This window comes from Babylonia areolata, chromosome 31 (assembly GCF_041734735.1).
Source record: "Babylonia areolata isolate BAREFJ2019XMU chromosome 31, ASM4173473v1, whole genome shotgun sequence".
Taxonomy (NCBI): domain Eukaryota; kingdom Metazoa; phylum Mollusca; class Gastropoda; order Neogastropoda; family Buccinidae; genus Babylonia; species Babylonia areolata.
In genome coordinates this window covers 16,245,985-16,318,073 of record NC_134906.1, presented here as the reverse complement: position 1 = coordinate 16,318,073, position 72,089 = coordinate 16,245,985, and the positions used below count along the sequence as shown (strand labels likewise).

Genomic DNA, 72,089 nt, shown 5'->3' with positions numbered 1-72,089 from the left:
AAAGAGAAAACAGTGCACTGACAAGACACAAGTAAACAAAACTGCACCAGTGTTTACACTCCCGCAAGAAATACCCGCTCTTCCTCTGACTGTTGCCTTTTGAAACTACCTCGTGTCAATTCAAGAACCTATGGTGAACGTTCTTTCTTCTTTGCTGCTCCTCACATCTGGAACAACCTTCCTCATCATATCCGTGCATCTGATTCTATTAATTTATGCTTTTCGCTCATCACTAAAAACTAAAAGCATAAGCACTCTCAGCTTCCTTGTTCTCCACCACCACCCATGTCAGGTCACTTTGGATGTATACGGAGTGGGAAAGGGAGAGAGAGTGTGTGAGAGGGGGGTTTTGAGAAAAAGTGGTCATGAATGATTTATGTAACTTGTAAATTTTTTCTTTCGTGTAAAGCGCCCTGTTCATTATTATAATCATTATTATTAATTTATATTCGTATCGGTTTACAGTACTGTGAAAAACAGTCACCTATACCAGTGGACATGGAAAATAGTGCATCGTGTACTGTAACTGTTAAGTTTTCAGATTTAAAAAACAAAAAACGAAAACAAGAGAGGCAAGGCCTTTGAGACTCACTTGTGATACGCTTAAAAACAAAAATCTAATTGTTAAAATGTGTTCTGTATTTGTTATTATAAAGCTTCGCATTTAAAAAGAAAAAAAAAAAAGAAAGAAAGAAAGAAAGAAAGAAAAAGTCCTAACCACATTTGAACCCCGCGTGTTCAGGTGAGCAGAAACTGCCTTATCCATTGCACTATCGTGGCTCCTTAACTGACGTTCTAAAATTTAACATTTGAAAATACTTTTTTAAAGGGCGATAAATCAATTGCGGTATTCGCAGTGAGAACGCTGTTTAAATCATGTTATTCTGGTGTATCTTCGGCATTCAAAAAATGTTTAAGGGCAACAAAAAATTCTTTTTAATGGCTATCGCCCCAATCACACTGCAACATTTAGCCGTTTTCACTAGATCTAGATAGATGTACAAGTTTAGTTACACCCGCCGGGAATGTAGTACGACACGGTCGATTCAATTTCTCTTTTATGTTCATTTGGGTTTTATAGTTTTAAAGTTGATATGAAAATTTAGTATTTTGTTAAACTAATAACATGTAGAGAAGGGTACAAGTACTTCTAAACGTCGTAAGAAGTGAAAAGGACTTCATTTTGAGAAAAGTCAAGACTGGAAATTTTTTCGTTTCATCGTGATCAGTTCAAGGGTATTAACTCGCATGGTTTACAATTTTTAACTGTGAATTCCGACTGATTCTGTGGATATTTTTATGGCAGTTTGGGGCATAATCCAGTAAGTGATGAGGCGTTTACAAATCTTTCTCTGAATAAATATTTAACGGTCTTCTTCTCCAACTTTCCATCACATGTTATCGTGTATAGTCCATTGAATACAGGATTGAACGGGCAGGTCAGCAACTTGAAACAAAATGGCGTCGTTCGTGTTCGCGAAGAATATGAGCACGCGCTTTGAATGTGTATAAATATGTGTACGCAATTGATTTTTGCCCATGACCTTCAGGGCTAGCCAACAGATCTGTAAAGTCCACTCGTCATATTGATTTTAATATTTTCCGAAAAAGACCACTTGGGCGAATGAACATAGTGAAAGCCCTGTACACTGAGAGTAAAACACACAAGCTTTTTATGTATTGAGTATAATTTCAAAAGTGAGTCAAAAACACAAGTGAGTCAAAAACAACAACAACAACAACAAAAACAAAAACAAATCCTGTGCTTCTGTTTACTTACCAAAAAGGGCCTACCGATGACAATACTGACTGGATAAAAACAGTTCAAGACGAGCATGAACAAGAGAGGCAAGGCCTTCAAGACTCACTTGTGATACACTTTTTAAAAAATCCAACTTTTTTATGTATTGAGTATAATTTCAAAATGTAATGTTTAAGATGAGAAAGATCAGTTTAAAGCAAATTAAGTCCCCTAGTATTAATTACAGAGTAATTTCCCTTTTTTACTATCTGCACCAAAACGTTTGCAAAATAAATAAAACTTCCATGCTCAGCAAAAGAAGTTCCTGTTTGAACAAAAAAGATAGTACAAAAAATATAAATATAACAGTAAATGCAGTTTGCATATAATTAGGCTTCATTGTTTATTTTTTTGTTCCCATCCCAGAGGTGCAATATTGTTTTAAACAAGATGACTGGAAAGAACTGAATTTTTCCTCTTTTTTTGTGCCTAATTTGGTGTCAACTGACAAAGTATTTGCAGAGAAAATGTCAATGTTAAAGTTTACCACGGACACACAGACACAGACACACACAGACAACCGAACACCGGGTTAAAACATAGACTCACTTTGTTTACACAAGTGAGTCAAAAATGGTTGATGGGTGGAGATTTCAACGCCCATTCACCTCTTTGGGAAAGAAGAATGCACCCATGTGACCAGTAATAGGCTTGTTGAAAATATCGTAGCATCACATTTTATACTTAATGTACAAGAATACCTGATATGTCTAGCTATCGGCCAACTGCTATAGATCTAACAATCGTTTAACCTATAATGGCATTATCTTGTCTAAGGAAAACTTATGATGACACTCTCGGGAGTTATCATGTTCCTATAATAATCACCATCAATGAAGATGCCCCTTTAGAAGAGACAAAACAAGATATCATCCCGAGGTACAACTACAAAAAAGCAGACTGGTTCACATTTACACTCTAGAAAAGGCTTGGGAATGAATTTTTCTGTTGAAGATGACAATGATACTATGTACATTTCTTTCCATATTTCTGTCCAAAACGTAGCCAGTGCATGTGTCCCTAAACTTAACAAGTACAATGGGGAATAAGCATTTAGGTAATGTATGGTGGATTGCAGATTGTGACACAGCTGTAAATGAGAAAAAGAGAATGTTCAAGGCGTAGGGTAAAGGCTTAGAAATTGTACAGTCTGCCAAATTGTACCTTGTGTCAGGTCAGGTCAGGTCAGGTCATTAGATCTGCTACTGGTAACCTGAAATCCAGTACAACCTGTTCAGGGTTGGATTGCCGGCGACTAAACCGGCACTCACAACGCTCCCTTCCCAGACTGGTGAGTCAGGTGCCTAGACACCTTTATGGAATTAAAAACGAGATCCATAAAAGGGCGTCAGCTCAGGAGAGCCACCGACGGCCATCTAGCTCCACCGTGCGGTGTGCATGCCACACGCAGTTGGTCCCCGGGGTGTGTCTACCCATGCATGCGAAGTCTGGATCCGGCAGAATCTGCGGAAGAAACCTATCGGTTCAACGGAGAGGAAGGCGGTTACAGCAACGCACTGTGGAGTGCAGTGAGCAAGATGAGACACTGAAAGGATATCTTGGTCATCCACTGCATCCGTGCTCATCCTCCAGTCGTCTCGACTTAGTCTTGCCACTGGAAATTGGTGGACCTGGACGAGAGAGTGAGGTCGATGTTGCGCAACTCCTCTTCACTCCAAACAAACTCATCGCGCAAGTCATCAGTCATCCTTACTGACCTTTCATCCTTCATCATTTCATCACCCCCAAGTCCTGTGGCGACAGGCGAGCGACGAAACGACAGGTGTGGGTACACTGGCAGTTGCAGCCGCAGACCTGCACGCAGGCGGATCAGGCCATAGGGTCGCTCTTCATCAACAGGAGCAGCGATGGAGCTCGGCAGCCGTCTGAGCGTCTGAGCAGCCCTCTTTAGGAATGCACTGCTCACCTCCCTGGCATGAGGAAGGGGCTAGAAAAGGTGCCCTAAAAATTGCCTGCTCCATATCGCCCTGGCCAGCATACCGCGGCTGGCGGGGACCCTACATCAGCGGTCGAAACAAAAAGAAAAAAACAAGGATCGTTCCTCTCACCATTGGTGCTTGGAACATAAGGACTCTTCTGGACAGAGATAACGCGGACAGACCCCAAAGGAGAACGGCACTAGTTGCATCCGAACTCGCCAGATACAACATTGACATTGCAGCCTTGAGTGAGACTCGGCTTGCAGGCGAAGGCGAGCTCTGTGAACGGGGATCTGGTTACACCTTCTTCTGGAGTGGACGAGGAAGCGAAGAGCGACGTGAGGCTGGCGTTAGTTTTGCAGTAAAAACAGCACTTGTCAGCAAGCTAGCTGGAATCCCAAAGGGAGTCAACGATAGGCTTATGACCATGAAACTCCCACTGGCATCTGGCCAGAAGCACCTCACCATTGTCAGTGCCTACGCCCCAACCATGACCAACCCGGATGAAGTGAAGGAGAAGTCCTACGAGGACCTCTGTCATTGCTGCTGTCCCTAAAGCAGACAAGCTCATCATTCTTGGGGACTTCAATGCTAGAGTTGGCTCTGACTACATCTCCTGGGATGGAGTGATTGGAAAGCACGGTGTGGGCCACTGCAACCCAAATGGATTGCTTTTGCTTCAGACTTGTGCAGAGCACGAACTGCTGATAACCAACACAGTTTTCTGCCTCCCTACCCGTAACAGGACGTCATGGATGCACCCTCGCTCAAAGCATTGGCATCTCATCGATTACGTCATCGTCAGGAAAAGGGATAGGCAAGATGTACGTGTAACAAAGACCATGTGCGGCGCCGAGTGTTGGACAGACCATCGCCTTGTAGTCTCGAAGCTGAATATTCGAATCCAGCCCAAGAGACGCCCCCAAGGCCAGAAGGCTCCAAAACGGCTCAACATCGCTAAGCTGAAAAACATCACCATCAAACAGTCCTTTGTGGAGCTGCTGGAAGATCGTCTGGAATCCGCCTCTCTGGACAACCAGAATGTGGAGTCTGACTGGAGGACCCTGCGTGAGCTGATCTATAGTACAGCTTCAGAGACCCTGGGACCCATGACCAGAAAGCACAAAGACTGGTTTGATGAAAACTGTGATGAAATCAAGCAGCTTCTGGATGAGAAACGCCGTCTGCATCAAGCCTACCTGAGCAACCCAAAGTCCAGATCAAAAAAGGATGCGTACGATGCCATCCGCAGGACTGTTCAGCAAAAGTTAAGCCAGATGCAGGATAAGTGGCTGAGTGACAAAGCTGATGAGATCCAGGGATGTGCTGACAGGCACGATATGAAGAGGTTCTATGATGCCTTAAAAGAAGTCTACGGCCCCACATCCTCAGGATCATCCCCCCTCCTCAGTGCAGATGGGAATACCTTGATCACCGAGAAGGAGAAAATTCTCGAACGCTGGGCTGAGCACTTCAACAGTGTCTTAAATCGCCCTTCCTCCATAAATGATGAAGCCATAGACTGTCTCCCACAAGTCCCCATCAACGAAGCACTGGACGATCCGCCAACACTTCTTGAGACCCAGAAAGCAATCCGTCTGCTATCCAGTGGCAAAGCACCTGGCTCAGACTCCATACCAGCAGAGGTCTACAAGGATGGAGGCACTGTGCTGACTGAGAAGCTCCATCAGCTGTACTCACTCATGTGGAAAGAAGAGACGATCCCCCAGGATTTCAAAGATGCATCTATCATTCACTTGTACAAACGAAAGGGGAACCGGCAAGCCTGTGATAACCATCGGGGCATTTCCTTGCTCTCCATCGCAGGCAAGATACTTGCCAGGATCCTACTAAACCGCCTCACAGCACACCTTGACCAAGGTCATTTGCCTGAGAGCCAATGTGGATTCCGGAAAGAGCGCGGAACCACCGACATGGTGTTTGCTGCAAGGCAGCTGCAAGAGAAATGTCAGGAGCAAAATGCTGATCTGTTCTCCACCTATGTCGACCTCACTAAGGCCTTCGACACCGTGAGTAGAGAGGGACTGTGGAAGATCATGGCCAAGTACGGATGCCCTCGGAAATTTATTTCCTTGGTCAGCCAATTCCATGAAGGCATGCAGGCTCGAGTCCAGGACAATGGCGAAACATCTGCTCCTTTTGCTGTCATAAATGGTGTCAAGCAAGGCTGCGTCCTGGCTCCAACGCTGTTCAGCCTCATGTTCTCTGCAATGCTTACTGATGCCTTCAGAGATGGCGATGTTGGAATCGGCCTAAAGTACCAAACAGATGGCAAGTTGTTTAACCCCAGAAGGCTTCAAGCAAAAACGAAGGTCATGACAGACATCATCAGAGACTTTTTGTTTGCTGATGATTGTGCCCTCAACGCTGGATCTGAAGCTGACATGCAACTCGGCGTCGACAAGTTTGCCACTGCCAGCAGGAACTTCGGCCTTACCATCAGCACAAGGAAAACTGAAGTTCTCCATCAGCCAGCCCCAGGGAAACCCTACGTTGAGCCCAACATCACAGTCAACGGTCAGAGACTCAGTGCGGTGGAGCGGTTCACATACCTTGGCAGCACACTGTCACGAAATGCGACCATCGACGATGAAGTGAACGTCAGGATTGCAAGAGCAAGCGCAACTTTTGCAGACTCAGTGCAAATGTCTGGAACAGAAGAGGCATTAGTCTTGAGACCAAGCTGAAGGTCTACAGAGCAGTAGTTCTCCCCACACTACTGTATGCCTGCGAAACTTGGACAGTGTACCAACGACATGCCAAGAAGCTGAACCACTTCCACACAACATGCCTCAGAAAGCTACTGAACATCAAGTGGCAAGACAGGACCCCAGACACAGAGGTGCTCGCAAAAGCCACCCTTCCCAGCATCTTCACCATCCTGATGCAATCCCAGCTTCGCTGGCCTGGACACGTGGTGCGCATGCCAGACCATCGGCTGCCCAAAAGGCTCTTCTATGGTGAGCTGCAACAAGGGAAGAGATCACACGGAGGTCAGAAGAAGCGCTTCAGAGATACTCTGAAAGTCTCTCTTAAAGCGTTTGATATCAACCCTGACTCCTGGGAGGAATCTGCAGTGGACCGTGACAAATGGCGTGCTGCTGTGCACAAAGGCGCCAAGTTGTGCGAGGCCAGCAGGACTGCTGCAGCTGTTCAGAAGAGGCAGGCCAGAAAGTCACGGGCAAACAAGCTCCCTGACAATGATATGCCTGTCTTTGTCTGCCCCAACTGTCAGCGAACATTTCGTGCGCAGATTGGACTATTCAGCCATCTGCGCATTCACAGATAGATTCATGAGCATCCTCCCCCCCACCCCACCACCACCCTCCCCCCATCCCCCAGCTGGATGACAACGATGGTCATCATCGATCTCGATGGACACACCACCAGACTGAGCAAGACACTAGACGCCACGTTCTTGGCATCAGAGATCTTTTCCCATCCCTCTTGCGGCCAGTCAGTGGCAGCCTCTGTGCGTGTGTGTATGTGTGTGTTTGTGTGGGTCTGTGCTTTTGAGTGCGTTTGTGAATGCGCGAGAGTGTAAGTGTACACAAGTGTCAGGAGAGATCTGTGTACGTGTGTGTGTGTGTGTGTGTGTGTGTGTGAGGGGAGGTGGGAGTGCGGGGGGAGGTGGGGTAGAGGATGAGGTATGTGAGTGTAAGCATGCCTACACTGTGGGAGCAACAGGATATTGGAACGTATATATACGTATATATACATGTGTGTGGGGTTGGGGGTGGGAGATATGGGCGTATGTGTGTGTGTGCTTGTACAAGTTAGTGTTCATCTCTGTGAGTGTGTGTTTGTGTGTGTGTGTGTGTGTGTGTGTGCCGTGGAAGCTGCGATACGTAGACTAGAAATGAGTGTGTGGAGGAAGGGGGTAGAGGAGGTGCAAGGTAATGTGTGTGTGTGTGTGTGTGTGTGTTGGAGCTCATGTACGTTTATATGTATTTGACTGTGCTTTCATATCTGTGAAACTGCATGTTTGGTGCATTTCTGTTATGCATGTGTGGGTGTATGTGTGAATGTGTGTCTTCATGTTTTACATTTATTCGCTTATTTATCACCATTGTTGTCTTATTTATTTATTTATTTTTATTATCATTTTATTAGTATTACTATTATTATTACTACTACCTTTTTCTATATTATAATTATTATTTATTTATTTATTTATGTAAGCTTATCTGTTATTTATTCCCCCGTTTTTTTGTTGTTGTTGGTTTTTTTGTTGTTTTTTTTGGGTTTTTTTCCTCAAGGCCTGACTAAGCGCGTTGGGTTACGCTGCTGCTCAGGCATCTGCTTGGCAGATGTGGTGTAGCGTATATGGTTTTGTCCGAACGCAGTGACGCCTCCTTGAGCTACTGAAACTGAAACTGAAACTTCTCCTCTTTCTTTTTCGACAAAGTCCAAAATATTCGTACCATCTTAGACCAAATGTCTTTCCAACCTGTTCATCCTGATCCTCAATTCAGTGGCACTCCTCTCCATTCCTTTAATCCATTGACTGAAACAGAAGTTCATGAAATCCTAAAAGAAATGACAGTAAAATCCTGTGAGCTCGATCCTATACCGGCCTCGGTCTTTCCCAATGTGTCTCACATCTTCTCCCCACAATCACTAATATTGTCAACTCATCCCTTCTCACTGGAACGTTTCCATCCACTTTCACAACTGCAATCGTCCGGCCTCTTCTGAAGAAACCCAACCTTGACGCAAACATTTTGAAAAACTATCGACCAGTTTCTAATCTTCCATTCATGTCCAAACTCCTTGAAAAAGCTGTCCTCAAGCAGCTTAACAACCACCTTTGTTTCAACAATCCTATCCACCCATTTCAGTCTGCCTATCGCGCTGACCCTAGCACCGAAACCACTCTCCTCCACATTCTGAACAATCTACTGATAGCGTCCGACTCAGGAAAAATTTCCCTTCTCACTCTTCACGACTTGTCAGCCGCCTTTGATACGATAGACCATTCAATCCTTCTTTCCCGTCTTCATTTTACATTTGGTATCAACGGCACTGTTCTAAACTGGTTCAAACCTTATCTCACTGATCAATTCCAGTCTGTCATTGTTGATCATTTCCAATCTAAACCCGTTAAAATCGAACACGGAGTCCCACAGGGATCTGTTTTAGGCCCAGTGCTCTTCACACTGTACACTGCTCCTCTCGCTGAAATTATCAACCGCCATATTATCAGTCATCATTCTTATGCTGATGACACTCAACTCCAGAAGAGTGATACCCCTGAAAAATTGTTGTCGCGCTTGCAAGAAACATCTAACTCCTTCCTGGACATTCAAAACTGGATGACTCAAAATAAGTTACAATTGAACGCGGACAAAACTCATAGGAACTAAACAAAAACTGTCTTCCATCACAATTGACACAATCAAAATTAGCAGTACATCCATCCCTCTTTCCACGTCAGTCAGGAACCTCGGTGTTGTCCTTGACAATACACTGTCCATGCAAAAATTTATCAGTCAGACATGTCAGTCCTGCTACTGTCAACTGCGACGCATCAGTGCCATCCGGAAATATCTGTCCACTGACGCAACATCTAGACTTGTCGTTTCTCTCATTCTCTCTCGCCTTGACTACTGTAACTCTCTATTGTCTGGTATGCCTGCTTCATCCATTCAGTCCCTTCAGCGCATACAAAACTCTGCTGCCCGACTCGTCCTCAGAAAGAAAAGATCTGAGCACATCACTCCTCTTTTGCAACATCTCCACTGGCTCCCTGTCTCACACCGAATAAAGTACAAGATCAGCACTCTATGTTATAGATGCATTCACAAAACTGCCCCTTCCTATCTCTGCGGCTGCCTTCACCTCTACACTCCATCTCGCTCACTACGATCGGCCTCGGATCCACTCTGTTTACGCATACCCAGATTCAAACACTCGACAGTGGGCCGCCGTTCTTTCTCTGTTTCTGGACCTTGCGATTGAAATGAACTTCCTTTTTCGCTTCGTCAAGTCTCCACACTCAGCTCTTTCTGGCCTTAAAACCCACCTCTTCCCAAAATAGCCTCCCTAGCCTGCCCTTCCTTGTCTTTAGTTTCTACAGTATTAGAGTTATGCATGCGTGTGAATGACTGGTGCGAAAGCGCTTTGATTTGTCTCTGCACAAGATTCAGCGCTATATAAATACCATTATTATTATTATTATTATTATGCAGTCCCAGCTTCGCTGGGCTGGACACGTGGCGCACATGCCAGACCATTGGCTGCCCAAAAGGCTCTTCTATGGCGAGCTGCAACAAGGGAAGAGGTCACACGGAGGTCAGAAGAAGCGCTTCAGAGATACTCTGAAAGTCTCTCTTAAACCGTTTGATATCAACCCTGACTCCTGGGAGGAATCTGCAGTGGACAGTGACAAATGGCGCGCTGCTGTGCACAAAGGTGCCAAGTTGTGTGAGGCCAACAGGACTGCTGCAGCTGTTCAGAAGAGGCAGGCCAGAAAGTCACGGGCAAACAAGCTCCCTGGCAATGATATGCCTGTCTTTGTCTGCCCCAACTGTCAGAGAACATTTCGTGAGCAGATTGGACTATTCAGCCATCTGCGCACTCACAGATAGATTCATGAGCACCCCCCGCCCCCACCACCACCACCACCCTGCCCCCATCCCCCAGCTGGATGACAACGATGGTCATCATCGATCTCGATGGACACACACCACCTTGTGTAGTGATTGAAAATGGTTGACGTAAAATCTTAGATGTGACGTTTCTAGAACTTTTGACATAACTTCCTTTCCTAAGATGGCAAGAGTGGCGGGACAAGGAGAAAAGAAGGTATATATGAACAATATGATGCCTGCTATTCATTGTTGTCTACTCTTCACAGTTCTCTCTGTTGACGTAAAATCTTAGATGTGACGTTTCTAGAACTTTTGACATAACTTCCTTTCCTAAGATGGCAAGAATGGCGGGAAAAGGAGAAAAGAAGGTATATATGAACAATATGATGCCTGCTATTCATTGTTGTCTACTCTTCACAGTTCTCTCTGTTTCGTAAAGGACATAAAATATTTCAAAACTGGTTTATTGCCAATAGCAGCAATGACATTATGATTTCATTCCAAGCGTTTCTAATGTACTCTGGTCTGACTGCAGGAAGGCATTTTTGGGATATTGTACCGTGGTGTTGATGCATTATTGGACCTTTGGTACGATTTGCCAGCACCTGGCATAATTTGGATAAAACACATCTGCTCTTCCTTCATGTTTTGGTTCGTTTTCTTTGTGTTTTCTGGTATTGTTAGTGCCGACCCTTCTTCTGTTTAAAAGGTTTTAGTTGACTTTAACTGGGAAAAATGATCAGTTTGGAGGTAAGTACAATGGTTTGAGGCACATAGTCTTTCAAGTTACATAGGGCGTCGCTATTGTCTATTCCAGAATTTATGGAAAATAGACAACAAACGATATGCGTCAAGCCCTGCAGTCAATCAGAGGCGGAGAGGGTTTGAATGGTACGAGCAAGAGGTTCAGCATTCCCAAGCCAACCCTGATAAAACATTTTCTTGGCAGAAACAAGTTTTCCAACCAAGACACCAAATCCTTTGGTAGACAATGCACCTTGATTTAACCCAGGCATTAGAGGACAGACTAGCCAAACAAGGAAACCTGTTTGATGTGACCAGAAAGGCTGTCGTGGAAATGGCCTATCAGCTAGCTGAGATGGAAGGCATTCCTCACATGTTCAATACAGACTATAAAACTGCAGGAAAAGTCTGGTTCAGTAATGTCATGAGAGGCATCCAGAGCTGAGCAGCCACACTGCAGAACAAACATCACTGTCAAGACTGACAGGCTTCAGTCAAGTGAATGTTAACGAGTTTTTCACTCACGTTGAGGCCATTAAAGATGACCATCCTTCGCTGGACGGAACAAGAATCTACAATGTAGATGAGGCAGGCTTGTCAACAGTGCACAAACCTCCAAAATCCTGGGAAAGAAAAGAATGCGCTGAGTTAGTGTTGTCACAAGCGGTGAACATGGAGTCAACACCACAGGTGTTTGCTGTTGCAATGCAGCTGGGAGTTTCGTTCCCCCAGTGATCATCTCCAAACGGAACGGAAACGAATGTTGGAGACCCTGAAAGAGGGGGCCCCGCCACGAAGCTTTGTTGTGTGCAGCCCATCAGGTTGGATGGACCAGGACACTTTTCTACCTGTGGATGCAACACTTCATCGCATGTGTAAAACTTTTCAGATGAGAACATGTACTACTAGTCATTGACGTCATTCATCACACACAAAGAACATTGAGGCAATTGAACTGGCTCGTGACAACAGTGTCATCATGTTCTCTCTGCCACCACACACTGCACACCGTTTGCAGCCATTAGACGTTGCGTGCTTCAAGCCCCTGCAGACATTCTATGGATAAGCAGCACAAAGATAGATGCGAAACCACCCTGGCCACCGCATTTCTCCACATGACATGCCAGGACTGTTTTCCGAGGCATATATGAAATCTGCCACAATGACAACAGCTGCTACAGGTTTTGAGGCAACAGGGATCTGGCCAGTTTGTAGGGATGTCTTTCAAGAGCAAGATGTTGCACCTTCTGAACTGCTGCTTGCTGGCTCTGCTAAGCTTTCAGAACATGCAGCAAATAACTCAATGGACAGTCAGGAAACTGCACCACCTGTACCACCCCGGCCTTCAACAGAAATGAACAACACATCAAGCCAGCCAACTGTGCCCCCTCTGCCTCAGTCCCAGTCACATCTCCAACCCCCTCTTCCTCCAAGAGCCCCCTGTCCACCTCCTCGCCCACCAGAGTGTCCAGCATGTTCACAACACGGAGCGCAAGGACCGCTGATCAGTAGGATGGTCATATCGTTATCATGCCAACCATGTCTGATGGAAGGAGCTTCTTTCAGAGCGTAGTCATTGGACTGGTAGAATCGCTCCAAACAATTGACAGGAATCGTCATGGAAAGTCCCAAACTCAAACGTTAGCAATCAAAGAACAGGTATTGGCCGACAGTCTGAGGGCACAGACGATATCCTTCATGTTGGACAACACGGAGCTGTACAATGGCCTTGAAAATGATGGCCTCAGCACCAACATGCCACCAATACTACGTTTCAGTACATTGCCAAATCGAATTCTGCACATGCCATCAAACACGTCCATGGCAGGAGAACTGGAAATCATGGCTACAGCCAACGTGATCAAACGTCCCATCAATGTGCATCGCACGTCTGGAGGATTCTACAAAAAGTATGGCGAGGACTTCAACTCAGAGCCCGTTGTGGTGGCCTTCACGAGGCATGCATTCGAAAAGACAAAGCTAGCGAGAACCATCCCCAACTCCTGAAGTACAGGGGCCTTCCACATACTTCCCTCATGTCAATCAGGGAGATCCAGATCTGAAATTCTGACGTCGTCTCAATGCAGGGATGCACCGGCAAAGGCGAACTGCAACGCATCCAAAGCTGTCAAGAAAACACCTTGAAAACTTCATTGTGAGTGTGCATTTGCGGGCATAAGTGTGCACATGCTCTTACAGGTATGTGTGTGTGTGTGTGTGTGTGTGTGTGTGTGTAAAATGTTAAGATGCAGTCCTGCTTTTGGTTGTATAATAACAATCAGCATGGTCAATATCAAGGTACACAAGGTACGATTTTACATACTGTGTTGCCAAATTGTACCACTTTCTGCATTTTCGTTTTTTGTTTGCAACTAAATAAATATTTCGTTTTCAGATATGTTGTCTTCAGTATTCTCTTCCAAGCCAGTGTGCTATCATTTGGTGTTGAAAGGAAAGAGATGTGAATGGCTATGCAATTAAACAAAATTTTGTCGTTAGGGGGTACAGTATCCAAGGCCTGTACCCTATATATGTTACATAATAAGAAAATCTTGAATAAAACGTTTGGACATATGAAGCAAGCTAATATGTATAGTAACAGAGTTATAGAGCAAGCTAAGAAAGATATTTGGATGAACTTTTGCGAAACAGAAGTTTCCAACCATAAGGATTAAAAAAAAGGAAAAAAAAGAAAAAAGAAAAAAAAGAGTATGGAAACAAATAAGTATTACGAAAAATGGAATAAAACTGCAAGAATACCTAGTACAACTCAAAAACAAGAAACTTACATCAGCAGCAGCATTTGTTGACCAGTTTGCAAAAGTGAGTAGAAGAGAGGGATCATGTGAAATCCAAAGTTTTAGAGAAAAAACATTCTGATATGTCCAACGATTCTTTGGGGGATAACAGTAATTGTATCACTGCTCCTTTAACCCTCAAGCCATATCTGCAATTCCAAATAAGAGAACGTTTGTTGGATTCGATGCTGTTTCTAACTAAATGATAAAGCATTTTCTGGAAAATTGGATTAATATTCTCCACAGTATATTTGAAAGATGATGGAATACACGCTGTCTACCTAAAATATGGAAAGAATAAACTGTAGTTCCAATTCACAAAGAAGCAAAACCTAAAAAAATGTATGAACAGTTATCTTTAACTTCTCATGTTTGTAAACTATTAGAAAAAAAATCGTTTTAAATAGGCTTACCTACTATTGTGAAAGAAATGACGTTATTCCTGTGAATCAAGCAGGGTTTCGTAAGGCTAGATCTACAATTGAACATTTGGTCAAATTAACCACTCAAGTTAAGCATCAATTTGCAGGACGAAAGTGCATATAAGCTACATTTTTTTGATGTAACAAAAGCCTATGCTCACGTACAGCTCAAGATTGCTTTATAAGCTTATAAAAGTATTGGCATGTCAGGTCATGTATTTGAATTTATCGAAGGTTTTCTGACCAACAGGCAAATTCGAGCAAAAAATGAATAGGCAATACTTATTCTTCTAAAAGGCAGCTACAAATGGGTACCCCCCTTGGGTCTAGCTGTTATTGCCCCTTTATCATTTAGTATTTTAATATTCGACCTACCAAGAAAACTAACAAAAAAACCAAAACAACAACAACAACAAAAACAACAAAAACAAACAAATAAACAAAAAACCTTGTACTCGTCCAGTATGCTGATGACCTATGTATTTAGATGAAAGTAGCATTCAAAAAGTGCACACGTGCTAGATCTCTGACTATAAAAAAAAAGGCTACACCAAAACGAACTGAACACAATTTCTGATTATATGATGGAAAACAGCTTGCAGTTGTCTGCTGGAAAATCCCATATTATACTTTTTGATAATGCGTCCGATCCCATATATGCCTAACTTAAAAATGGATATATAAAGGTAGTGAAATTCCTTGGAGTATATCTGACAACAAAACTAAAATGGAATTATCATATGCAAAGTATTTTAACAAAAGCTAGAAAAACGTTAAACTTCTTGAAGGTTATAAGTAAGCTGTCTTAGGGACAAGACAGATTGACACTTTTGCACCAATCTACATCACTTCTTCGATCAAAATTAACATATACGCAAGAAGTATTTTTCAGTGCCCCATAATATTTATGAAAGAAACTCCAAAGTATAGACTGCAAAGGATACAAACTTGCTCTTGGTTTACCAGTTCATGCTTCATGTATTAAAAACGTACGGTGCGGCTGTGGTACTACCTCTCGAAGAACACAGGAACCTTAAATGCACTAAATTTGTCCTGAGAAGTTCTACAGTAGAAAATGATTTGAAACCTGAACTGAATCTTATGTCCGATACAGACTTTCCAAAAAGAGCCAGGACCATAGCCTCTGATATGATCATAAGTACATAATACATCTACTACTATAACAAACTGTGATCTAAATCGGAAGCAAAATATAGCCAGTCTGATTTATCCCCAATTCCATCCTGGGAACTGAAGGGACCCAATTTGATATTGATTATACGAATGTAACAAAGACTGAAAACATAAATTTATTGTCATCTTATGACCGAATCCACTTATGTGATCAATATCCAAACCACCTGATGGTTTATACAGATGGTTCTGTATTAAGCCAAATACCTGGGTGTATATCTCGGTCAAACCTTGACTATGAACGACCAAATTTCATTCTTGTGTCGCTCATGTAATTTTCATCTCCGAAGGCTAGCCTCAGTCAGACCCTACATAACGGAGAAAAATATGCTTCAGTTGGTTTCCTCTTTTGTCCTGTCCAGACTGGATTACTGCAATTCCACACTTGCAGGTTTACCATCTTCCTCTATCAACAGATTACAGAAAATTCAGAACAATGCTGCACGACTGGTTCTCGTCAAAAAGAAATCTGATCATGTTACACCTCTGCTGAATCGGTTACACTGGCTTCCAATTGAGTCCCGTATTAACATTTTGACAAGTCTCTTCCATTGTATCTCTCCTCTGTATTGGAAATATGTGAACCGCACAGAACATTAAAGCTGCTTAAAGTTCCAAGGACTAATCTGAAATGCGCTGGAAATAGGTCTTTCAGAGCTCAGGTTTCCCAAGTGTGGAACTCTCTACCTTCATCTCTTAGAAATTCCTCTGATCTACATTCTTTTAAGTCAGATCTGAAAACTTACATTTTCCGTAAGCATTTTTGTTCTGGGCGGAATATGGTTGTTGGCAAGTATGCTAGTATTTTTGCAGTCCTGTTTTAATGCATTGTGTATTTTATGTAGTTTCGGTCTTAGATGTGATGTCATTTTTTCTATCTGGTTATTTTTAATGGGCATGTGTGTGTGTGCGTGCGTGCGTGTGTGCGTGCGTGCATGTGTTTGTGAGGTTACAGTGCTCTGGTACGCGCGTGTGTGTAGGCATGTTAGTATGTCCAAACATAATTTTATGTTAGAAAATAAGAAATATTTTAATGCTTATGCAATTTTGTTTTTAGTGTAGTTGATATTTAATGTCAGTGTGTGTGTGTCTGTAAGGGAGGGACATATATATATATATATATATATATATATATATATATATATGTGTGTGTGTGTGTGTGTGTGTGTGTGTGTGTGTGTGTGTGTGTTCTATGAAATGCATTTCGTTTTAATCTAAGCCATATTTACTTCATAGCTTTTCTAATCTTTAGTGTGCTTTTGCATTCATATGAACACACTGGATGTTTTCCACTGTCAGATAGTGGTCGATATGTTTTTGTAAGGCATGTTTATAGTCAACTATGATGTAAGGCGCTTTGAGCAGCATTGGTGCTGGATATCGCGGCATAGAAAAACTATGTATTATTATTATTATTATTATTATTATTATTATTATTATTAAACAATAATGCAGGTGCCGCATATATCATACCTGACCTAAACGCAGAAAAGTTTTACAACTCGGGGAAAAAATAAGTCAATCTTTACCGCGGAGCTGCTTGCAGTACTTTAAGGCATTGTATAATCCAAATTGCTGTTTTGTGTTGACTCCAAGTCTGTTATTAATGCCATCAAAACTTTATACTCGAAAGTTAGATCTGAAATTATTATTCAAAATAAACATCTAATTCATTTACTTTCAGTGAGGGGTACTAGTATAACTTTAACATGGATTCCTTCGCATTGTGGCATTTTTATAATGAGAAAAAAGGAGGAAAGGGCTCAGCTGAGTTAACATGTTTATCTCTTCCATTTTCATTGCAAGAATATTATAGTATAGTAGAACAGATCCAGCAATCATACTTTCAGTCAGAAGAAAGGGAAAATATTGAGTTAAAACTTACACGAAGAAATGAATAATATTTTTGAAATTGTTGGTAAACATGAACAGCACATTTACAATGAAAGGCAGATTGCTTCATTGATCTGTAGATGGAAACTGAACTGTTTCAAGACAAAATACATAAAAGGTGCTTCCTGAATGTGTGGTAATCCTATAACAAGTGATCATATATTCACTTGCGACATGTTAAAATGTCATACCTGTACTAGCATCTTTTCCGGTGCAAGAGATATTGGACTCTTCACTTTTATTGTTCGATATATATATAAATTATATTGGACCTGTCACTGTTCATGTTTTACTTTTTCAAATCTTTGTTCGATAGTCCAGCTGGGCTGTTGTTATAACCATCTTTTCTTTTTCTTTCTTTCTTTTTTACGCCTATATATTCAAAAGAGTTGAAAAGTTATTATTTTAGCCAGATTGTTGTGATTTTTGTTTGTTTGTTATCACTTTCCCTCCTCCCTCCCCCGCGGCCCCCAACCCCGATTTTTTCACCATATCTAATATCACTTAATATGGACTGAACACAAATTTCACTGTGTTGATCATCGGATCACTGGGAACAGTACACAGAAAGATAGAGCCAGGATGGTGCAAATGGTGTTGTCCAAGTCGCGGTGCAAAATCCTCGCAAAATACCTTGGTGTATGGGTCACATCAACAGATAATAGCAAGACAGACAATAGCAACAACAAACGATCTGAACAATTGTCCTGCTTACAGATTCTGTGTGATTGTGTGTAAATGGGGAGGTTGGGTGTGTGCAAAAATGTCGTTTGTTTTTGTAAGGAAGGTGCCAACGTACGTGTGTGTGTGTGTGTGTGTGTGTGAAGTCAAGTCAAGATTTTATTTCATGATGGTAAATTGAATAAGCAACAATTGCTTTTTTTTACATCAAACCATCAATGAAAATAATAATGAAAAAAAAATAATAAAAATAATAATAAAAAGTAAATAAATAAAAATTTAAAAGAAGGGAAAAAAAAGAAAAAAAGAAGAAAAAATAGGAGAGAGAGAGAGAGAGAGAGAGAGAGAGAAGAAGAAACAAGCAGATGAAGAGCAACAATAACAACAAAATGCATATATATATATATATATATATATATATATATATATATATATATATATATATAAGAATATTGTGATAAAGAAATACACAGTTGCATTTCCATTTCGCGCGCGCGCGCGCGCGCGCGCACACACACACACACCACTGAACACAAATTCTCGGACACAATTTGACCATGCCCATCCCACCCACATGCACATGTTCCCCCATATAGTGAAAGTTTCATGGTTGTCAATAAAGGTGACATCCATGTCTTTGCTCACTGAATGGAGATTTCGATTTGAGGGGATGATGGCGTTATTCAAGTTATGACACACTCTAGCAGGAATAATAGAACTGAGCACAACAGAAGAAGCAGGGAAGGCATTTTGGCAGGCAGTGATCAGTTCTGCCCAAGATTGTTTCGACACGGGGCCAGCGGGGCAGCTGTTTACACCGACATGTATCAGAACAGTGTGTACAGAATGCGATACCCTCATTGTGTACAAGGAGTTTGTCAACTCAGTGGCTAACCGTTAAGCCAGGAATACAGACTTTGTACATAAATTCCCCTCGTGGAGCCAGTTTCCTAGCATTTATATATTTCAGTATAGAATCCCCAAGGAGCAGAATAGAAGTTTTCACAGGGAAGTTAATGGCAGAAGTATTGTTTTCCGATGCAGGTAAAAATGAAGGAGGTGCATTTGTGTTTCCGTCATTTTTGGAGTCTTTATTTGGTGTTGTAATCTTTTGTAGTTTTGTTTGAATTTTTATATCATCTTTCTCATTTACTTCACTATCCACTAGAGTTTGAAAGGAGTTGTATGTTGGAACATCATATGATAAATTCTGTGCATTACATTTTGGCGATGTATGTAAATGCATATCGGGAAGATCTTTGTCACTGTCTTTTTGGGTAGAGTGGGGGTCAGCTGATGTCTGTTTTTCTTTTACCTGTTCATCACTAGGGTCGGTATGTTTCTCACAAGATGGTGATGTGTCAGTCAAAGCAACAGAACAATTTTTGGTTGGTGTTTCATCATTGGGTAAATGGAAAACATTATCGTCCAGTGAAACCTGTGTACAAGCATGGTTAGCTAAAGTCACAGTGGAACGTTTCATTTTCTTTAAGTCTGACTGCAGGTTCCCAATCAGTGTTTTCAGAGAGTGGTTTTCTTTTGAAAGGATGTCAGTTGTTTGTTGTAAAGTCACTATTTTTTCATTTAATGTTTCAATAGAATGACAAAGCATGTCTAACTTGTTTTTGATTAGTGCACGTAGTTCATTTTTATTCGCACATTTTTCGTCATTTATAAGTGAAATAATTACACACTCAGACTCACGTTGTGTTTCAGTGACATTATCAATGGTAGTCTCAAGATACTGTAGTTCATCTCTTATCAGTCGAGAACGGGCACGTGTGTTGGAAGGTTTCTTTTTGTGCCACTTTGGTGTGAAACAGAAAGTTCGTCGGCGGTACTTCTTGATTGTTACTGGGTGACACATGGCTGCGTGGTGTGACGTCGTTGGGGACTGTGTCCTGACTCACGGTGTCAGGGCTGTGTGAAGCGATGACAGGTGTGGTGACGTCTTCGGGGACTGTTTCCTGACTCACGGTGTCAGGGCTGTGTGAAGCGATGACAGGTGTGGTGACGTGATGACAGGTGTGGTGACGTCTTCGGGGACTGTTTCCTGACTCACGGTGTCAGGGCTGTGTGAAGCGATGACAGGTGTGGTGACGTCTTCGGGGACTGTTTCCTGACTCACGGTGTCAGGGCTGTGTGAAGCGATGACAGGTGTGGTGACGTCTTCGGGGACTGTGTCCTGACTCACGGTGTCAGGGCTGTATGAAGCGATGACAGGTGTGGTGACGTCTTCGGGGACTGTTTCCTGACTCACGGTGTCAGGGCTGTGTGAAGCGATGACAGGTGTGGTGACGTCTTCGGGGACTGTTTCCTGACTCACGGTGTCAGGGCTGTGTGAAGCGATGACAGGTGTGGTGACGTCTTCGGGGACTGTGTCCTGACTCACGGTGTCAGGGCTGTATGAAGCGATGACAGGTGTGGTGACGTCTTCGGGGACTGTTTCCTGACTCACGGTGTCAGGGCTGTGTGAAACGATGACAGGTGTGGTGACGTCTTCGGGGACTGTTTCCTGACTCACGGTGTCAGGGCTGTGTGAAGCGATGACAGGTGTGACATCGTTGGGGACTGTATCCTGACTCACAGAGTCAGGGCTGTATGAAGCGAAGACATATTTGACATCGTTGGGGACCATATCCCGACTTATGGTGTCAGGACTGTGTGAAATGATGACTGGTGTGGGAGGAAGAACGACAGCACCGCTCTCTGTAGCATCGTCACAGTGCAACAGGCTACCCTCAGGATGGGAAGAGGGAGGTGTGGGGCCTGCAGCGAAGGTGGGCAGTGACACGTCGTCCGGTGGCCTCAGACATACAACGTCTGGAAAAGACTGGATAAAGGTGATGGGGGCTTCCAGCAGGGACGTCGCCAGTTGCTGAACGTCTTTGTTGTTCACAAAAGTGGTGACACAAGTTTTAAGTTGCTCACACTCCTCTGTGTCCCACGTGGAGCAGTCAGTGCCCTGGCACAGGAAGGTGCCACGTGCGTATAGCTTGAAGTAAAGGCTTAAAGTTATACTTTTGACTGAACCACAAAAAAACTCTTATCACAGTTTTGCACAGATTACTCGGTGGGGGGAAATCAATTAGTAATGGGAAAGTGGTCAAAATGTTGTTGGAAGAGTCAAAATCCGATATCTGAATCTGGATATCATCATTGACAATTGCAGAGTACCGAAACACAAGACTGTTTCTCCACACACACAGTTCTTCCTGCCACAAAAGAAACGTTTCTGAGTTGAATCAAAGGTGGATAAAAGTTTTAAATCTTGTTGCTCATCCGTTATCTGCTTGTGATACATAGTTACTCTAAGGATACTGGACAATGAACAATGAACAATGAACAACGTGTATAGAACAGATGGCGCCATAGTGTTGTGTTCCCACATTGTACTTAATATGCCAGGGGGGGGGGGGGGGGGGGGGGGGGGGCTTATACGGAAATCTTTGTTAAACAAACATTTTCCATATGACCACGTTGATTTCTTGCAATGTTTGTGCACACATTGTGTTATGACAGGTCAATATGATGACTGTATTAACAAAAATAATTAAACAAAAACACAGTCCGGAAAAGTCACTGTTCGTTACCTGTGTGTGCTGGTCAGGGAGTGTTCACAGAAAACAGCTACAATCACAATCAGGTTCACAGAAAGCTTTTTTTTCCCAACTCTTGAAAAATGTCCACCACAAAACACTTACATATGTATTCCATATACATTTCCACGAATAATTTGAGCAGTTTGAGCTCAGTGATTTGAATCTGATACTGAAAATTCACAAAAATTAGGCTAAATCACAACAGTGCTGAGAACAAGGGTCCATCTTGTGTGTGTGTGTGTGTGTGGGTGTGTGTGTGTGTGTGTGTGTGTGTACGTGCGTGCGTACGTACGTGTGTGTGTATGTGTGTGTGCTTGCTTGTTTGTTTGTGTGTTTACATATTTAAAATGTATTAGTATATGTGTTTGTTTAAGTGCGTCCTTTATATAGAGTGTTATGTATTGCAATGCCTACATGATCGTGTGCACACGCGCGCGTGCGTGCGTACGGGTACGGCTGCTTATATGTATGTATGTGTGCGTATTGAGCATGGGTTGCATTTTTATTGCGTGCCTGTTTTGACCACATTATTGCAATCAAAGTTATTGAGATGTGTGTGTATGTGTGTGTCGGGGTGGGGGGTTGGGGGGTAGGGGGGGGGCACCAGTTATCGCTCATCATTCCACACCCTCACAGTGCCCTAACCTCCTCCACCACCATGTCCGGATCGACTGTCGCGAATGAATTATGTTACCTGATAGCCCTACTCCCCGCTCATCATGACGTCGACCTGACGTTACTGAGGCCTGAAAGTCTCCTCAGTTGTTCTCCCAGACTGGCTGTGGAGGGGGACACGGTCTAATGACGCTTGGGAAACAAGCGCTGATTGAGTGCGAGGGGAAGGGGATGACGATTTTTTTCACAGTCACCCCCCTCCCTCCTCTTCTCTCTTCTTCTTGTTGAACAAGTGCATAACAGATTGGAGGTTTTCCTGTCGAGCATTGCCCATTGCAACAGTGAGACTATTGTTTGCCCCATTAAGCAATGTCTGTGCAAAACTGTTAAGTGCGCTATCATGTGTGTGTCCTTCAGAATCAAACAAGCACAAATTAATCGATCAACCACCCATTAGAAACAAACAAGCACTCATCGATGAACAACCCATTAAAAAACAACAACACACATTCAGCTATTAATCAATCGATCAGTCACCCAATCATTCGATCAAACGTTGACAACAAGAATACACTTTTTCCATGACATTCACGTGAAAAGCGCAAACGAAGAAAGCCACTGCATGATTAATGACAAAAGCAAGACGTTAGTTAATGAGTTTCTCATTCAGCGACGGTGGAAGTGCGTGATGACTGGAAGAGTTTACCATTTAAAACCAGCCCACTTCAGAGGCATGGTAATAATGAAGCTTATAACGAAGTAAAGGAAACTGTTGCAACTGTAAGAAATAAACACAATTTTTCTGGGCTGTTCGTGGACTCTGTGGGAAACATCGGAACGGAAACCGCAGAAATCCGCAGACAGAAGGGAAGACAACTCAACCAAAAGAAACGCTGAACAAGAAGCGATGGTCATCGACAGACGATAAACGCCGTATCTCCAAAACACGTCATTGCATTGCTGTGTCTGGAGGTTGCAGACTGACAGGTCATGGGTTACCATCACCCTTAAAAAACAAAAACAAAAAACAACACTGACGTCACATGGTCGTTGCATAATTATGCTTTTCACCCCGTCCCGCGACTCAGTGTGAAACAGAAGGAATTCACACTGATATACGCAACTAACAAAATAATCATTTCTTGGAACAGAAAAAATACATTTGCAAAATAACAACAAGCAATTAAATGATAACTGAATGGAGTCGTATTTACCACACACACACACACACACACACCATACACACACAGAGGCAGTACTTCCGCAAGTGTCAGTGGTCATCATTCGCCAAACTATAAAACTATCTGAAAGAGGCAGTTCAAAAACTGAGAGAAAAGAAAGACTACACACGTGGTTGTACCTGAAATTGAACTTCATGGGAGCATACGGTCTGGCAGAAAAATCAGCGACACTTGTGCGACTAATGTGTACTTGAAAAGAAACGAAAAAAGAAAGAGAAGAGCGCAACTCTCCTCTCTCAGCACAGTTCACTGTGCATGATCTGCACACAAACTCCGCCAAACAAGTCAAGCCAAAGCACAGAAAGTGTTTAACAGCTGCTTGCTTTGTCGCATTAGCATCCTTTCATGGACACGGAGTGGGAACAGGAAATTTCGGACAGTACACCAACGTGAGCACGCAAGTGCCGCGAGAGCACGTGAAAAAAGTGGGCTTCATCAGCGACCTGTGGCTCGTATGATTGTGCAGCACGTGCGCGTGAGGTGTGGGAAGCTGGCTTGGTTTTAGCTGATGGTGTCTTCGTTTCTAAAAGGTGTGTTTCGTATTTCCTGGTTTTATTTCCTGTTCTTCAACTGCGTTCGAGGTAAATGAATGTGTTCTGGCATTTGAACGTGGAATGCTTTTGTCTCCACTGGTACGAGTAACATTTTAACTTCAGCTTCCTTCGAGTTTTTTGTAAAGATTCATTCAGCTGTTCACGGGTCGCTCCTTAATTTATGTGAATAAGTTGTGTTCCGACCACAAGTTACTGCCCTTCTGCAGTGCAAACTAGTTGCCAAGTTCAACGAGCAAGTGTGCTCATCGAGGTTCCGTCAGGACAGCGTGTGCCGCGTGCCATGTACACACTGTCAGTGGTTCTCGTCCACAGAAATACGCGTGATCAGAAAGGGTGGAGACCTGTCAACAACATTTTTTTTTTTGAGAGGCTAGTCGTTGAAGGTGAGTTAAACATTAGTACTTACTAGTATACCTACGGTGTCCTCGCGCATTTGCGAGTTTACACTGGCACCCATTGGAACAGTAAATATCAACACACACACACACACACACACACACACACACACACACACAGAGAGAGAGAGAGAGAGAGAGAGAGCGATGATTTAAGTTCAGCGACTTTCGGATTTGTTGGCTGATATTTGTTCAGTCGCTCCAAAATTTCCTGTTCCACCCCACCCTAAACGAAATCAATTTTCAAGGTTAAAAGTTAAACTATTACTCATTTTTTACGCTTCTTCTCCAACATTTTGGAAAATGAAAACATCACGCTTCTACCAGGAAGATGTTGCGGAGAGATTAAGATGGCGTTCTGTGGTTGGATTAGCGTCATGCTGTGGCGCGTAGTTGATCTGAAACTCCGCCAGTCCACCGCCAGCGTTGTTCTTCTGTGGCTCTAAAGTCTCATCCTTGGTGTTGTAAGCTTTCAGTTGCAAGGCTGACTGGTTGACTGATATTCTTATTACGTGACCAAGCGACTAAATGTGATGGTACCATGTCTACTGGTTGATTAGTATAGCAATTAGCACCGACCATCTTTATTATGGCGTTTCTGACCCGATCCCTTCTGCTTTTGCCAGCTGCTCAACGGGGACATCTCGTCACACGTTGTGGGTTTGCACTCCAGGGCATCTGAACTCGATAATACATGCCTGTACAGAGTGATTTATCTGAGCGGCGAAACAATACTGACTCAATGCAATGTTCTCTCAACATCAACTCTGTCACACGGCTACAAATTCGAACGTCGTGGAAACTAAATCAATGAGAATATTCAGATAAAAAGTATTTAGACCTTTTGTTTTTTAATGGATTGAAGTCCGATTGCCCACTTCGCTGTACAGTTGAACAATGCTGTTGGCTGAGGGAAGGTGGCAGAATGGTTAAGATGCTCATCTGCCAATACACAGTCTGGGTTAGAATCCCGCGTGCTGGAGAAAACGGAACTGGGCAGAGGGTGAAAAATCGTGTGTGTGTGTGTGCGTGTGTGCGCATGCGTGTGTGTGTGTGTGGTGGGGAAAGATACAGAGCACTGGGGAAAAAAGCATTAAAACGGGAGACATAGGCACAATATAGAAGGAAACGCTAACATCAAACAACTGTAACAACTATAACAAATGTCCAATTGGACTATGCAGCAAACCTTCTGCAATAGCAGATAGCATCTTGAAATTGTCAAGATGTGTGTGTGTGTCTGTGTGACTGCATAATAATGTGTGGAACAGAAGAGACAACAGCCTTGAAACTAAGCTGAAAGTGTCCAGGGCTATTGTACTTCCTACGCTGCTGTGCACCTGTGAGACCTGGACAGTTTACCAGCACCATGCCAAGAAACTGAACCACTTCCACAGAACCTGCCTCCGTGGGATCAAATGGCAAGACAGGGTTCCAGACACCGAGGTCATCTCCCGTTCAGGTCTGCCTAGCATTCACACCATCCGCAGGCAGTCACAGCTGCGCTGGGCAGGACATGTGTGCTTGCATGCCAGACCATCAGCTGCCAAAGAAACTCTTCTTTGGTGAGCTACAACAGGGCAAACGCTGCCATGGAGGCCAGAAAAAGCGCTTCAAGGACACGCTGGTCATCCCTGAAGGCCTTCAGCATCAACCCAGACACATGGAAGCATGTGGCTGTAGACAGGTCCGCAGGGCGCTCTGCCATTTTCAAAGGCGTCTTGACCTATAAAGCCACCAGGTTAGATGTTGCTGAGCAGCGGAGACAGGCGCGGAAAGCCCGAGCATTGGAACCCTCAACAGCCACCACCATCCCCTGTCGATACTACCACAGAACCTTCAGGGCGCAGATTAAGTAACCAGCCATCGGCGCGCACACCGACCCCAACAACCCCAGCCCCAGGATGACTACGATGGTCCTCGTTGTGCTGACGGACGAACAACAGTGTGTGTGTGTGTGTGTGTGTGTGTGTGTGTGTGTGTGTGTGTGTGTGTGATTATATTTTGTTAAATAATTATGTACATTTCTTCTGTCTTTGCTGCTGTGTGCACATGTCAAATGATCAGTATAAGGACAGGCCCGGCGCTTCCTTTTTTGAGGAAGTGTCTGGGTTTGTTCCAATGTACCTTTTATTTACCTGTGTGCTTGCTGAATCGGTAGCGTAAGCAGCACTGACTTGAAGTTGTGTACCTTGTGAATGGAGAGAGTTACCACTCTTTACTATTTATATGTACATACTTTTAAAAATATTTTTATACTCTTCACCTTATTCTAATGTTTGCATATTTCAAACAGTGAATTCCTGAACCTTGTGGTATAGACAGTAAATCAGTTCTGAGTCCTGATGATGTGGTAAGCAAGGTGATAGGTCAAGGTCATTGTTTGGCAAAATGGAAATTGCTTGATAGCGACTGTATCTTACATCTAGTTTGATCAAACTTAGTCTTATGGCTGGTTATGAGTACAGCATGAACTCTAAAGACATTCAAAATCAAAAGTTAACAGTCATTGTCACAGCCTGGCATAAAGAGACAATATCTTCTACATAATCTTCAGCCAACTTGGTACAAGATCAAAGGTCAAAGTTATAGCATGGCCAATTGGGAAAATATGAAAGCATGATATAACTCTGTTATTTTTAATCTTTATTGAACATGGTATACATTATGGAGATTTGTTTTGGCCAGAAGATTTAGAAACATCAAAGGCGAAGGTCACATCAGTGGTGTGTGTTTTTTTGTTGTTGTTTTTTTGTGTGTGTTTTTGTTTGTTTGTTTTTTGTTTGTTTGTTTGTTGTTGTTGTTTTTTAAATAACCAGAGTATCAGGTTTGCAGTCCTTTTTTCATGATTCCTTTGTTGGATTAATTGTGTGTCACAAGTGAGTCTTGAAGACCTTGCCTGTCTTGTAAACAATGCTCCGAATCCTAAACACTGAACGCACAGGATTACAGTAGTCAATTTTGCTCAGTGTGATAGGCGTTTTATTTTTTATTTAGCTTTTGGTTTTGATGTGCGTTAGCTTGCACAGTTCTATTGAATCGAGTGAGAGCATGTGTGTGTGTGTGTGTGTGTGTGTGTGTGTGTGTGTGTGTGTGTGCGCGCGCACACACACACACACACACACACACACACACACACACACACACACGCGCGTGCTTGCGTTAGAATGATTGAGCGTCCAACCGCGTCTGTCTCTGTCTCTCTCTCTCGTTCTATGTCTGTCTGTCTCTCTTTTACACATACTCACAACACACACACACACACACACACACACACACACACACACACACACACACACACACACACACGTTTTGTTAATTTTGGCCTTTTACTATCTGGTTAGATCAATTGTGAAGTAATAATCATATATGCAATAACTGGTTGCTACGTAAAACTAATGTATTTGTCGTGATTTATTTGATTTCATTATTTTATTTTCTTCTGAATTAATGTTAGCTAATGCGTTTATCTATTTGCCGTTTTGCATCTGTTTTCCTTTTTGTCAGTTATACTTAAGTCATCGATTCACTTGTGTAAACAAAGTGAGTCTATGTTATAACCCCGTGTTTGGTTGTCTGTGTTTGCGTGTGTCTGTATGTCTGTGTGTCCATGGTAAACTTTAACATTGCCATTTTCTCTGGAAATACTCTGTCTGCCAGTACCAAATTTGGCTTAAACATAGTATGAAAAAAAATCTTCACAGTCATACCAATAACAGGTTGCAAGTCTCCCGAATGAATCCGTATTTCCGAATCATTAGCGGTTTATTTCGTTGAGATTCGTTCCGAAATCCGAAAATTCTAAAAACCGCTTCCCGCTGAGTAACTGGAAGGTAGGTTGTGTTTGAAGACGATATGACCGCGTTTTTCTTGTTCACAATTCAAAGGAAAGGAATATAAATTCTGGACAGAACACATACAGTGATACTAACTACACCATCAACGTGTTTACTGGGAATAAATATTCTTAAGTGGACACTGAATTAACAGGAATGAACATAAAAGAAAAATTACGTCATCGTTTCTTTCAGCTCGTTTGTAGACTGCCATGGTTCGTGCAGATCTAGAGATCTACTATGTGTTGCAATGTGCTTGAAGCAGTGACAATGCCTCCTTTAGCGCCGAAATAAAAGAATAATTGAGATATAATAGAACACAAAAAAACACGATTCAAACGGCGTTATTACGTCCACTATAATAACATCTATTTATCACATGAAGAAGAAAACTAAGAAGAAATTTGGTCAAATGACGTCAGATGCGCCGCAGCAGTGGCAAACTGGAAAAACCCACTTCAATAATATAACATATACCCTTCCAGACAGAAAAAGGGTAGCGCTACACCATAGGGACGCTCTCTAGCCAGGGAGAGCAGCCTAAATTTCACACAGGGAAATCCGTTGTGACAAAATGAAATACAATACAATGAAGATGAAACATACATTTGAAACACTATCTCTTCGAAAGGTGGAGGATTCCAATCGTGTTTTATTCCGCTCTCTTAGTTTGAGTTGTGGAAATGGAGAAAAGGGGAGAGAATGGGGATGATGAACAGGATGGTATCAGTTGTCTCCCATGACAGAGAAGGGGCTGAAGGTGGTCGAAACGTGCAGCAGACGTTGTCGCCAGTTGACGTGCACTGAACGTTGCGGTCTTCTATCGACGTGCACTGAACGTTGTGGTCGTCTGTCCTTAACGTGCACTGGACGTTGTGGTCGTCTGTCCTTAACGTGCACTGGACGTTGTGGTCGTCTGTCCTTAACGTGCAATTGATGCTGTGGTCGTGTGTCCTTAACGCGCAAAAGACGTTGTGGTCGGTCTTTGACGTGCACTGGACGTCGTGGTCGTCTGTCCTTAACGTGGAGTGGACATTGTGCTCATTTGTCAACGTGCAGTGGACGTTGTGGTCGTCTGTCCTTAACGTGCAGTGGACGTTGTGGTCATCTGTTAACGTGCAGTGGACATTGTAGTCATCTGTCCTTAACATGCAGTGGACATTGTGGTTGTCTGTCCTTAACATGCAGTGGACGTTGTGGTAGCCTGTCCTTAACGTGCAGTGGACGTTGTGGTCGTCTGTCACGTGTAGTAGACGTTGTGGTCAACGTGCGGTGGACATTGTGGTCATCTGTCTATAACGTGGAGTGGACGTTGTGGTCGTCTGTCAACGTTGCAGTGGACATTGTGGTCGTCTGTCCTTAACGTGCAGTTGACGTTGTGATCGTCTGTCACGTGCAGTGGACGTTGTGGTCATCTGTCCTTAACGTGGAGTGGACGTTGTGGTCATTTGTCCTTAACGTGGAGTGGACGCTGTGGTCGTCTGCCCTTAACATGCAGTGGACGTTGTGGTCGTCTGTCCTTAACGTGCAGTGGACGTTGTGGTCGTTTGTCAACGTGCAGTGGACATTGTGGTCATCTGTCCTTAACGTGCAGTTGACGTTGTGGTCATCTGTCAACGTGCAGTGGACGGTGTGATCGTCTGTCCTTAACGTGGAGTGGACGTTGTGGTCATTTGTCAACGTGCAGTGGACATTGTGGTCATCTAACCTTAATGTGCAGTGGACGTTGTGGTCGTTTGTAAACGTGCAGTGGACAATGTAGTCGTTTGTCAACGTGCAGTGGACGTTGTGGTCATCTGTCCTTAACGTGCACTGGACGTTGTGGTCATCTGTCAACGTACAGTGGTCATCTGTCCTTAACATGGACTGGTCGTTGTGGTCGTCTGTCCTTAACGTGCACTGGATGTTGTGGTCGTCTGTCAACGTACAGTGGGTGGTCGTCTGTCCTTAACGTGCACTGGACGTTGTGGTCGTCTGTCCTAAATGTGCACTGGACGTTGTGGTCGTTTGTCAACGTACAGTGGACGTAGTCGTCTGTCCTAAACGTGCACTTGGCGTTGTGGTCGTCTGTCCTAAACGTGCACTGGACGTTGTGGTCATTTGTCAACGTACAGTGGACGTAGTCGTCTGTCATTAACCTGCACTGGACGTTATGGTGTCTGTAATCGCGCAATGCACGTTGTGGCCATCTGTTCTCAATGCGTAGTGGACGTTGTGGTGTCTGTAAACGCGTAGTTTTCTATGTAATAACACTACCTTACGTTCTAAGTAACGACCACGTCATGTTCTTCTAGTAATGACACTATACATTACGTTCTTAGTAACGACCATGCCATGTAGTTCTAAGTAATGACACTGCCTTGCGTTCCAAGTAACGATCACGTCATGTTGTTCTAAGTAATGATACAGCCTTGCGTTTCAAGTAACGACCACGTCATGTTGTTCTAAATAATGACATAGCCTTGCCTTCCAAGTAACGACCACGTCATGTTATTCTAAATAATGACACTGTCTTGCGTTCTAAGTAACGACCATGCCATGTGGTTCTAAGTAATGACACTGCCTTGTGTTTTAAGTAACGACCATACAATGTGGTTCTAAGTAATGACACTGCCTTGTGTTCTAAGTAACGACCATACCATGTGGTTCTAAGTAATGACACTGCCTTGTGTTCTAAGTAACGACCATGGCGTGTGGTTCTAAGTAATGACACTGCCTTGTGTTCTAAGTAACGACCATGCCATGTGGTTCTAAGTAATGACACTGCCTTGTGTTTTAAGTAACGACCATACCATGTGGTTCTAAGTAATGACACTGCCTTGTGTTCTAAGTAACGACCATCCATGTGGTTCAAAATAACAACCATGCCTTGCGTTCAAAGTAACGACCATGCCGTGTGGTTCTAACTAACCGTGCCATTGACATGTGGTTTTTAATCACAAGGCCACCGTTCCAAGTTACAAGCCCAAGCATACGATACACAGTGTTAATTCAATTGTAACCAGGACAAAAACTGACATCAGAACCTCCCCTACACGCCGTGCTTTGTTTTTTTAGACGGGGACGAAGGACTTGGATATGACCTTTTACGTAAGTCTGGTGAAACGGGGAATGGTGACATGCATGAATGATTTAACAGCTTCAAGCTTTACAGAGCACATTCTCTCCCCTCTGTCTTCCTTGAAATCTAACCCTAGTGAACGTAAACAAACAACAAGAGAGGCAAGGCCTTCAAGACTCACTTGTGATACACTTTAAAAAAAAAAATAATCGTTAAAATGTGTTCTGTATTATTTTGTTATAATAAAGCTTCGGGTTAAAAAGAAAAAAAAAGAAAAAAAAGTCCTGTAGGCAGATTCGACACTGCGTGTTCGGGTGAGAAGAAACTGCCTTACCCAATACACTATCGTGGCTCCTTAACTGATATTTAATATTTAAACATTCTTTTTAAAGGGCAATAAATCGATTGCGGTATTCGCAGTGAGAACGCTATTTAAATCATAATATTCTGGTGTATCTTGGGCATTCAAAAAATCTTTAAGGGCAATTAAAAATTCTTTTTAAGTCCGCGGTAAAGGAGACGTGGCTATCGCCGCAATCACACTGCAACATTTAGCCGTTTTCTCTGGATCTAGACAGATATACAAGTTTAGTTACACCCGCCGGTAAGGTACGACACGGTCAATTCAATTTCTCTTTTATGCTCATTCTAGTTTTATAGTTTTAAAATTGATATGAAAATTGAGTATTTTGTTAAACTAATAACATGTAGAGCCAAGTACAAGTACCTCTAAACGTCGTATGAAGTGGAAAGGACTTAATTTTGAGAAAAGTCAAGACTGGAAATTTTTACGTGTCATCAAGGGTATTAACTCTCATAATTTATTATTTTTAACTGTGAATTCCAACTGATTTTGTTGATATTTTATGGCAGTTTGGGGCATAATCCAGTAAGTGATGAGGCGTTCACAAATCTTTCTCTGAATAAATATTTAACGGTCTCCTTCTCCAACTTTCCATCACATGTTATCGTATATTGTCTATTGAATATAGGATTGAACGGGCAGGTAACAACTTGAAACAAAATGGCGTCCTTCGCGTTCGCGAGGAATATGAGCACGCACTTTGAATATGTATAAATATGTGTACGCAATTGATTTTTGCCCATGACCTTCAGGGCTCAGCCAATAGATCTGTAAAGTCCACTCGTCGTATTAATTTGAATATTTTCCGAAAAAGACCACTTGGGTGAATGAACATAGTGAAAGCCCTGTACACAGAGTAAAACACACAAGCTTTTTATGTATTGAGTATAATTTCAAAATGTAATGTTTGAGACGAGAAAAATCAGTTTAAAGCAAATTACCCCCCCCCCCCCCCCCCCGCCCCCCCTCTGCAGCATTTTTTTTACTATCTGCACCAGAGACATGCACCAGAAATATAACTTCCATGCTTAGCAAAAAAAATGTCCCATTTGAACAAAAAATGATAAAAATGAATGCTCTTGATGTTGTGTCAGAATATCATATCAAAGTGCCATGTTTAGAGAATTAAAATATATATATATATATATAACAGTAAATTCAATTTGCATATGATTAGGTTTTTTTGTTTGTTTGTTTTTTTGTGCCCATACCAGAGGTGCAATATTGTTTTAAACAAGATGACTGGAAAGAACTGAATTTTTCCTATTTTAATTCCAAACTTGGTGTCAACTGACAAAGTATTTGCAGAGAAAATGGCAATGTTAAAGTTTACCACAGACACACACACACACACACACACACACAGAGACAACCGAACACCGGGTTAAAACATAGACTCACTTTGTTTACACAATTGAGTCAAAAATGGTTTTAGTTCAGATTCGATCTTTCATCCCCAGAACCTAACGTTCTTTGTGGTTTTTTTGTCGCAACAGATTTCTCTGTGTAAAATTCGGGCTGCTCCCCCAGGGAGAGCGCGTCGTTACACTGAGAGCGCCACCCATTTTTGACTCACTTGTGCAAACAAAGTGAGTCTGTTTTAACCCGGTGTTCGGTTGTCTGTGTGTGTGTCTGTGTGGCCGTGGTAAACTTTAACATTGACATTTTCTCTCCAAATACTTTGTCAGTTGACACCAAATTAGGCATAAAAATAGGAAAAATTCAGTTCTTTCCAGTCATCTTGTTTAAAACAATATTGCACCTCTGGGATGGGCACAAAAAAATAAAAAATGAAGCCTAATTATATGCAAACTGCATTTACTGTTATATTTATATTTTTTTGCATTCTCTAAACTTGGCACTTTGATCTGATATTCTGACCCAACAACAAGAGCAGTCATTATTATCATTTTTTGTTCAAACAGAAACTTCTTTTGCTAAGCATGGAAGTTTTATTTATTTTGCAAACGTTTTGGTGCAGATAGTAAAAAAGGGAAAGTACTCTGTAATTAATGCTAGGGGACTTAATTCGAATCCGGTTAGGACTTTTCTTTTTTTCTTTTTTTTTCTTTTTAACGCGAAGCTTTATAATAACAAATACAGAACACATTTTAACGATTAGTTTTTTTTTTAAAGTGTATCACAAGTGAGTCTTGAAGGCCTTGCCTCTCTTGTTTGTTATTTTTTCCTGCATGGAGTTTTATTTGTTTTTCACATTGAAGTGGATTTTTCTACAGGATTTTACCAGGGCCAACATACCCTTTTGTTGCTTTGGGTTCTTTTACGTGCGCTAAGTGCATCCTGTACACGGGACCTCGGTTTATCGTCTCATCCGAATGACTAGCGTCCAGACCTCCACAAGGCCTAGTGGAGGGGGAGAGAATATTGGCGACTGATTCTCTCGCTTCTTAGGCGGACGCGTTACGTCTAGGTCATCACTCCACGTCCTAACGGGTCAAGCTAACACGGGGCACACACACACACAAGTTCTTCCTATGTCCACACAACTTGATCCGTTTCTGAATTAAAGACCACTGTTGACAATATTATCGAAGCTTTTTCCATTATGGAAGCGACCCTGTGCTGTCTCTGTGTGAAAGGTCAGAGTTATGGCACTGAATCTAAACAAGAGGTTTTGTTTTTATTCGTTATGATACAGATCAATGAATTCAAAGACAGACAGAGGGAGAAATTAGACGTGTATAAAAAATTTGTGTGTGTGTGTGTGTGTGTGCCCAGCTAGGCTGGACAATCACTGGGCAGACTGCATGTACAAATAGCTGTAAAAGGAAAAAGAAACAAGAAAAAGTGTTTGGACGTTTTTGACAATAAGACTTCGAGTACTAAGACCAGACTAAAGGCTGAGAAGCCTAAATATAGGTCTGCAACGATATCATATATCATATCATATCATAATGACGTCACCTGTCATCATGACGTCAAATTGCAGTCTTCCAAAAAAAAAAAGAACCTCAAACGTCTATGAAGAAAATGGGGAAATAAATCAAGACCTTCCAGAAGTGTTTTTTTTAATTTTATTTTATTTTTTATTTTTTACCTGACTCGATTATGAGCGGGATGAACGGAAAGAGGCTTGGCCGTTCTTACGGTTTTCATGTCATCTCCAACGCAAAACTCGTACAATTGACGACCTAGAACGGACACTAAAATCGACTGTATCGTCATTAAAGACTGAGAAATCTGTCGACGCTGTTGCGATCCACTGCAGGCTAAACGATATAAAAACATCTGACCCAAGAGACAGTAGCAAATTATTTGTCCAATTTATTAAAAGATTCTCCACTGAACACCCAAAAACAAAGCAGCAAGATTGCACCACTCAGAAACCCCGAAATGGAAGTGAAAAGAAATCTGTTTAATGTCCTCACCACCACAGAACTGTTTAATTACAAGAACGTGTCCTTTGTTGACCACAGTCATCTGAACACCAGGTCACTCAAAGACATCCGACTGTCAGAGGAGCAAGTGTGCTTGCAGGGAACGTGGGTAGAGAAGTTCGCCAGCTTTTCTGGGAAAAGCCAAAGAGAACCGGCAGACGTCATCCACCTGTCAATCATCGTCCATGGAGATTGCCTGCCTGCACTGTATATCCCCCTTTCACCGACGAGCGTGCGTGGCTGAACCCATATAATGTTTTGAATGACTGGAGTTAGATCTTTTCACACTGGAGTTAGATCTCTTCAGAAATATGACAATTGCTTGTAGATTTGTCCACGATTTCAGCAAAATCAAGATCTGACTATTTCTAATTGTGGATATTCCATTCTGATATTCATCTTGAATACTATTTTCTCAAGTGTAATTTCAGACGTGTAAATTTAAACCCCTTTTAGGCCTCAAAATTTAAGGTTTTGTAATCCCCACACACCCCCTTAAACCTTAATCTTAGTACCAAACTTTCAAATTTTTTTTCTTTCTTTTTTCTTTCTTGTTTCTCTCTTACTGATTGTTCATTTGGTAGAAAAGTAATAATTTGTAAACTACGGTCTTTGATATAATCATATTGTATAAATAAAAACTATATTCCTGCTTGATAGAATAGATTGTTAATTATGAAAAAGCAAAAGTGACTACAAATTAGGCTACTCCAGTGGAACTGCAGATCTATTCTATCTAATCTGGCCTATCTAAAACATTTTCTAGCATCAAATAAGTATGACGTTTTAATTTCACAGTCACTTAATATCAGTGCATGTAAGCTTCCCAAACTTCCCAATTATTATTTTCCACCAGTATGTGAAACTGGGAACGAGGGCAAAAAGATAAGTACTGCTATTTATATACTTAGAGAATTACAGTATAATAGTTGTGAGTCACGTACCTCAAAATCTATTGCAAGCTTTGAAATACACTCTTGTGCGGCTACAATAGAATTCAGCAACAAAAAAGTTCTTAACGTTCTTTCTGTTTTATCTTCCGAAAGGTCCAAACGACAGAAATACTGAGTGGCTTAGAACAGTACAAGAACAACAGCCCGACAAATGGGTAATAGCGGGGGATTTCAATGCCCACTCTCCATTCTGGGAAAAGAACTGTAGAACTGTGACAAGCAATCGCTTAATCGAAAATATTGTTGACAGCCCCTTTTTATCTTTTGAATGATGGTAGTGTTACTAGAATTCCTGACGTTTCTAAGCACAGACCAACAGCAATTGACCTAACACTTATAGGCCTGATAATGATAACGTTGACATTGTACCAAAATATAACTATAAGAATGCAAATTGGGATTTATTTCAAAACATTCTTTCCTCTCAAGATTTTGAAAAACTTGACCAGCAAAGTTGTTCTATCAGCAGCTGATATGTCGATTCCAAAAGTAAAGGGTGTGAAGTCGGGTGACCGTTCAGGCAATGTCTGGTGGAATGATGCATGTGAAAAGGCTGTTAATTACAAGAAATAAACATTTAAGAACTATCTCGCGGACAGTGAGCCCAAAAAGCACAAAGAAATGAAGAAAGCAAACACTCAGAGTAATATGACAGTAGCCCAAGCTAAAAAAAAAAAAAGATTACTGGTCATCGTTTTGTTCACAAGAAATTTCAGATCATAAAGACTTAAATATAGTTTGGACAAAAATGAAAGAAATGAAAAATGAAATCAAATTACCAAGTTGCCCAATATCAAACGACTCACAAAACAAATTTCTATCAGATAAGGAAAAGGCAGAAATCTTTGTTGAAATGTTTGTGCAAAAAAGTAAACACGAAGGTTTATCACAGGAGTGTAAGACACACAGAGACACAGAAGAAAACAGTCCTTTATACAGTGATCTGACTCCGCAAAAATGACTTGTGGTTTAATTCTCCTATTACATATGAAGGGCTACAAACCGCAATAGCTTCCCTTAGCAAAAAAAAAAAAAAAAAAAAAAAAAAAAAAAAGTTCCGTTGGCATCGATGCAATATCAAATGAGATGATAAAAAACATTCCAGAAAAATGTATCATTTTCCTTCACAAAATATATCAGAAATGTTGGATATCTGGAAGTGTACCACAGATATGGAAAAGATCGATAGTGGTACCAGTTCTAAAAGCAGGAAAACCTAAACGTAATCAAAATAGCTATAGGCCTATTGCTTTGACCTCGCATGTCAGTAAACTAAAGGAAAAAATAGTCCTGCTGAGAATAATAACTTACTGTGAAAAATACAATATTATTCCAGTGAATCAGGCAGGCTTTAGAAAAGGAAGATCAACAGTCGAACACCTAGTAAAAATTACAACTCAAATAAAACGTCAGTTTGCCCGCAGAAAAAGTGTCTTGGCAACGTTTTTTGATGTTAAAAAAGCCTACGATCAAGTTTGGCACAAACGTCTGCTATACAAGCTGAAATCAGTCGGAATATCTGGTAATCTCTATGAGTATATAAAAAGCTTTTTATCCAATAGAACTATCCAAGCGAGGGTGGGAACACATTATTCTTTACCACATAAACTTGACATGGGAATTCCTCAGGGCTCAGTTATAGCCCCTATACTTTTTAATATTCTTATTCAGGATCTCCCAAAGGTATTGTCAAATCGTGTAGTTATAGTACAGTATGCTGATGACACTTGTATGTGGATGGGTGCCACTCTAAAAAAGTCAACCCCACAAACAGCACAGAATTACATACGGCGTTTGTATCAGTCTGATCTTGACAACCTTGGTAGCTATATGTTTGAAAATGATCTAGCCTTGTCGACAGAAAAAACATGTATGATGTTGTTTAATTCAGGTGATAACCCATCTAGCATGCCAATTATAAACAGGTGGTGAAGTTTTTAGGTATTTATCTTCAAGACTGACATGGAACATTCACTTTGATTACATCTTAACAAAGGCAAGGAAAAGTATCAATCTAATGAAAATTCTAAGCCGCTTACCTTGGGGAATGGATACAAATACATTGATCCATCTTTCCATGGCTCTTGTAAGATGAAAGTTAACTTATGCACAAGAAATACTTTTCAGTGCACCTAAATATCTATTACAAAAGATTCAAAGTGTAGACTGTAAGGCTATCAAAATTGCCCTCGGAGTGCCCTTTCATGCATCCAACCAGGAAACATACAAAACAGCCGGAATTCTTCCTTTAAATGAGCATCGTGAGTTAGCAACAGCAAAATGCGCTGTAAGATACACTTCTGTGACAGAAAATTTCATTGCTGATGAACTGACAGTAAGTTGTGACATTGATTTTCCAAAAAGAGTTAAAGCTATTTCATCACAAGAAACAGTTAAAAGAATCTGGTGTTAACATGAACGAGTTAGCTATAAAACCATCTTATACTACTATTCCTTTTTGGGAAATGTTGAAAGCAGATTTTGATATCAACTATTCTGAAACAAAAAAGGAAGAAAACATAAATATCACGAGTACTACACATAGCAGAAAAATACCAGAATCATCTCCATATATTTACAGATGTAATTCTGCATCGATCCAGGCTGGTTCTGTACCATTTATTAGTTATATCACACGACGGGAAATACGCGTGAATTTCTACCCTACGCGGTGTTACACTAAATGGATTGGGGAGTCATCTTCACCAGCTATCACACGAAAGGATACGTGTGTAATATCCTATGACAGTGTGAGAGTTTGGTTGTTCTAAAGAAGGAAGCTTTGTTCTTCAATTAACTTCTTCCTGGTAGGCAACGACATTTATTCATAGACTAAAACAACATAGAGCACCAGGTCGAGAGACAGAGTGAGACGAGAACTATCCCGACATGACACAGTGAAGGTGTGCGAACATACTCTTCAAACCTTCAATCATACAGAGAAGGAGCAAGATATAAATTTGTTAAACACAGACACAGGCAGTAATTAAATGTTTAGCATCTCATTTATTCATAGTTACTACACAAATAAATTTATTGAAATCAAACATTTCTAAATCAAGCAACATCCTCTAAGCATTTCCATAGCAGACATCCTAGGCATCGCTAACTTCAGAATACTAGTCCCTAGAATATGGAGGCTATGATAAAGATCCATATCTGCTGTGCAAAGAAGAGTCGTGTCTAGTTCTTCCCGGGCTAGCAGTCCCAACACACGTTTGTGTGTCGGGCGCCGGCCCCGGGAGAGAGAGCCGGTCAGAGCGAGCTGAGGGTGTTGGTCGTAAGAGAGACTTGGTGTGAGAGTCACCTGGTGTAAGAGCCCCGGTAGTGAGAGAGACCGAGGGGCTTGTTGGTAGGTGCCTATATAGTGGGGTTGGGGAAAAATATTGACTAACTATATCTAGCGTAAACCGCGGCGTGTTGGCTATTCTCTTGGAGAAGCCGTTGCCACCAAAACATTGTGACTGTAACTTGTCAGCTAAGTAAACTTTCCATCTTCGTGGGATCTCCGAACAGTGTACCAGAACTTGCCTTTGTGATTCTTTGGTCAACCGACCATGTAATGAGGACCCTGCTGTAGTTTGCTTAACCTTTGGGTTTGACATGTTTGTGTTGTGACGTATACTGCCGGGCATTTACAGTATGACATTTATTGGTCAATTGTGGTGAACCAGGATGTGATTCTTTGGTCTACAGACCATGGACTGTGGACCTGCTGTAGTTTGCTTGACCTCTGAGTTTGACCTGTTTGTATTGGGAGTTATACTGCCCGGCATTTACAGTATGACATTTATTGGTCAATTGTGGTAAACCAGGATTTGATTCTTGCCAAACCCAGCCTTTTTAATTTTAGTAATTAAAACAGGTTTGACGTTACTAATGGTGTACACCTTAAAATACCTATTTTGCCTCTTGTGATAGTTATAACATGTTTCTGTCAGAAAAATGCTCTTAAAAGATAGGAACCAACTGTATTTTTCTGACTCTTCAATGTGGTCATGCCAATCCCGTTTGTACGAATTGATTAATACCTTTAAGTTTTGCGAGAAATATTCGTTCATTGCCAACACCCTTACACATCCATTAAATCCCAAAGCCACTATCTGTTGTTAAAACATTCTTTGAAAAAAAGCCCAAACACACTCAAGTAGAGAGAGAGAGAGAGAGAATCTCAGATGTGTCCGGCTTCTATTTTCATGCATCCCGTATAATATGTAATCTCCATAACGCGTACTTGAAATTGTAACCCACGAAGTATAATAATGACAGAAGTGGCGTACGCCCAAAAGCTAACCAATGACACACACACATGACAGAGACAGAAAGTTGTGCAATGCTACAGCGGTCCGTCAGTAGATGCACTCTGTTCACGTCACGATCTTGACGTTCTGCTACACTCCATGATTCATCCTTCGGGCCCGTCCACGACGATAATCGACACGAACAACACAACTGACGTACATAAGGTGCACGTGCACGCAGGAATGTATCGTGGATGAAATCGAATGGACACGAGCGCACGCGAAGGTATTCACAAAAAAGTGTGAAAGCAAACATATACACGCTGCATAAAATCAACACGATATTATTCGCCTTTCCACATGTTGCGTAAGCGATAAAAGGAGGAAGACGATGATGACTGGGGAATGAGAGGTTGAGTTCACGTTTTGTTTCATGTGTTCCACGTTTCTTGCGTGATTTTTAAAAAAAATCTATGCAGCGAGAAATTTCTTCTTTATCCTTCTTCAACTTCTTCTCCTGCATTCGTGGGCTACATCTCCCATGTTCACTTTATGTATGAATGGGCATTTTACGTGCATGACCGTTTTTCGCCGCATAGGCAGTCATACTCAGTTTTCGATGGTGTGCCTGCTGAGTTGTTTCCTTAACCCGTCGAACGCAGACATGATGGATCACGGTATCTCTAACGTGCGCATTTAATATTCTGGGTGCGTATACTCACAAAAAGGGTTCAGGCTTTAGCAGGTCTTCTCGTCTGTTTACCGTGGCAATCGGAAATGTTCAGTCTTTACCCCAGCAGGCACTGACTGGGGTTTGAACCTAGGACCCTCAGCCGGATTGTAAGTCCGATGCTTTAAGCACTCAGCTTCTGCGCCTGTCATTGCGTGTAGTATATCTGAACCCGAAAAAAAACACTTCTCAGCAGGGATCCTAATGCACTCTGGGATTGTGAAAAAGTGTGGTCGTTCCCTTCTCATGTTTTCTCTCAGTTGCAAGAAATCGGGGGCGGGGGAGGGCGCCCCAACGCTTTCTCACAATGGGAAGTCTTCCTTATTTTTATCAAAAATATCTCTTTTATCATCGGGGTTGGTTTCTTGTCTTTTTTATTTTTAGAGAAAAATGAGAAAGCGAAAAGGAAAAGAGAAAGAGGGGGCTACGACAACGACGATCTTGATAATGGCAATGGTGTTAGAGAAGATATCAACAGTAATGACACTGAAACTGACATCTATTTCACATAAGATGAATCACTGCAATGCATCGACCTCGAATTCAACATCAGAATCAATAGCAAACAATGAAATTAAGGCAATGTGTATAACTCAAACAGAAATATAATATACCAAGACTTGAACTAAATCTTTCCCGAGGGATGTTGGGAATCACATCAAAATGATTCATCTTTCTACACAAATGTGACAGAAAAATGTGTTTCACATCGCTTTACCTTTATGTAGGGAGCATGGAAACGGGACCAAATAATTTTGATGTTTGTTATGATGCAACCTGTTCACTTGGAATGTTCTTCATTTCGTGCTTGTTCATCTGTTCATCCTTTCGAATGCAAGGTTGCACTGAAAGTAGATTCTCAGTTTCATAGAAGACACCAAACATGAAAATATCATTTTAAAAAACAGAATGAAAGAAGAACAAATGAAACAGACAAAATGAAACACACACACACACACACACACACACACACACACACACACGCGCGCGCGCATAGCACACATGCACACATTTTTAAACCAGTATAGTGCCATCACCTTCATCGTCTTCACTAACGACATCATCATTATCATGATTGTCGTTGTTGTCGTCCCCCTCTTTCCCTTTTCTCTGTCTCAGTTTTCTCTCAAAATTGTGTTGGTAAAAGAACATAAACCAACCCCGATGATAAAAGAAAGTTTTTGATAAAAAAAATAATAAGGGGGACTTCCCACGCTTTCTCACACATTGAGAGAAAACGTAAGAAGGGAACGACCACACTTTCTCGCAATCCCACAATTTCTCTCACTTTGAGAAATCGTGAGCTAAACGACCCCGCCTAAAACTGTCTGTCTGTGTCCCCCCCTCTCTCTCTCTTGCTCACTCGACGCTGGCTCTGTCACGTGATATTTACGGCACAGTCTGTCAGCCACTCATTGCATACCTGCACGTGGCACGGACTGTCACAGTGAATGGCAGACACCGCATTACAAATTCCAGCGCAGGACGGGTTGAGATCAGTGTTTGAATTGATAAACTCCGCTCCCAGACGTGCTGCAGACGAACCAGTCTTGTGTGGAAAGTTCAGTGTTGGTTGGCTCAGCTGTGAGGAGAAACTACTAGAATACTCAGATCTGTTGTGAAAGTTTTGGTGTTGGTGATTAGAGAAATCTGCTTGGACTGAATGGTTACGAATTGAAAAAAAAAAAAGTTGTAAAAGAGAATTAAGGCAATGCATTTTACAGTTCTGTGTGCTGTTTGTTTTGTAATAGTTGATATAATTTTGAATCCGTTAAGCAACCAGGAGACACTAAATCACAGACTCCATTGATTTTGTTTATCTATTTCGCTCTAAACGTATCAATATAAAAAAGTATGTCTTTCCTGCACTTTCACGAAGAATTCAAGTACATAGGTAGTAACTGTTTGTTTTTTGTTTGTTTGTTTGTTCGTTCGTTTGTTTGTTTAAATTGACTTGTGAGGTAGGTCCGGCCAAATTTTCAAATTCACAGCGGAAGTCTCAAATTCGCAAGGATGAAATACTGCAATAAAGTACGAAGCCGCATCAAATTTAAAAGCAAAAGTCAAATAGTTTTTGATATATAGAGTTTTAAATGTTTAAAAAAAAAAAAAAAAAAAAAAAAAAAAAAAATCGGCGATGTTAGCGAATCTCACAAAGTGGCATTTTGGAACCCGTGTAGAATTGCAGCTAATACATTTAAATAATCAAAACTCTTCATATATGATCTATATAGTACACAAAATACAGTGGGCTGTTAATGGCATTGGCTGAATGCCAGTGTCATAAATTCAGGGGGAAATGCTTATTTTCTGCATGTCCAATCCTGCAGTTTTGGTGGGGGCGTTACTGGAATGACTAACTCAAAAAAGTATTGTATGTACATAAACATTTAAGATATTTTCAGGTCCAGGAAAGACTGTAGACTTTAAAAAAAATAAGCTTTATTCAAGACGATCGGGGATAACGTGCTCCATTAATGCTAAAAATGATTATCCTTTTATATATTTTTCAGGTTTTTTTCCCCCAACATTAAGTCAAAATCAGTATGTATGCATCACTTTATGTAATTGCTTTCTTGTTTATTCTACGTTTATTCTCTCTCTCTCTCTCTCTCTCTCTCTCTCTCTCTCTCTCTCTCTCTCTTTTAAGTATCTTTAGCCGTCGCTACGTTAATAAGATTTTTGTCGAAACAGTTATTTGAAACTGAAGTTAACTGAAACTGGTGGCGGTCAGTTGGGCTGGAAACCTGACTGATCTCGCTTCATGCAGTGCCAGAGTTGTGAGACTTTGGTCTCTATTGCCGGAATGTAGACAGGTTCTCCCTGTAGTGGATATCGACTCTTGAGTATTACATTACTTCAGCATTATATGCCACAAAAGTGTGTTCTTTTTCCCCGGTGCGAATCGCAGTGGTTTGCCGGTTGGGTTACTTTTGAATCCCTCTGTCTGAAAGAAACTCTCGGTAATAAAAAAAAAAAAAAAAAAAAAAAAATGTAGACGTCATTTTTGTTGTCTGATTCTGTTGTTGCTAATTGAAGATTCTACTTTGAACATATGAGAGAATAACATTCTACGACAGGGTTCGGGCCTGGTCATAAAAACAGTTCTGGCATTCAAAGCATTGTGGTTGCTGACTTTGTGAAGAACGCAAAGAATACGGAAAAGTATCATTTATTTCAGTGCCTTATACAGACAACAAACACAAGCTCCACTCATTTGTAAGAGACATGTGGCAAACACATTGAACTAATAGACTGAACACACATGTTTTACGGGAGACTGTTCTGAACATGTGATTGGTAGATCACTACTTTCAGTTGCATTCTTACAGTCCGACAGACGAAGAAGCTGTATGCTGCATGCCTTGAGACCAGTTTGTCTGTATTAAACATCAAATTGTATGGTGGGTGTGAAGGACATGATAACAAGTGTATCTATATAGCGCATAATCAAATAATTTTGCTGAAAGTACATTACAATTACAATAGTTCCTTTTTTTTAAACACACACACAAATCTCTCTCTCTCTCTCTCTCTCTCTCTCTCTCTCTCTATATATATATATATATATATATATATATATAATTCATTGAAATATGCAGGTTGATCCAACGAAGAAGCAAACATGGCAATTTGTAACAAGACACTGCATCAAAAGTAATAACAAAAATAATAATCCAGTCCACACAGCACCACTCATGCAAACATGCTCAGTTGCGGTGTACAATGTAAAACTCAACAAGTAAAACATCCATTCAAACACAAAATGAAAAACCAACATCCATTAACCTACACAGACATCCAGCCAAATTCCAAAGTACGTTCAGAGAAAAAAAAAATCCCAATACACTCTCACCGCACACATCACACACCACAATACCCAACCAATGCACATTCCACATATCACAACACCCAACCTCAGGCGCAAACATTTTACTAAAAAGTGGATGTGAATGACATGAGGCTCAAACATTTTACTAGAGGGTGGATGTAAATGACATAAGGCTCAAACATTGTACTGAAACGTGGGTGTGAATGACATAAGGCTCAAACATTGTACTGAAACGTGGGCGTGAATGACATAAGGCTCAAACATTGTACTGAAACTTGGGTGTGAATGACATAAGGCTCAAACATTGTACTGAAACTTGGGTGTGAATGACATAAGGCTCAAACATTGTACTGAAACTTGGGTGTAAATGACATAAGGCTCAAACATTGTACTGAAACTTGGGTGTGAATGACATAAGGCTCAAACATTGTACTGAAACTTGGGTGTGAATGACATAAGGCTCAAACATTGTACTGAAACGTGGAAGTGAATGACATAAGGCTCAAACATTGTACTGAAACGTGGGTGTGAATGACGTAAGACTAAAACATTGTACTGAAACGTAGAAGTGAATGACATAAGGCTCAAACATTGTACTGAAACGTGGGCGTGAATGACATAAGGCTCAAACATTGTACTGAAACGTGGAAGTGAATGACATAAGGCTCAAACATTGTACTGAAACGTGGGTGTGAATGACGTAAGGCTCAAACATTGTACTGAAACTTGGGTGTAAATGACATCAGGCTCAAACATTGTACTGAAACTTGGGTGTGAATGACATAAGGCTCAAACATTGTATTGAAACGTGTGTTTGAATGACATAAGGCTCAAACATTGTACTGAAACTTGGGTGTGAATGACATAAGGCTCAAACATTGTACTGAAACGTGGAAGTGAATGACATAAGGCTCAAACATTGTACTGAAACTTGGGTGTGAATGACATAAGACTCAAACATTGTACTGAAACGTGGAAGTGAATGACATAAGGCTCAAACATTGTACTGAAACTTGGGTGTGAATGACATAAGGCTCAAACATTGTACTGAAACGTGGAAGTGAATGACATAAGGCTCAAACATTGTACTGAAACATGGACGTGAATGAAAAAAGGCTAAAAATTTTAATGCTGACTAAAGATCCGTTTCCTTGATGTACCATATGAAACACGTTTTCTTTTTCTTTTTTCTCTTTTTTTTTCTTTCTTCAACTTTTTCCTTTTTTGAGTTGGGTTCTTATTTTCCCTTGCAGAGGTTATATTTCTCCACACAGAAATATACATTACAAGGGTTGAAACACGTTTTCTGTTCTCTAAGAGAGGCAAATATATAACATTTGATGTTGACCAGGCTCATGTGGTAAATTTGGTGTGGAATTAAGGTGCTTATTTCGTGTATGTCAAGCTTTTTTCGATCTTCTAGTTTGTTCTGAATGGGGTTTTGTTATTGTTTCGTGCAGTCGGATGCACTACAAACAACATGGACTGAACTAATTTCCACACAACGTGAATTGAAATAACGTCCAAAACAACATGAAATTAAGTCCAAAACAACAAGAAGTTAAGTAATCTCCAAAAGAACAAGAACTGAAATAGAGTGAATTCCAAACGAACATGAAATCAAGTTATTTCCAAAGCAACATGAAAAAAGTTGTCTCCAAACCAACAGGAATAGAAATAAACCAATCTTCTACAGTCTTCATAAGTTGCATGCCAGGGAATGAAAGCAAAGGGGTATCGTGAGAGAAATTCAGTCGAATCGAAATAAATTTGAAAGTTTAAGAAATGACAAAAAAGTAAAAATTGACACTCCCCAACCCTCCCCAAAAGAGGATGGACTTCCCATGTATATGGGCATGATATGGAGAGGAGACAAAGCACTGAGGACACTGTGAATTGAACATTGAAATGAAATGTGAATAACAAAAGGAAGTATGTTTTGTAGTTTTTAAACTCAACAGATACTTTAAAAAGATTTGCTCTTCTCAGTTTTCTCATTAGGGTACCACGTCCATGTTGTCATTTAAACAGAAAAAAATGATTCGTCAGATTTCATGAGATCAACAGTTCAGTTTCCCTGTACACAGGACGCCGCCATGTTTGTGTGAAGATAAAGGGTTTTTTCGTTCACCTACATGAGTCGTGGTTTGTTGACAGTAGCACCTACCTGAACACGTCCATGTTCCTTCAGAAATCGTCGCGAACCGTTTCTTTAAACCAGACAGGTTGGCTTGGTAATGAAACACTTTTTTTTAATCGTTGAGCAAGAAACCGCTGCATTCAGGCGTCATGTCTTCACTTCAGTCTTCGTTGAGGTACTGGTTCTGCAGTGGGGCCAAGTCACAGAGTCTTAAACGCAAGGTCAGGTGTAATTGTTCGATCGATTGGTTGGTTTAATGATTGGTTGATTGCTTAGTTAAACATTTTGGGAACACATTGCCATACTGCTATGTTCAGAAGCAAAGTAACTGAATGAAATCAACGTAAATTAAGTATTTTTGACTCACTGACTAACTGGTTCTAATAAATCAACGACTGATTGATCATTTTACTTGTTATTTATGAGTCATTTGTTAATGAATTTTGAATACATCATTCATAATCTATTCATGGGCAAGCTGGTATTTGTGGCTCGTTGGTTCGAGGTAAGGTGACTGATGTATCGATATGTTGATGACTTAGTAATAACTGCCCGTTAGCATTGTGTGTGGTATGTTCTCTCTCTCTCTCTCTCTCTCTCTCTCTCTCTCTCTCTCTCTCTCTCTCTCTCTCTCTCTCTCTCTCTCCATCTATCTATCTGCATGCAACCGTTTGTCTGTCTGTCTCGGCTTCTCTCCCCCTATTTCCCCTTCACGCGGTGTGTGTGTGTGTGTGTGTGTGTGTGTGTGTGTGTGTGTGTGTGTTTATCAGGCAGTCTGTGGTTCAGTGTTCTATATCTTGATATGTACGTAGTTAAATGCTGTGGGAGGATTATCAAGAGTTTTTTTTTCAAATTCAGCCCTTTCTTTCAACATTATGTAGTTTATGTATAGTTCGTTCTGATGAAGTTCAGTATGCCAATTCTGGACGTTATGATCATGTGACTGTCTGTGGTTTGAAAAGAAACAGTGTCAGTTGGGTGTTCTGCTGATCTATCCAAATATCACTAAAACCAAGATTGTCTAGCATGTGCTTTACTGATGGACGAAATGGAGCATTGTATGTATCTTCTTTATGGAATCTCAACAGGAAAACGATGGAGCAGGTATGGGTAATTGCGAACAGCGTGTAACTGCGAACGATTCGTATACTGCCCCACTTGAAGGGTTCTGAACGGTTGCATTTCACAATTTAACGTTTGCTTCGACCTTTTTCTAATACTTTAATGAATATTCATTTCTAAGACCCTGTCAAACATCAGCTGGTTCTGGCTATTTCCGCGCTCTTCTCTTCGCGCACCACTGCAGATCACGGTTACAAACGTACTCTCAAAATCCTAAAATCAAGGGAAGCAACTTGTAGGGCTTGAACTTTGACACAGTTTAAAAATGTTTTATTTGATCGTATGTGTTGAATGCGCATTACCAGTGCTGGGAGAATTTAAGAAAGCATATTGGTGACAGATCCGAACGTCAGTTTTGACAGGAATCTGCAAAATGGTATCGTTTGCAATTAGACCATGGGGTATTCTGACGTGAGTTTATTTGCGAACGATGCTGCACAGTTACTAAACACTCTCAAAACTGTGTGTTTGTGTGCGGAGTGGTGTGTGTGTGTGTGTGTGTGTGTGTGTGTGTGTGTGTTTGTGTGCATGTGTAATAATACCAACAATACAACCGTCTGGTGCGATGTTCCAACAATATACTATGTCTAATGAGTTAAAGACCTGCTTCTGTTTTAATTGTCTACATGTACACAAAGCCATCGTTCGCAATTATAATAGCCCGTTCCCATTTACCCTCAGGCACCCCTGCTGTTTCAAACGTCGACAAAATGTTGAAAAGAATGAGCAGATGAACTTTTCCTGGTGCAACCAGTCGGAGAAACTATCAAAAACAAAAGAACTACGTTTGAAGATCGTACGACATGTTACCTTTACATTACACACGTTGAGCTGGTCGCTTCGACTAGATCGTTCGCATTCAGGCATGCCTGCCATATATGACGACAATTTATCAGCATTCGTAATATCTATCAATTTAAACCAAGAGTTTAACATTCGACTTTTTGCAAGACGATCAATAGGATATTGCCCTAATTCACCAAAAGATATGCAAGCGGGAGTTCATCTACGAACACCCGGTAACACTTTATGATACCGTATTTGTAACTTTGCAGCCAGATCACACATTTGCGGACACCATACTTAACAACCGTACAAGAAAATGGGTGCTGTTATTCTATCAAACAGTTCAACTTGTATACCTGAAGGAAACATCAGTTTTCTATATTTTCGAAATAAGAACATCCCTCTTGAGGCTCGATCAAACAATCTTTTCTACGCCAGTTCGAATTCATTGTTGTATTAAGTGACAAACCAAATATTGGAAATCAAATGCTACTTCCGTTTTACAATATATATATATATATATATATATATATATATATATATGTGTGTGTGTGTGTGTGTGTGTGTGTGTGTGTGTGTGTGTGTGTGTGTGTGTGTGAATTCGGGAATTCGGGAATTTTTCTTACCTTTCTTCGTGGAAAGACTTCCACTTTAAGATTATTTAGTTTACAAAACGAATGCATAGCATCAAGCGCATTTTGGAATGATTCAGCTTTTTAAAATCATCATCAGTATATACAGAAGTAGGAACATGTTAAACAACTGATCCATTTCAAAAACATCCATATGCCTTTGCTCAGCGTTATATTTAAGCAATTCTAGACCACCATTGCTGTTTCTAATGAAATTTCTCTTACCATTCAAGAAAACAAAAAAAGAGGTCAGGTTTTCTCCCTAACACCAGTCTTGAATAGTTTGGCTGCCGTAATAGTTCACAAGATGACTGCAGAGAGTGACTTAATTATTTCACTTGTTGCCTGCTTGCGTGCATGATTTTGAATATAGGATGTAGAAGACTGTTTGCCACTGCTGGGAATTGTGTAAGGTGCAAACGTTGAGCCAGCATTTACGGTCAAAGATATGATGGATAGAAAGAAAATGACAGACATGGGTTGTGGTTTCAGGGAGGGCAGGTGGCTCAGACCTCACGCCTGCCCCCAGACCTGGACGACTTCGTGTTGCAGCTGACTAACCCTCAGACCCACCGGCCTTCCCTCACCTCACCCATGTGCACAGCCTCCACCATCACCACCTCCACCACCTCCACCAGCAGGACCAGGGGGGTGACCGCCAGTGGCAACCTCTCCTCCTACTCCCTGTCCTGCATTCCCCACAGCCGCCGACGGGAGAGTGGCCTGGGACATCTCCGGGAGAGTGGGAGAGGGCGTGGCGGGGGAAGTGGGGAGAAGGACCAGCGCGTGGAAGGAGGCAGACAGGAGCGGGGTTTCCTCCCAGACCTGGACACCGACCGCTCGGCCGCTCAGTGCCCCTCCTCCACCTCTTCCAAACCATCCGCATCCCTGAAGTCCTCGGCATCATCGCCGTCCTCCCTGTTGTTGCTGTCCAGCCATACTGAAAGCAGCAACCCCTACGCCACCAGGAGGGGCCACAGACTGTACCGTAAGCGGCACGAGGACGACAGGGGCCGCGGGGAAGTACGTGAGACTGACCCTGACCTGCGGAAAGGGAAGAGCCTGGACACGAAGGACGTGGCCCTGTCCGTGTCAGACAGCAACTCGCTTCTCTCCCTGGACCGTCAGTCGGGGGCTTCCCGTCTCTCCAAGACCTCCACCCTGTCTTCACTCTGCAGCGATCAGGACCTCGATCTGGGCCACAGATCTCAACACGACTTCGACAAGAGCAGCTCTCGTGCACGTCGCATCCAGAAGTCAGCGACGACCACCCTCCTCACGTATCCCCAGCGTGCCTCTTTCGATTATGAGTCCACCACACCAGAGTTATCAGAGGGTGAGGAAAAAGTATCGAAGGACAAGAAGGGTAAGGAGGGTAAAGAGAAGGAGAAAGAAGGCGGGAAGAAAAAACGGTTCGGCAAGAAGATGCTGGCCAAGACGTTACGAAGAAGCCAAAGCGCCAGCTATGCCAGGGACGTTCCAGCACACGCACTCTTTCTGAGGCATCGCTTTGGGGGGAAAGGCGTGGAAACGGTAAGCGGATTATGGTGATGAAAAAGTGATGATGCTAATGATGATGACGATGAAATGCTAATGTTAACAACAATGATAATGAATGTATTGTATTACCTTTTTTGTATCAGTTTTTGTCACAACATATTTCTTTGTGTGAAATTCGGGTTGCTGTCCCATGGGAGAGCGCGTTGCCATAGTTCAGCGCAACTCAAAAAAAGTTAATTTTCCGACATGAATTTTGCCGGGGACAATCCTTTTATGCCGTGTGTTCTTTCACGTGCGCTAAGTGCTAGCTGCACACGGGACCTCGTATCATTTGAAAGACTCGGAGTATGATGAAGATGATTACAAGTTCCTTCCTTTACCCTTCTCTCACCAGTCAGTCTGATCGCATCCCAAAAGAGTTTTCTAAACTGTCTAGAAGATATTAACTCCTTATTTTTTTGTCAACATGTTTTTGTTCAGCACAACTTACACTGTCAATGGCTCCCTGATAGGACAGGGGAAGTCTTACCGACTGCAAATAATTATTCAAATCGCGAATAAAACAGATATTGTGCCAGCGTGGTCAACCGTAAATTTTGATTCTTTGCAGTGGATTAACTCTCTTCTCTTCTCTTCTGACAATCCCTTATGCCACACATACGTTAAAACAAAGCCAACAAAAGTGAAACGATGACTTACTGTCAGATTTGTCTGAAAAAAATCTGAGCATTTGGAAAAAAGTTAGATCGAATATTTTTATTTGGTCCAAGTGGAATCGGTTGTAATATAAATAGTTATTGTAAAACACTATGCTAACCTAATTTACCCTGTCAAATATTCCATATCTGGAAACACGTAAATAGATGACAAACGCCACCCCTGTTTCCGTTAACTATCAGTTCAAACTATTTCAAAGGCCTTAGTTCACTTGTTTAAGAGTAAACATTTTGTTACTGTTTAAAGCATAAATCAAGGCCGCATATTTCCATAACTGTCATGCCCTGCAGCCCTTATGGAATGGATAAATCAAAGCAGAATGTGTTTGGAATGCGATATTTTTTGGGGAAAAGTACCTCTTCTTAAGTAGGATGTATACGCGCAAAGCGTAATATATACAGTTAAATGTTGCATGACACACGCTATGAAGCAAAGATAAGACAATATTGTGAGTTGTACATTATGCATGACAGTCATGTCTGTTATGTGGACTTTTCCTTGCAGCCTCCTTGTCTTAACAGAGTAAAGGGAAAAGAGAGAAGAGAGAGTGTGGACTGTACAACTGTGTAGAACAATAATGTAACTTGAGCTGAACATATTGAAGAAAAATCATGACAAAGGTGGGCTGTACACTATGTCTGTAAATTATAACATTTGTGTAAGCTTTACACTACTTGGGACAATCATGATGGTAGTTCAGTCTCTACGCCATGCAAGAAAATCGTGATTCTCGACTATCATTCCACCGACTTACTCATCTACAGTAACTTCGGCGCCCTTTCTCGACAGCCTAGGCCAGTTAGCGGGCTTGGTTTCTGCCACTGCCAGTAGATAGTATTGACACGATTCAGCACTGTGTTGTGTGTGCCTGTGAAGGGTGTGGTCGCTGAACAGGCTGTCATGCTGATCGTCAATGTCTCAGAGGATGACTGGCGATGAGTCATTAGAACGGGTCGATATGAGCCCAGGGCAGGCCAAACCCGGCGGTGGCCTAACAGATCAGACAAGTTGGGTGGGTCGGTTGGCAGGCTAAAGAAGCTTGCTTGGTTTTTCGCCTCATTGCCCGTTTCCATATCTGTCTGTTTATCAGCCTGTTTGTTTGTCTGTCTGTATATCTGCTTACTAACCGCCGAAAATGGTGTAATATTTTTGTCCCATTGTAAAACAATGTGTGCATTTATTTTATTTATATATATTTTTTTCTTTTTCAAAGTTTTGATGAACCAGTACCATTAGAGGGGAACTATTGCATATTAAAAATCTCTGATTTTGAAAACGATTTTTCATATGTTCATACATATGTGCGTTTAATCATTTTATTATTTATTCATTTATTTACCTGTGTCATGTGGCATAGTATGTATCAATCAATTACGATTTTCGTTTCACTGACATACATACGCATATACTAGCAGACAAATGTACGTATATTTTTACAGTCGCTTACAGACATAACTGGGTGTGCGGGCGTACACACACACACACACGCACACACACACACACACACACACACCATTTGCCATCTCCCATATCCACTTGTATGCATATATGTACAGAAGCAGTCTGTCATCTCACTAAAAGTTTGTTCAGTTATATGCTGACTGTGTTTTACAATCTTCGTATCTCATATATCTCGCCCCATGATGAATTATGTATCAACTAAAAACCGATGTCACTTTCAGAATCAGATGCTTGTTTATCTTTGATATTTTTTGTTCTGTTACTTCACATTTGAGCATTTCTAACAAAGGGACAAATATACTCTGAAGACAGACTGTTCAGACATATATTTTTCTTCCTACCCTTTGCGATGTATAACTTTCATACCGCACCAGTGCGCGCGTATGTATATTTATCGCGAATTCCTGCTTCTTTGAAACTTTCCATTCAGATGCACTGCTGAAAGTTCCAACAGAAGATTAAACAAAATCTCACCTTCCTAATCCTCTTTGGACTGATTTTATGGTAGTGTGCACCCATCCACACACAAAGTCAATAAACTACAAACAAAACAAAACAAAATAAAAACAAAACATGAAATTGGACAAACAAAACTGAACAAAATATTGAACTATTCCTCGAGTGACGTCGTTTCCGACAGCAGTTGTAGACAAATTTCCCGAATGCGCTCATACGATGCTCCAGTATGAGCTGAAAGGTACTTTTATTGATTTTTTTTTCTGTTTATGTGTACAGTTCGCAATTATCCAAGAATAATAATCATCTTCTATTTCAATTCAACAGCATTTGCTGCTTGGTCCTATATTTCCAATCATTCTATCAATATACACACACATACACCGTATGAAACAACAATCGTTAATATCATTAAACTACGATTGTGGATGCAAAAATATTCTGATAGATATACATATGGTAATTAATTGGAAAATATTAGTTTATGATGATGATTATAATTTGCACAACAGGCTGCCTACCTGGGTAGAGCCAACTGACAGCTGCCATTTGGGCGCTCATCATTCCTTTCCTGTCTCATTCAATCAGGTTTCAGCCACGCACACACATACTCATACAGACATGTAATATTTTACGTGTATGACCGGTTTTTGTTGTTGTTGTTGTTTTTTTGTTTGTTTGTTGTTGTTTTTTTGTTTTTTTGCTTTTTTTAAATTTTTTATTTTTTAATACTCCGTTTTCGAGGGTATGCGTGCTGGGTATTTCTTGTTTCTGTAACCCACCGAATGCTGACACGGTTTATAGGATCTTTAATGTGCGTATTTGATTTTCTGCGTGCGCATACACACGAAGGGGATTATGGCACTAGCAGGTCTGCATATATGCTGACCTGTGATATTGGAAAAAATCTCTAGCTGTTACCGAGATTTGAACCCGGGGCCCTCAGATTGAAAGTCCAACGTTTTAACCACTCGTATTTAATCAAAGGAAGCATAATCTATTTATGTTGACACAGGGAAGGTGCATTTATTTATTTCATTATAGATATGTATATATATATAACGATCCTTATTCAGACGAAGACCAAAGCCCCTTACTGAAGAGGGTCACATGACACAATAAATCGACATCACAAATCAACCAATAATAGCTAACGCAATAATCAACTACTTTCACGAAATAACAGTTTATAGTCTCTTCGGTACTTTGTATATGTAAATGGCCAAGTTACGCGGGGTAAACTAGCTCGTGTCTTGACGATAATTATGAGCAAATTAAACATAAAAGTACATGGATCTTTGTGATATTTTGGTTGATTTAACTTTTGTCTGAGGTCACTCAAGGCTGGGCAACATGATAAAATATAATTTATCTTCCTTACCCAGACTGTATAATCGACACAAGTACATACAGAATCACTTATAATACTATATCTGAAACTGTTAACAGCAATACTAAAACTATCAAATCTAAGATTTGTCTGTGCATTTGTATATTTGTTCATTTCCATCTCAGTATATGGTTCTATCCCCTCCATGTTTGAAAAGTCTTTAACTGTGCAAATCTATCTCTAGTTTCCTACAATCAATTATTCGTTGTCTAAAACACTTGTCTGACCAGCAGCGTAACCCAACGTGATTAGTTTACTAAGTTAGGCCTCGAGGAAAAAAAGGAAACGTGTATAAACAAATAAATGGATACATCATTAGAGTATACATGTGATCAATTGTTGAATGGCCCTTTTTAAATACTGCTTGGTGTTTTCCAATTATATAATTCTGAATTATTCATTATTGAATGGGTGAATGAGAGAGAGAGAGAGAGAGAGAGAGAGAGAGAGAGAGAGAGAGCACAAGTTCATCTCCATGTTTCCATCTCCTACTCCTTGATACTCATATCCATACGCAAGTTAACGAAGAATACTCGTTCGTTTGCTGCCCAGTTATTTCCACCTTGACCAGATCACACAACCTGTCACTGGAGGAGAAAACCATCCATTCGTCAATTCATTCATTCATTCTTTCTTTCATTCGTTCGTTCGTTCGTTAAATCGTTCATTTCATCAGTTCGAGGATCGGCTCGCCCGAGGGGCTGCCTACCCTTCCGACGGCCTAAAAGAGGGAGGATGGGGGAGGGGGGAAGGTGAAACCAGGAGATCCTCTTCACCACGCCCCATCCACAAAACTACTTCTGCCGATGCCGCCATGATGTTACGTGACGAGTATGGCAACATCGCGTGTCAAAACAAGAGCAATAAGAAAAGCTTGTGAGTGTAAATATTTTTTTGCTCGGTGTACCTTGAATTTTGTGACCTTTTTTTCCATTTTTCATCACTCTCTCCCTTTTATTCTCTCCAGCGTGTTTTGAGCTGCATTTGTTTATTTTCTTAATATGTATTTTGCTTGTATGGATGTATGCAAACACACAAGTAGTTAGGTATAACTGTGTGTGTGTGTGTGTGTGTGTGTGTGTGTGTGTGTGTGTGTGTGTGTGCTGTTGTTGTTTCTGTTAATGCTGTATTTTTCTAGGATGGTACAGTATCATATCTGTTAAATTCCAGTAAGATTCATCTGAAGGTCGTGGGTCATTTTCTCTCTGTCATTCATGTTCAGAATAACGAACAATATACCAGGCCTATTTGATGATTATGTTCGATTTTACTACTGATGATTTTAAAATGATAAACAAACTACACACTCAATGTCGCAAGAACATTGATAAACATGTTCCATGTATTTTTTTTATCATTTCATTTTATTTCAGTTTTCTTTGCACAGAGGACTGCTTGCAATAAAAGGTTAACACTGTTGTTATATCATAATACCTCATAATCTGGAATTGAATTTTGTTTGATGTCACGGGACGTCACACTTACTGGTGATTGTAGAATATGATTTTTGGTTTCGTGTTGACTAATCACTGATTAATTCACACACCCAGTCCTCCTTCAATCAAGGAACCGATTGCTCGGTCACTGTCATCTCAAGACAAAGACGGTTTATGATCAAACCAGCCCATCAGTAAAGACTGTTATTTTACAAACTAAGGTTATTAAACATACCACCTCATCAATACAAACCAGTCCATCAGTAAAGACCGTCATTGAACAAACCAGTCCATCAGTGAGTTCCTGTGTCCTGTCTGTCAGGGCCAAGACAGTGAAGAGGAAGCTGCAGTCTCTGCGAAGACGTCACACGGACTCCACCCTGAGTACCCTGACCAAAGAAGGCAAACACTCGGCCTTCGTGGACCCTGATCAGGCGATGCAGTGGAGTCGCTCGTTCGAGTCCCTCTTAACGGACAGAAGTACGTGGGAGGTGGAAAGTTCAGTTTGCCGTGTGTGTGTGTATGTGTGTGCGTGTGTGCGGGAGGCATAGTCTTTATCTGTCTGTCTTATCACTTTCCTTCTCTCTGTCAAGGACAGATTCGCCAGGCCGAAAATCTTAATCCTTCAATAATAATAATAATAAAACGTTTTGAGTTCTCTCTCTCTCTCTCTCTGAAATATAGCTTCGTGATGTAGATGGTTGTATTTATTCATTTGTTGTTGTTGTTCAGCACCAGATTGATGAACACTGCAGGACCGCAGGACCTTTCGATAGACCCAAGTGTGGGATTCATATCTTTGCCAATGTATTTCTGTTTGGAACTGACCACATCGCTGAACCAACAGAGTTCTGTCTCTTCCCTGCATCCTTTTCCATCTTTAAAAAAAAAAAATTATTTATTTATATAAATCCTAGATTGGTTTGTGCATTTTCCTTGATCTTCTTTTTAGAAAATGATAAAATACCACATTCGATGCTCCTTTTTCTAATATCTGTTCTTCGCGGATTCTTTAGTTTTATGAATTTAAATTCTTCGTGTGTGGCTTCAAGAAAAACACGACACAGGTATGTGTTACAAGTTATTCACCTTAATGCGTGTCTCTTTTGGGGTGAGATTTTTCGTCCAACCGACTGTTGTGTGCTGAAATGCAAACATTTCCTCCAAACTCTGTCAACACTGACGAACATTTCACTGTTTTTATCATTTCATCACTGTTTTTATAACAGCCTTCCGGCTTGGAAAATTAAAATTCAAACGTTTGTCAACACACCACACAGAAACCTTCAATAGCCTTTTACAATCTGGCAAGATGGAGGATGAAGAGCCGCAGTAAAGATATTTCAATGCTTGTATTCATTCATTTATCTATCCATTTCCCTTGTAAATCATCTGTTCATAAATTTTCTTGAAATGGCTAAATCTTTGTAAACATTTTTTCTCTTAAAAACAGATCACTGGCTCGGGAACGATGTTACTCGCGCAAGAGTAGTGCGTGTTAAGTTTTAAATGGTGACAAACGCCAGAACGTAAGGCAAAGTGATCTGTTTAAATCAGTTATAATGGGAAGGAAATAACACATCACATAACGTGCAGTGACCTGTTAAAATAAGTTAAAATGGGATAGAAACAGCAATCAGATAACGCGCAAATAAGCAAACCTAAGATGCTGATATGAACGACAAAACGATCTGCTGGGGAATGTAAACAGTGTGGGGCCTTTACGTTGAGTGTAAAAGACAACAGTCTTTCTATAGTTCAAGTCTTTATCTTTTCTTCTTTAGTGTTCTAGATGAATGAGTTCTTTCCGTTTAAAAATATTTTCTGTGGTATATTCAGTCTCATTACTTGGCAGAACTGTGTTGCTTCTGGCATCAATGTAACTTGAATGCAAAGCACAAAGAATTATTATTTCATCAAAGAATGAGGATATGACGACATGGCTATTAATCTGTTAATAAGAATGCTTCAGTTCTGCGAAAAATGAATTAGCAATCTGACAGTAAAATGAGTGGAGACGTTTAGTGTTCTTTTGCCCTTCCCGGATGTGAATAACAAGCGGGCAAGCAGGCACGGACAACCGAAATAAGGTTATTGCAGAGACACTTGAGCTGGTAAAACGACATGGAACCAGTTACTTTGCTTCCAGTTTTATGTATGAACTTCTCATCGCACATGTTGGTATTTGTTCAGTCACGTGCACATGACTCCCATTTAATACCAAAAGACAGTTGGTGCCAAAATGACCTTGTTTACTGCCGCGTACCAGTCAGGAACATGACCAGGACACCGCAAAAGAGACACGTATTAAGACGATTAACCTTGACTCATACCTGTGTCCGCAGCTCCAACAGCAGCAGCAGCAACAAACAACAACAACAACAACAACACACACACACACACACACACACACACACACACACACACACACACACACACACACACACATCGCAGCCCCCACACATACATACACACACATTCACACGCACAGAGCTCTCATCACACACACACACACACACGCACACACACACACATCGCACGCGCGCGCGCACACACACACAAACAAAAGAAAACAACAAACAAATTAAAAAAAAGGGTGGCGCTGAAGTGTAGCGACGCGATCTCCCTGGGGAGAGCAGCCCGAATTTCGCACAGAGAAATCTGTTGTGATAAAAAGAAATACAAATACAAATACAAAACACACACACACACACACACACGCACACACACACACACACGCGCGTGCACGCACGCACGCACACACACACACACACACACACACACACACACACACACACATCGCAGCTCCCACACATACATACACACACATTCACATGCACAGAGCTCTCATCACACACACACACGCGCGCGCGCGCGCGCGCGCTGCCACCGATTTGCAGCAATAGGGTTGGGAAAAGATCTCTGTTGCCATGAACGTAGCGTCTAGCGAGTTACTCAGTCTACTGAATTTGGGAAAGGCCAGAGAGACTGTTCGTTTTGAAGAAATCTGCGCAATGTTGGTTTAGAAATGATGCCAATATGTGTTTGATTAGCAAAGGATCGTGCTCTACTTTTCATGCCAGACTTAGGCCGCTCCTTCTTTCTTTCTGCGAGGCAATCAATGGTGTGATGGCCTTGTACTTGGTTTTTGATGTACTATTTTACTTTTCTCATGATTTCAGATTTTCCCAGATGTAGATCGCTCGCTGTTTCACTACCAGCAAACCTGCCAGTTCGCTCATATCCCCAAATACCTGCTTGTCCAGGGCCGTATGTCCATGTAAGCGTTTGAATCTGAAAGTTGTGCAATGCCTCAAACCACTTCCACTTGAAGGAAGTTCACTGAGTCAGTCAGAATCATGGCATGTTGATTTCCAGTCGCACGAATAGATGACAGCCACTGGATAGCATGTGTCAATCTGAACTTCCATTGTAAGGTTGGAGGTTGTGACTTTGTATGCGGCATTTTCTTCCCATTTTTTTCTTTTCTGGTTTGCTTTGCTTTGCATTGAATCCCCAACCGGACTGGTCTTTGGTGACTGAGGAAAAGTCCGCCTGTGCCGCGTGGTAGGCTGATCAATAGGAATTGAAAGACAGAGCGGGGGTAATCTGCTCGGTCAGTCAAGGGAAGTAATGACATACGTCTTTTGTACAATAAAACGACTCGAGAATAGAGACGCACCAGACAAGAAAAAAAGACAAACACTTAGGAACAAAATTTATTACAACACACAATAAAATACCATAGCTCTGCCGCATAAAAAGCAACAAAATTGGGCTTCAAATTACACCGAGCACGGACGGAAGGTTTTAATAACCTTACCAGCTTATCCACAGGAACAGCCACAAGATCACAGGGTCTTAATTTTTTCCCTTTCGCTTTTCAGCTTACCGTTTTCCCCCGATTCTTCCATTGCTGACATGTAACACGAGAGGCAAAGCCTTCATGGCTCACGTGTCATTCCAACTGATAAAAAAAGCAAACGGACGCCGTCGCCTCCGCCCTACTCCCCTCTCCCGCACCCAAATGCAAGGAGTGCTGCGTGGCAACGGACAGCTTGAAAAAGTGTTCAGAAGGATCTGCACGAGACCAACAGTTCTAAATCAACTTGTCACTAATGAATAGACAATATACGAAGGAGACGGAAAATAAATCCAAGTTCAGTCTATTAGAAATCTCGAAACACGCACTTTGTAAATGGAAAAGGGGCTGGAGTTGATATGGGGCATCATCAGGTAGGGTAAAAGAAATGTCCTGCTCTGAAAGGACCCCAAGGGAAGTAATTCTAGACCGACCGAAGTGGAGTATTAACGGTGCTGCACCTGCCCAGAACTCGAATATTTGAAGTCGCGAGTGATTTGCAGTTGTATTAGCCAGCAAGTGTCAAAATCCATATAAATATCAGGTTTGTTTATATTTACTTCTTCTTGTTGTTGTTTTTTTATTCATCAACATTATCAGTATCCTTTATTTTGCATTTCATTATCTATAATTATCTTTTTTCTATCTTTATTTTAGTCAATATTTTCATTTATTCATTCATTTGTCTGTTTATCTATTTATCTTGTTTGATTTTATCATATTCTATTTTATTTTCCCTCAAGGCCTGACTAAGCGCATTGGGTTACACTGCTGTTCAGCAGATGTGTAGCTTATATGGATTTGTCCGAACGTAGTGACGCCTAGCGCCTCCATGAGCAGTTGAACTTAACTGTTGCACAGAGGGCGTGGAGCTTTTCCGTGGGTTTCTGCGGTCCGAGTTCAGCGAGGAGAACCTGGAGTTCTGGATTGCCGTAGAGGAGTTCAAACTAGTGAAGCCCCGTAAAGTCACCTCTGTGGCCTTCAAGATCTACTCCAACTTTGTGGAGGAGCAAGCTCCACGTGAGGTCAGCCAGTGTTTCCGCTTTGTCTCTTTTCTGCTCTCATCCTCCTCTCTTCCACTTTTGGACAATGTTCTGTCTGTCTATCTCTCCGAGCTCATGGTGCTGTTAAATCTGTTTTGTTTTTTGTGTGTGGTTTTTTTTGTGTTTTTTTTGTTTTGTTTGTTGGTTGTTGTTTTTTTGTTTGTTTGTTTTTTTGTGTTTTGTTTTGCTTTTTTTTGGGGGCGGAGGAGGGGAGGGGGTTGTTTTTGCTGCCCCATCATTTGCGCCGTTTCAGTGGCATTACTCACACGCCGCTCTTTTAGATTCCCCCATACACGGCCACACCCGGGTTCGTCCGTCACAGTTCCAGCGTCGGAAGTCCGCAGGAAACCATCGATGTTAGGTCGCCAGGAGGCCACACACCAGAGGAGACCCTGCACTGCTGTTGAGTCACTTCGGTGGTGTTCAGTGGTGCCTGTTCTGATTCAACGTACTTAGGACACCACCTACCAAGCCCCATACCAATGACAATAATGGCTTAGTCGCGGAGCCAGACTGAGTGAACGTCCCTCCCAGAGAAAAGACCGCCACCACGTCCCTCAAACAACAGCCTCCCGTGAATCTACCGACACTGAAGACATTGACAGGACTCACCCCAAGCACAGAAGTGGAGGGGTATCGAAAATGAGGTCACCATGAGAGCAGGGCATGAAAGGCCACAGACTTGACTGTTTTGTTTATATTGATGATAATGAAGGAGGAGGAGGGTGACGATGACGATGTTGCTATGGAGGGCCATTTTGGTTTGGGACTGCGTGACGAGGATGTACTCTACGCTTCCTGTCATAATGATATCCTGGCGTTAAGCAGGCCTGAGAGATACAGACACTTGCAGTGTTGGTCAGGTAATTAGAGCAACACACCCAAAGACACATCCTCGAAGTGGATGATACTCGACTGTGTGGTCCCAGTTTCCCCATTTAGGCCCACAGCACACTCAACTCTGGGTAGGAGCCGGTCACGGGCCGAAAAACCCACCTCCGCTGGGATTCGAACCCGCGTCCTCCCAGCCGTCAATCCGCGACGCTAACCACTTCGCCACGGCGGCTGGCATTAAATCTGTTTTCTGTTTTCTTTTTTGTGGTTGTTTGACTGTCGTGTGCTGTTTTGTTTGTTTACTTATTTGTTTCGTTGATGTTTCCGAAACATGACAGTTGTTTGCTACATTCTTACTTCGATATTACGGTATGAAGCAAATTGGCCATATTTCAGGGCATCGTGATCGCAGTGTAAGGATGTTGCAAAGAATACCATTTTCCGATAAATATAAACAGGTTAGAATGAAGACTTAAACATCCACTGTATTTCAGTTATATTTTGAATTGAAATGTACTTCAAGCTGCTCTAGAAAGACGATGTATTTTATTTTCGTTGCGGGAAACATTTAAAGGAATTCTAGGACGACGAGGCTATAATTTTACTCTCTTTTTTTTGTTTTTGTATAATTGTAGGAAGCTCATTTGATGGAATCAAATGCCATGATGTGGTACAAATATAAATACAATTGTTATATAATTTAATAATGATTCTTAATAAAGACAGTGAACAGCAACTACTTCACTGTCAGTTCGATCGTAGACCAGTTTAGTTCAGTTACTCAAGGAGGGGTCACTGCGTTCGGACAAATCCATATACGCTACACCACATCTGCTAAACAGATGCCTGACCAGCAGTGTAACCCAATGTGTTTAGTCAGGCCTTGCTGGAAAACAAAATAAAATGATTTTTTTGTATAATGACTTATTCCGGCCATGAAGTTAAAACAGTCAACACTCGCACTGTCAAACTAACAAAATACTGTAAATAGTTGTGAAAAAAAAACAAAAAAAAACCCTCCATTATTTACAAAGAGAGAAATTATATCATACATGTGAACATGTCAACACAGACCGCCAGAATATTCGGAATAAACGACGTGTCAAGCTGCAATAATTTTAAGATATGATAAAGGATTCATTTTAAAATTTATCCACTGTATTCAAACAAAATAATATTTAAAGGATGTTACTGAGTTTAAACAAAATAAACTATCATTTAACGGATATTATGCAAAATGTATCAATCATGTATTCATGTGCACTTATGTGTCTGCAGGAATAATGTTTAACATGACTGTGTAATGGGTGTTTTATATAATCACGTATAGAAAACTAGAGGAAATGTGTTCATACATAAGATATCCCATGTGTGGGTTGTGTTCTTTTCACATTACGTTAGCTAAGCAAAGTGTCCATAACTCTATGCTGATGCTAGATATAATGTCTGTTATAAAACTGCCCTGTTACACATGATGAAAATGTGTCCACCTTGACCAAATTGATAGAACAATATATTATAAGTATAATGACTTATGATGACGATGTTATTGTTAATGTACACTGTATTCTTTTTTTTTCTTGCTTTGTTTTTTCCCCTTTCTTTTCCATCTACTCTGAATTGTTATAATGAATTCATGTACAAAATAAAATGGTGGTCGACCCAAGAAAGTCCGGGAAAAAAAATGTATCAATCATGTTGATGAAGCAGCAGAAACAATAATAATTATTTTCAGCATATGTGGCCATTTAATTTCGAAGATATAAAGTAGTTCATTCGTAGGCGCTCTATATGTTTTTCAACTTCAGTATCATGTAAATCAAAATCCAGACATCACTAATTCTTCATTTGGCTTTATATCTCGCACTTGTATGCATTTTTCTCTGATTAAAAAAAATTCTGTCAATTTAAAAAAAAAAAAATGTTCAGTATCTTCAGATTTTAAAAAAATGTGGGCATCATAATTGGTTATTTTCGTCCATTATAAAGTCCGACTCTGAAGCCATTTGAGACAGATATAGTAATTAGGAAGGTCCGAGTTAATGTTGGTTATTGCATTCCATTTGTCAAGACAGTTTGGTTTCTGTTTATATGATGCTATCTCATTTTATTGTATTCGATTTGCCACAAGAATTTAGTCTCTGTTTAATTTTCACTAATATCCCATGGTGCCATCTGCTTCCTCTTTCATAGATGATATCATTTGAAGTGAATCCCGAAGAATTAAGAATCAAGGTTTGATGGTAATCGGTTATAAGTCGTTTTTGTGGGATAATCATTGACGGGTAACAACAATACACTGTAAGTAACGAAATCGTAATTAGTCTGTTTAGTGGCATTTTTCTTTTACCAACTGAGGGTTATTTAATTCGATCTTTGGGTTACAGTTCTTTGTACATGTAAAAGTATCACAAGACATCACTCACTTAATGATTCCATTCCACATTACTACACCTCATTCATTTTACTTGCAGTCAGTCCATTTCTAGTTCAAAATATTTGCATTTGGAAACCAAAAATGGACTTTTTATCACGTGGAAACCCTTTTTCGGGTAAGAAATTATTCTATTTCAAAACTTTACGTTCACATTGCAAATTAGTGGCTTAGAAACTAATTATTTACTCATTTCATATCTGTTATAGCCTGATGTGGCATTACACAGCTTTGCATTGAATGCTGATGAATGGATGTGTATGTATGTATGCATGCATGCATTTCGCTGTTACAGATCAACGTGGACTCAGGAACAAGACTGAGGACTTTGGCTAACCTGGACACGCCCTGCAAATCCGTGTTCGAGGAAGCTCAGCGGAAAGTACAAGCACTGATGGAGAAAGACTCATACCCACGTTTTCTCGAATCCGAGATTTACCAACAAATCATTCGAAGTTCCAAATGTTAAGACGGATTCAGGCGCAAAGAACAACGAAATGGACAGTTCGCGAAAAGATGTTTTATTTCATATTTGTATTGTTTGATCATATCTGTATAGTTTCAGTGATGTTGCAAACAAATGTGTTTGGGTATTTTGTCACCACCCGTTATTGCCTTCAATTGCAATGGACGTGAGATCCGTGTTACTATTCAAAGAAACGCCCCACCGTGCCTGTTGTATGCGTTTGACATCCACTTAAATGTGTTATGGTTTATTATATTAGTCATAAGCGCCTAATCAATAAGAATGTCAGACTCAAGACGTAAGTCATAAGCTGACATCAATAGGAATATTACTGATAAAATGTATTGACGTGTTCCATGTTAGATAATGGTAGTTTATATAAGACTTCGCAAGTGCAACTAAAAGATATATATCGTTTTATTAATTTTGGGGGATATAACTTGAGAAAAAAAAAACAACTGTTACAAGAGTTTTTGTTAATCGAGTGCGTTTTTTAAATCTTAGATGAGCGACACCACTGAAAAACTTGCATTGACAACATGTCAAAACAAGAACGTTTTTTTTTTTCCGCATGAGATTAACTTAGAGCGCCAGCCAGACTGTCTCGTACTGGAATAATGTGATGTGTGTGTGAGTAACGTGAATTAGTGTGATGCGTACCTGAGCTCAAAGTGACCCGCGTGTTTGTAAAAAAAACAACCACCCTGAAACCGCCCACTCATTCTACATCAGGCAAGGCTGTCGGCTGGAAAGTATGGTAGTCGCTTCGGAAGAGGACAGTCACTGAGGGAGATGGCACGGCATTTGGCCTATCTACAGCCTGTAGCTGATTCATGTACTGATGTTACAAGATCTGTCAAACCACGACAAACGGAGTCAAAGGGGCGTAGCGTTCTGGAAGGATGGAAAAGATGTGAAAGATAATAATTATGGTGTATATTGTTGTGACAGAAACACTGAAAACTGAGACAAGCAATTTTATATTGAATTCTGCGCATCACAGGAAGCCAGTGAAGTGTTCTGAGCAGTGATGTTGCACTCTCATGTCCGGGCGTACGGACCACGAGTCAGGCTGCTTGCTTCTGAATGCGTTGCAAGTCAATTGAGTTCGTTATCAGGGAGACCAGCCAGGTGAGAGTTACATCAGACTAGTCTAGACAGAATGAAAGAAACAGTAATTTTGTTGGCAGCAGCAGAACAGTGGAAGGGAGAAAAGGAGCGATTTCTGCTCAATCTCCGTAACTAACAGAACAGAGTGCGACATAAAAGTTTGACATGTGCATCCACAAAGAGCATTTCGTCTAGGCATATGCCACGTATTGCCTTTTGGCAAAGCACGCCAAGTTGCAGTGAACATGATAAAATTATTGCTTTTCGATCTCCACTTATTAAAGTCCCTGCTTTTCTGTTTTCACTCCACTGGACTTACCTGTCATTCTTACCTCATTAGTACACTCCCTCTTTAACTTTCCGCCCTTCCACTGACTGTTACCTTCTGAAAGTTCCTGATATCCGCGCAAGAACCTGTGGTGAACGCTCTTTCTTCTTTGCCGCTCTTCATATCAGGAACAACCTTCCACATTTTATCCGTTCATCTGAATCTGTCTCTGCCTTAAAGTATTCTAGATTCCCTACACCACTACCCCATGCCTGCCAACTCACTTTGCATGTATGGTGAATGAAAGAAAGGGGGATGAGTTGGGGATGCAGTATGGGGAGAGAGAGTGTTTGCGAGTTGTTCATGAAACTTTTCATGTAAAGCACCCTAAGCTGTCAGTGAGAACGGGTGCTACTCAAATGTACATTTTAAAGCATAGTTTGATTTATAAAAAATAAATAGGGAGGTGGGGGAGAGGGGGGCGTATATAAAAATCTAAGTATATAAAACAGATAATGAACTACTGACGTAGAGTTCGAGACTGATATAGAATCAATAAGCTTACATGGTTCCAGTCGCTTTTGTTTTTCGTTTTGTTTGTTTTTTCTTGGATGCAAATTGTGATTTTTGCGCTTGATACATGTCGACTATTCATTTTACTTCTTATTTGTAATTATCACTTTTTTGTACCTTGCGTTAAAAAGAAATGCAACATTGTATTCTTGTGTATTTATCTGGCTTCATTTGGTTGAATACTGTGGTATCCTGCAATTTTCGTAATCTCCATCATGCATTCTGTCTGTAATCTCGCTAGAAAGATGTTGTCATGGGACGAGGAAATCATGTCGAAAATAACAAGAGAGAGAGTTCAGTCTTCAGATGATACAGTTAAACAGGCCATAGCCCCTTCTGTAAGGGGTGAAAAAAAACTGTTAAACAAATTAGCAAACAAAAACACAGAAACCTTACAAAAACATCAGCAGCAAATATTGTCAAATAAAATATATGTCGCTTCTCTTTTTCTTTTGAAAGATCGACACAAAAATATTGCAAAATGTTTAATAATTTGGTCATTCACAGCTGAAAGTAACAAAGTCAGATTAATTATTGTGGGGAAATTCCAGAACTACTAAGAATTTGGTTCTTTTCTTAAAATGACATAGGCAAAACTACAAACATTCGTGAATTCATTTATTCTGCGAATATAATAAGCTTAGTCCTGTATAAAGCATGCAGTTTTGCTCAAATTGTTGTATTCCATAGTTACCTTAAAACATGTCAACTTCAGATGTCTGAGATCTTTATTAATATCTGTACTGTTTGGTTTTGCTTTATTGATTCCACTTTCATGTACAAAGAAATTGGCTATCAATAACGTGAGAAACGTCCATCAATTGTATACATTTGATTTTGGTTATCATGGTCGGAAACAGCTTTCATTGCATGGTGCTTAGCAGAGTTGGTAACAGTTTTCATTGTAGGATGGTTAGCAAGTGTAAAGACGCGGATTTCATTGTAGGGTGGTTAACAGCGTTGTAAACACACGGTTTTCATTTTATGGTGATTATTAAGGTCGGAAACACAGTTTTCAATGTATGGTAGTAAACAGACTTAAAAAAACAAAACAAAACAACAAAAAAAAACACACAAAAAAAAACAGATTTCATTCCATGGTCGTTAACGTAGTTGGAAACACATAGATTTCAGTGTGGTTACACTGATGGTGGTGACCATTGTCGGAAACAGTTTTCATTGTATGTCATTAAAAGAGTTTGAAATACAGGTTTCAATGTAGGATGATTAACAAACTTGTAAATACAGGTTTCAATGTAGGATGATTAACAAACTTGTAAACACAGTTTTCATTGTAGAATGGATAACATTATAATTCTTCTTCTTCTTCTTCTTCTTCTTATTATTATTATTATTATTATTATTATTATACTATTATCATTATCATTATTATTATTATTATCATTATTATCATTATTATTATTATTATTATTATTATTATTATTATTATTGTTGTTGTTATTATATGATACTAATACTAATTCTATGCTACTACTACTACTACTACTAATACTACCACCAATAATAATAATAATAAGAAGAAGAAGAAGAATATTATTATTATTATTATTATTATTATTAATAATATATGATATTAATACTAATACTAATACTAGCAACAACAACAACTATTCTTATTATTATGATTATTATTATTATCATCATTATTATTATTATTATACTTTTTCTTCTTATTCTTATTCTTATCATCATCACCATTACCATCATCATTATTATTATTATTATTATTATATGATAATAATTCTAATACTTATTCTTAACTACTACTACTACTACTACTACTACTACTACCAATAATAATAATAATAATATTTTTTTATTATTATTACTATTATAATTTTTTAATTTTTTTTTATTATTATTATTTTAATTACTATTCATATTATTATCATTATTATTATTATCATCATCATTATTATTATTATACTATTTCTTCTTCTTCTTCTTCTTCTTCTTCTTCTTCTTATATGATACTAATACTAATACTTATTCTTAACTACTACTACTACTACTACTACTACTAATATTAATAATATTTTTTTTAATTATTATTACTATTATAATTATTATAATCATTATTATTTTTTATTATTATTATTATTCTTATTTTCATTATTATTATTATACTATTTCTTCTTCTTCTTCTTCTTCTTCTTCTTCTTCTTCTTCTTATATGATACTAATACTAATACATATTCTTAACTACTACTACTACTACTACTACTACTACTACTACCAATAATATTAATAATAATTTTTTTTTTATTATTATTACTATCATTATAATAATTAATATTATTATTATTATTATTATTATTATTATTATTATTATTATTATTATTTTCTTCTTCTTCTTATAATTATTATTATTATCGTCATATAATAACAATGATAATATTAATAATGATAATAATTCTTCTTCATCATCATAATGATCATGATCATCATCATAATCATAAACATACTCATAGTCATTATATTATGATTATGTTTATGATGATTATGATGATGATGATTATGATTATTATTATGATTATGATTATTATGATTATAATAATAATAATAATATTATTATTATTATTATTATTATTATTATCATCATCATTATTTGATGAATATTATTATTATTATTATCAATTTTTAATATTACAACATTCCATTATTATTATTATTATCATAATACTTATTTTATTCTTCTTTTTATTATCAATTTCTTTAAAATGATTATGAGATAATTATGATATATTATGATTATTATAATTATGTTTATGATTATTATGATAATAATAATAATAATAATATTAATTATTATTCTTATTCTTATTATTCTTATTATTCTTATCATTATTATTATTATTATTATTATTATTATATAATGATAATAATATTAATAATAATTATGGTAATGATAATAATAATAATGAGAAAAACAGCAATAGCAACAACAAGAATAATAATAATAATGATAATAATAATAATGAGAAGAAGAAGAAGAAGAATATAATTATAATATGATTATATTAGTACTGCTACTACTACTACTACTACTACTACTACTACTACTTCTACTCAATAAAAACAACAACAACAACAACAACAACAATAATAATACTAATACTACTAATAATAATAATACTAATTATAATATCATCATCAGCATCAGCATCCGCATCCGCATCATCATCATTATCATAATCATTCGAATTATCATCATCATCATGATCATCATCTTTATTATTATTATTATTATTATTACTTTTACTATCGTCATTTTTATTTTATTATTCTTTCTATTATAATTTTTTTTTAATTAAAATATTAAAAAATATTATTATCTGATTATGATATATTATGATGATTATAATTATTATTATTATTTTGAATATGATTATCATGAATATTATTATTGTTATTATTATTGTGTAATAATAATAGTAAAAAATTTTTTTAATAATAATAATAATAATGATGATGATGATGATGATGATGATGATAACAGCAACAACATGCATAAGAATAATGATAACAATAATACGAAGAAGAAGAAGATGAAGAAGAAGAAGAAGATTATGATTATATAATAATAATAATAATAATAATAATAATAACAATATTAATAACAATAAAAATAAGTAGAAGAAGAAGAAGAAGAATATAATTATTATATGATAATAATAATAATAATCATAATCATAATAATAATCATAATAATGATGATGATGATGATGATGATAAGAGCAACAACATGCATAAGAATAATGATAACAACAATAATAATAAGAAGAAGAAGATGAAGAAGAAGAAGATTATGATTATGATGATGATGATGATGATTATTATTATTATATAATAATAATAATAATAATAATAAGTAGAAGAAGAAGAAGAATATAATTATTATATGATAACAATAATAATAATAATAATAATAATAATAAAAATAATAATAAGAAGAAGAAGAAGAAGAAGAAGAATTTATTATAATGATAATAATAATTATAAAAACAGGAACCACAAAAGAAATACTACTAGCACTACTACAGCTACTACAGCTACTACTATTATTATTATTATTATTATTATTATTATAAATTACTACTACTACTACTACTACTCAATAAAAACAACAACAACAACAACAACAACAATAATAATAATAATAATTATAATATCATCATCAGCATCCGCATCCGCATCATCATCATTATCATAATCATTCGAATTATCATCATCATCATGATCATCATCTTTATTATTATTATCATTATTATTATTATTATTACTTTTACTATCGTCATTTTTATTTTATTATTCTTTCTATTATAATTTTTTTTATTATAATATTAAAAAATATTATTATATGATTATGATATATTATGATGATTATAATTATTATTATTATTTTGAATATGATTATCATGAATATTATTATTGTTATTATTATTGTCTAATAATAATAGTAAAAAATTTTTTTTAATAATAATAATAATAATGATGATGATGATGATGATGATGATGATGATGATAACAGCAACAACATGCATAAGAATAATGATAACAATAATAATAATAAGAAGAAGAAGATGAAGAAGAAGATTATGATTATATAATAATAATAATAATAATATTATTATTAATAACAATAAAAATAAGTAGAAGAAGAAGAAGAAGAATATAATTATTATATGATAATAATAATAATAATCATAATAATCATAATCATAATAATAATCATAATAATGATGATGATGATGATAAGAGCAACAACATGCATAAGAATAATGATAACAACAATAATAATAAGAAGAAGAAGATGAAGAAAGATTATGGTTATGATGATGATGATGATGATGATGATGATGATTATTATATAATAATAATAATAATAAGTAGAAGAAGAATATAATTACTATATGATAACAACATCAA

At 39.9% G+C, this 72,089-nt stretch overlaps 1 protein-coding gene across 4 annotated transcripts; it reads left to right on the top strand.

Moving 5' to 3' along the window:
- Positions 1 to 24,034: 24,034 nt before the first annotated feature.
- LOC143276267 (uncharacterized) lies at positions 24,035 to 68,392 on the top strand. 4 transcript variants are annotated; one of them, XM_076580754.1, is made up of 7 exons: positions 42,539 to 42,661; positions 46,370 to 47,270; positions 50,082 to 51,122; positions 55,790 to 55,989; positions 56,872 to 57,029; positions 61,273 to 61,436; positions 65,018 to 68,392. In XM_076580754.1, the coding sequence occupies exons 2-7, from the start codon at positions 47,199 to 47,201 to the stop codon at positions 65,189 to 65,191; spliced, it is 1,809 nt and encodes a 602-aa protein (XP_076436869.1). In that variant the 5' UTR covers positions 42,539 to 42,661; positions 46,370 to 47,198; the 3' UTR covers positions 65,192 to 68,392. The 4 variants fall into 4 exon arrangements, with proteins under 4 accessions (XP_076436871.1, XP_076436869.1, XP_076436872.1 ...); XM_076580755.1 differs by having other exon boundaries at positions 42,596 to 42,661; positions 46,997 to 47,270; XM_076580756.1 differs by lacking the exons at positions 42,539 to 42,661; positions 46,370 to 47,270 and adding an exon at positions 24,035 to 24,482.
- The last annotated feature ends 3,697 nt before the right edge of the window (positions 68,393 to 72,089 follow it).

Coding starts and splice junctions, on each gene's coding strand:
- LOC143276267 (XM_076580754.1), top strand. CDS start 47,199: ATGTCTTCACTTCAGTCTTCGTTGAGGTACTGGTTCTGCAGTGGGGCC. Junction 47,271..50,081: donor CACAGAGTCTTAAACGCAAG/GTCAGGTGTAAT, acceptor TTGTGGTTTCAG/GGAGGGCAGGTGGCTCAGAC. Junction 57,030..61,272: donor GTCCCTCTTAACGGACAGAA/GTACGTGGGAGG, acceptor ACTGTTGCACAG/AGGGCGTGGAGCTTTTCCGT.